The sequence below is a fragment of the Alnus glutinosa genome, chromosome 9, assembly GCF_958979055.1.
Source record: "Alnus glutinosa chromosome 9, dhAlnGlut1.1, whole genome shotgun sequence".
Classification (NCBI taxonomy): domain Eukaryota; kingdom Viridiplantae; phylum Streptophyta; class Magnoliopsida; order Fagales; family Betulaceae; genus Alnus; species Alnus glutinosa.
In genome coordinates, this window is record NC_084894.1 from 20,099,926 (window position 1) to 20,172,014 (window position 72,089).

The 72,089-nt window shown below is 35.3% G+C and overlaps 4 protein-coding genes across 4 annotated transcripts; 3 read left to right on the forward strand and 1 right to left on the reverse strand.

Annotated features, from left to right (window-relative positions):
• Nucleotides 1–3,100: 3,100 nt before the first annotated feature.
• On the forward strand, nt 3,101–9,638 carry LOC133878500 (interactor of constitutive active ROPs 3). Its single transcript, XM_062317057.1, has 5 exons — nt 3,101–3,322; nt 4,685–4,788; nt 6,643–6,814; nt 7,630–9,313; nt 9,404–9,638. Exons 2-4 carry the CDS (start codon nt 4,769–4,771, stop codon nt 9,295–9,297), a joined length of 1,860 nt encoding a protein of 619 aa, XP_062173041.1. The 5' UTR covers nt 3,101–3,322; nt 4,685–4,768; the 3' UTR covers nt 9,298–9,313; nt 9,404–9,638.
• Nucleotides 9,639–17,715: 8,077 nt separating this feature from the next.
• On the forward strand, nt 17,716–20,330 carry LOC133876823 (protein neprosin-like). The gene is made up of 6 exons (XM_062315066.1): nt 17,716–17,808; nt 17,962–18,048; nt 18,230–18,448; nt 18,614–18,772; nt 18,873–18,917; nt 19,953–20,330. Exons 1-6 carry the CDS (start codon nt 17,716–17,718, stop codon nt 20,328–20,330), a joined length of 981 nt encoding a protein of 326 aa, XP_062171050.1.
• A 22,456-nt stretch (nt 20,331–42,786) lies between these two features.
• LOC133877474 (small ribosomal subunit protein uS12) lies at nt 42,787–46,707 on the forward strand. Its single transcript, XM_062315786.1, has 4 exons — nt 42,787–42,943; nt 45,133–45,288; nt 45,395–45,521; nt 46,293–46,707. The coding sequence occupies exons 1-4, from the start codon at nt 42,939–42,941 to the stop codon at nt 46,431–46,433; spliced, it is 429 nt and encodes a 142-aa protein (XP_062171770.1). The 5' UTR covers nt 42,787–42,938; the 3' UTR covers nt 46,434–46,707.
• A 4,835-nt stretch (nt 46,708–51,542) lies between these two features.
• On the reverse strand, nt 51,543–53,871 carry LOC133877473 (dof zinc finger protein DOF2.1-like). Its single transcript, XM_062315785.1, has 2 exons — nt 53,527–53,871; nt 51,543–52,661 (listed from the first exon to the last, which is right to left on the reverse strand). The coding sequence occupies exons 1-2, from the start codon at nt 53,551–53,553 to the stop codon at nt 51,786–51,788; spliced, it is 903 nt and encodes a 300-aa protein (XP_062171769.1). The 5' UTR covers nt 53,554–53,871; the 3' UTR covers nt 51,543–51,785.
• Between the last annotated feature and the right edge of the window lie 18,218 nt (nt 53,872–72,089).

Genomic DNA, 72,089 nt, shown 5'->3' on the forward strand with positions numbered 1-72,089 from the left:
CCTATACCTAATTCAAAATGATGTCATTTTAGTATTAAACACCAAAACGATGTTTTTTTGGTGAATTTATTATATATAATTTTAAAAATATATATTTTATATAAAGGGTATGCTGATGCATTTAATAATCGCATCCGCATACCCTGAAATTGCTCTCATCATCTGCATATGCAGCTAATAATTTTTATTAACTATATCTGCATGTACAAATAGTTAATACGAGCGGTTAATATTCACCCACATACAAACCTCTAATGGAGACAAAGAGGTTATATTTGTGGAGCTAATTTCTTTGTCATCTTGAAATTTGAAAGTATGATCTTAAAAAAAAATAAAAGTAGAATAAAAAATTTCTAAAATAAAAGGAAAAAGAAAAAGAAAAAAGAAGAGTGAAAAACAGGCACCCCTTGGGCCAAAATACAGATCTTCCTTCAATTGGGTTGCACAGGGTGCATTCGCATAGACTTTTTGAGAGACATTAATTAATGCCTCAAACTTGTTCCCTCCTAATCAATCCACAGTGTCTAGTCTAGTCTCATCTTGCCTTAGACTTGTTGATTGTGACTTTTTGCAACTTTTTCTCTTTGAATTCGCCTTTACTGCCAGGTTTGCTTCATTATTGTAGGCCGTTCTTTACAATAAGATATCCCAACTACATTTGTAATGTTGATTATTGATCTTGCTCGGTTTTCTACCATTTGTCATCTTCTGGTGTTTTCTTTTTCAACCATTGCTTCCCTCTTTCCTTCTTTCTTTCATCCTCAGTTAACAAATAGGTACGTTTGGTAAACGACTTTGTAGCCAAATTTTTATTCGAATAGTAGTTAATAAGTGATTAAAAAAATTTTGTTTGAAAAATAGTAAAGAAGTGATATAAATGCTCCGTTTGTTTTGACATAAAATATTTTTTTGAAAAATGTTTTGAATATTTTTTGGTGTTTGGTAGAGGCGAAAATAATAGTCAACCTGAAAATAATTTCCTTTTGATAAAAAATACTTAGAAAATTTTGGAATTAATGCTCTGTTTGTTTCGACGGAAATCATATTTTCCGGCGTTTGGCTCGTAGGAAAAAATCATTAACGACCATTTGTGCCGGATTTCGGCACAGAACAGTCGGATTCCGACAACTTGGCTAGATTTCGATTAGGTTTGCTGGAATCTAGATTGGCCGGATTCCAGTGAACCAGCATTGAATTTCGGACTGTTTTGCCTGAATTCGGGGGCGATCGTCGGCGCCGAAATCCAACAATCGGAGATCTTTAACGGTAGATTCGGGCTACCAACAAACTCTAATGTCCGGCGGTGTTGAATTTTCACAAACGTGTCTACATGAATTAAGAGTTTAAATCCGGAAACCGTAAATCATTTTCCAAAAATTAAAGAGGTTTTTACGATCAAATTAAAAATGATTTCCTTTTATCATTATTTTCGCTTTCGCCAAACACTGAAAAATGCTGAAGATTTTTTCCTTTTTTATTTTCCTGGGTGTCGGGGAATCTGAAGCTTTTGTTTTTTAGATATGTACTTTTTTTTTTTAAGAGCATTTTGGTTTTTTTTTTTTAAAAAAAAAATTAAGTAAACGGGTTGGCGGGTTAACCCGCGAGTTGACTAGTGACCCGAATACTAAATGGTTGTACATGAGTCAAACCCCCAACTCGTTTATCCTAAATCATAACCCTATAATTTTGTGTTGTGTTCGTGTCAGATTTGCGAGTCGTGTAAAAAAGTGTCAATCATACACTAAAGCAATTGACTATCACCGGAATCTGACAACTATCGCTGAATTCTGGCATCGGTTGGAATCCAGCTACGTCCGGCCACCGTAGCCGGATTCGGACTAAACTGGCCGAGATTTGGCAAGAGCGGTCGGCTTTTGGCTAGCCTGGCTGGGATTTGGTAAGAATGGTTGGCTTTAGGCCAGCTTGGTCGAGATCGGCAAGAATGGTCTACTTTCGGCACAAATTGCCAGATTCCGGCCATCTTTGCCGGAATCCGGTCAACTCAGATTTTGGCAAAATTGGCAAGATTCCGGCAACAGTAGTTGGAATCATGCCGATCAATGATGAAATCTGGTTATTGATGATTTTTTCGTTGCTGGTGATTTTTTCATACGAGCCAAACGCTAGAAAATATTCTTGGAAATCATTTTTTTTGAAAATATTTTATGACGAAAATTATTTTACGTCGAAACAAACAAAGTAAAAGTAGAAAAAATTTAAAATTTTTTGTAAGGAAAAGTAAAAACATTACGTTTTTAATAATTTTTTTTATTTAAATAGTAATAAAAAGTGATTGATGTAAATTCTGTAAGACACCTATCTCAGTCGGATAAGATTCACTACAATTTCAGGTTATGCTTTGTTTGGGAAGGGTTATGTTATGGAGGTAGGAAAATAAAAAATTCAAAAAAGTTTTTATTCATTTTTTAAGAGACTTATTCTTCAAAAGACAGTTTTTTAATTTAATTCTCATAATATTTTTAATAAAAGCATATTTCATACCTTTGGAAAATCAAAGAAATTGTTGGAATTGTTGGAGCATTAGTAGCAGATTCTCAACTATTTTTTTTTATTATATTTAGGGAACAAAAGTACTTTTTGCTTTCCTATAAAAAAATACCCCACAATAGATTCCTTTACATTTTCCTATATCAATTAAATATTATTTTTTTACTCTTATTTTATTATTTTTCTCTTTTTCTTACTTTTTCTCTTTTCTCTATATCAATTAATTATACTTCTTTTATATTAAAATAATGCATAGGAAAAGAACAGTAAACATGTATATATTGAAAACTATTATTTATTCCCAATCTCTTCGTCTATATATAAAACATTTACTGTGAGTGATTTTTTTGATATTTTTTATGAAATTTTTTCTAAATACAAAAAAAAAAAAAAAAAAAAAAAAAAAAGGAACCGATATAAAAGTAACGGCTAACAGTGCTCTTATCCTTTAACGGTCCATTTGAATATCATTAGTCTATAATATATCGAAATAAGCAAATTCGGACGTAAAACACGATTTAAAAATAATTTATTCTGACAAATGTACCCTCTGTAGTCTCTGTCCGTTTTGTACCCACTCCCTCACTCAATTCACTCCGCTCTCTTTCTTAAAAAAATAAAATAAAATTCACTCCACTCTCCAAAAAGACACAGACAGAGCGCCTCGGAAACTGCCCAAAGAAGAAGAAGAAGAACCAAAGAACAGAAGCTACTACGCCTCTTACCACCAATGGCGATCTCTGTGCTTTGATTCTCAAAGAATAGCTCAAAGTCTCTCACAAATTCACCAGCTCTTGCCGAAGATACATTATAGGTATAAATTATAGCACGTAAATCTTGCTCTCTCTCTCTCTCTCTCTCCTCTCTCTCACAAAATTTCCTCTCATTCGAACAAATGTTCTTCTCTCCGTTAGGGTTAGGCATTCTGAGAAAGTCCTAGAAAACAAAAAAGCAAAACTGCGTTTTATTTGTATTGCGATGAGCATGTTGTGTAGTTTCTCACATTTTCTCGGCAACCAAAAGAGGTCCTTTGCCTTTTGTTTTGTTTTTTTCTCGATGTCTTCCTTTCAATTTTTGACTCGTTTTGGAGTTTGATCTCTTTATTTAGCTTTTTATTTCTCTTTCTTTGGAAGTAATGATGTTTCTTTTGAAGTTCTTTTTGGACGAGATATATAGAAAAGTTATTCTGCAGTAAAGTGATGAGCTGTGGCTCTTTCTTCGAGCTTCAGGGCTTGAAGATTGCAGGCCTTTTGTTCTTTTCCGGACTTGAAAAAAAAAAAGCAAATCGAATCTCAAAAAGGTTTACTGTATTTTTCCAACTTTCTCTGGTGTCCTGCATTGCTTCCTTCTGCTGACACTTTCACTGATTTCCTTCCTTATGCTTTAGATCTGTTTGGCGTTTATTTCCAGGAAAAATGGTCCGGGAAAAAACATCTATTCATGCATTTTTTTTGTTTGATTTTATTTCAAAACTTGGTCATCAATTTTCAGCGTGGATATTTAACGTTCAAGTTCTTAAGAAGTTAATTAAATCCCGCCTGTTGTTTTTTCTGTTTCAGTAAAAATCATTTACGTTTTTCACGGGAAAAAAGATTCCGAGAAAGATTTTCTGTAGAAACGAACGGATTCATTGTGTTTGCAGGCTTTTCGCAGACACAATCAGTGGGTAAGAGCGGTTTCTGAGTTCAAAATATTTTAAAACCCCACGTCACAGTACTCCACTTCTTCCCCTTTGTCACGGCAAAACTGGAGGGTTAACCACTCCACCTCTCGAAATTACAGAAACGCCCCACTGTGGGGCTGACATATACCATTTGATGTTCGTCTCTCATGTGGAGATGAAGGGTTATTTCTGTGATTTTGTCAACCCTCCCTGTAGCTGTAGGTCCGTTCTGTCTAACAATAAGAGTTGGTGATGGGGAAATTTACACAAAGTACTGTTTGGTTAACGTTTTGATAATACTCTGACCCTCATGCTTTGACCCTTTTATTTTTTGCTGTGTTTTCTCTATCTTTTGCTTTCAATCAACTTTATGGTTAGCATGTCTTTTGCCTTTATGGCTTCATATGCGATGATAAGGAGCACATGCCCTCCTTCATGAACCCATTAATTTCATCATGGACATACACATTGGATACCCTTATCTCACTCTTGATCTTCTCTGAACTGTTGCAGTCCCTGTGGGTCAGGCAGCATTTAACTGGAGCGGCTTATACATCGACCCCATTTTCTCGTTGTTCCTAGAAAGGCATTAAAATCATGCAGACCCCAAAAGCAAGGTAACCTCAAATGCTCTTTTGATCTCTTTCGTTTGGAGGCTTATCGGCATCTTGCTTTGTTAATCTGAGGGGGCCGGTTTGGTATTTGAAGCGCGCGGGGCAATGCTGTTTGAATTCACGTAGTATATTTTGTCGTTTTTGCCATTTGTTCCATTTATGGTCTGTTAGAACAAACTGTTCTAAAGGCATACTGCAAAGGTGAACATGGGCTATCTTGCTTTGGTAGTTACTGAGCGCTTATAGTATTGAATATTGTGACTGCCAAAGATCCTTGATCATTTAGCGCTTCATTCTTTCACAACTTTTTATTGGGTTTGTGCTTTTATTTTATTTTTTTTCCTTGGAAATATCTGTATATGAATCACGTATCAGTTACAATTGAAGACTTTTTTTTTTTTTTTAAATGTTGGTAAGAATCTCAACTCTTAAGTTGCAATGTGCTTCTCTACATCAAAATAGATATTTAGATATTTGTCCTTGTCTCTTCTTTAAACATGGAGATCTGCTAGGGCCTCTGGGGACCTGTTGATGCACTTCAAGGAACATAAAGGGCTCCAGCTAGCCCTGGACAAAACAGGCCATATTAGTATGCTAGGGCTTCTTGTGGACCTGTAGATGCACTTCAAGGAACATAGAGGGCTCCAGCTAGCCTGGGACAAAACAGGCCACATTAGTATTTCCATAACCATGATGGATCGCTGGTTTATTTGTTCCTTACCCTTTGTTTTTTTGGATAATATGTTGTTGTTTAGTCTATCTACGGCCTCGTTTGGTTTGCGGAATAAACCCCTGGAATGGAATGACTATTCTTATGAAATAGTCATTCTTTTGTTTGGTATGGATCTATTCCTTGGAATAGTTATTCCCATTGGAATACCTATTCCTTTACGAAGATGAATACCTATTTCTCTAAAAAATGGGAGGAATAGCTATTCCTTGGGGTAAATACAATATTTTCCAGAAAAACTATTTATTTTATATAGTCCTAACCAAAATGTACATGAATAAGCTGACAAAACCTCAAGTGTCGGTCCGATAAGAAGTGGTATTCTACAGTAATGTAAAGCGTCCAAAAAGGCAAAAACCCACGTTTGAGTATGATTTTTAATTTTGAGAAACAACCAGGATTGCCATGGACAAAAATTCTATCTCCCCTTCCCAACAATCAAAAATATTGTTCTAGTTATAATATAATTGAAGTTTCGGTGTATGATGCACACTGGAATTTGAATTTCCAATCAAAAAAGTTTAAGAACTCAATCCATGGGAGTTGGAATGGAATATACGCCAAAACTGGTTTTTTCTTTCCTTCTGATCAGTGCTTTAATTCGATTAACATTGGTCATTATATTTTTTGAATATTTCTTCCCCACCCCCCCCCTCCCCCACCAAAAAAATTGTTTTAGCTCTAATATAATTAAATTTTAGTTGTATGATGCATAAATTAAAAAAGTTGAAGAACTCAATCCATGGGAGTTCGAATGGAATATACTTTTTTTTTTCCCTCTGATTAGTGCTGTCATTTGATTAATAGTGGTTATTATCTTTTTCGAATATTTCTTACATCTCTGTATAGTTTGCAGTAAAGCATAATTCATAGATTAAAATTTTATCACCGAGGATGTCTCAGGTGTGTAGTCCTTCAATCGGCTGGCTAACTTAGAATATCGTCTGAATATATTGATGAACCGGAAGAATGTATGATGCAAGTTTAACGAGACTGTCACTATGTATTTAATGACTTAAACAATCAGTTTTTTTTTTTTTTTTTTTTTTTGTTTTAATAGAAGTTTGTGATTTTTGATACCCACTATAACACATACCTGATTCCCATGTCACTTGTCTTGATATCAGAAGTGTTTCCTCAGAAGTGCCTCAAAAGGTTTCTCCTCGAGCTGTACGCCAATTCAAGCCAGTTGCATTAGAAACTGACTTTGCATCTGCTTCTTCTCAAACTAGTAGAACACCGAAAGATAGAAGCCCAAAAGTTGTTGAGCGCAAGTCACCGAGAAGCCCAGTGTCTCAGGTACCATAGTAAATAGATTACACCATCCTTGCTGCATTACTCATTTAAGTAAATTTTGCAATACTTTTTGGAATCAATTGCAAGGATAGTTTAACAGCCCAAGCAGTTAGTCTTTCTCTGTTTAGATGTTTTGTGCAAGCTCTGGCTGGGAATTCTTTATGAGAATCTCTCTCTCGTTTGATAATTGTGTGGTTAGAAATTATAATACAAGTAATCAACTATCTCAATGTCATATTCTTATAATGTGAAAGACTTTCTAACAAAAAAGTGTCACTGCTGCAGGTTGCCTCCATTCTACAATAACTAATATGAAATTGTTCCATCATAGGTATCTTGCATTAAGTCTATTGTTGATCTTAGGAGCCTTTACGAGAATTAAGTTAGATGTTCATTAGTTGGAAAAAAAGAAATGGTAGATGTTCAGTTTCTGGATTAGAAAGAGGTGAGGCAAGAGAAGCTTTATAATTCCTTTCTTTAGAGTAGCCTTTTCATGTCATGTGGATGCAGGCACATTGCTAACCCTTTGTAAAACTTTCTGTGTTACTGCATTATTTCTTTATATTTATGTGATTAGTGCATGGTATTTTCCTCCTCATTCTTATTATGTCGTATTATTTCTTTATCTAGTCTTTCAGGTACATAATTGTTACTCCGATCCTTTTTTTTTTTTTTTTTCTGTAGATTTGGTATAAAATTTTACTGTTCAAGAAAATGGAAGTGCATATGTTGCATGATAGTTTCTTGTGTTTTCTGTACAAAGTTACTGGAGTAGGAAGTTTTTGAAGATTTCTAAATTTGCTTCTTTCTTGCTCCAGAAGAAGCGCCCAAGCAGAATATCTGAATTGGAATCCCAGGTTTTTCAACTTCAGGAGGAACTGAAGAAAGCACAGGATCAGCTGAGTTTGTCTGAATCATGGAAGAAGCAAGCCCTCCAAGATGCTGAGGAGTCCAAGAAGCAACTATTGGCCCTTTCTTCAAAGCTTGAAGGGTCACAGCAGCAGCTTCTGGAGCTGTCTGAGGAAGCTCAGGTTGTTGAGATCCAGAAGATCTCTCAAGAACCGGATCCAGCCCAGTCTGAGCTTGAGACCGTCCAGCAGCAGAATGCAGTTGACTCAATTGCCTTAACTTCTGCCATGAATGAGATTAAGCGGCTCAAGATCCAGCTTGAAATTGTAACCGAGTCTGGGGCTGCACAAACCAAGCACATAGAATCAACAAATGCAGAGCTCCAGAGCTTGAAAGGAAACCTTGCAGAATCTGTGTCTCTTGTGAAGAACATGGAAAACCAGCTACAGGTTTGCAAAGAATCAGAAGCTCAGGCCCGAGCTCTGGCTAGTGAAACTCTGGAGCAACTGGAAACTGCTAAAAAAACTGTAGATGTGCTTAGGTCAGATAGCATGAAAGCTATGGAAGCTTACAACTCCGTTGCCTCAGAGTTATACCAGTCGAGGGCACATGTGAACTTACTAGAAGGACTCGTTAGAAAACTTGAGACAGACCTAAAAGATGCTACTGGCAGCCTTTCTCAAAATCCTCCAGGTAATAACCTTGAGCTTGAACTTGTAAATAATCAAGAGATGGGGGAATCAATCCAGATGAAAGCAGAACTTCATTCATTGAAGTCTGAGGTAGCACGACTAAGATCTGCTTTAGAAACTGCTGAGACCAAATACCATGAAGAACAAATTCGAAGCACAGTGCAGATAAAAAGTGCTTATGAACTTGTGGAGCATATGAAATCTGGATCAAGTCTGAGAGAGGCTGAATTGGAGGCAGAACTAAAAAAAATGAAAGCTGATGTTGAAGAGTTGAAAGCAAACCTGATGGATAAGGAAACTGAATTACAGGGAATTTCTGAGGAGAACGAGGGGTTGAATTTAAAGCTTGAGAGGAACCTTTCGTGCCAGAGAGAATATCAAGTAGAAAAGGAGCTGAAAAAATTCAATGAACATGTTGCAGAGTTGAGGGCGAATTTGATGGATAAGGAGACAGAATTGCAGAATATATCAGAGGAAAATGAAATGCTGAAATCGGAAATCAAGAAAAGGGAAATGGATGGGGGTAAATTGAGTGACGAGTTGGTTGCAGAAGTAGAGACAGCGAAGAACGCGGAGCGAGAGGCTCTCATGAAGCTTGGCATTGTGATGGAGGAGGCAGATAGGAGCAACAGAAGGACAGAGCGGGTGACTGAGCAGCTGGAGGCAGCACAATCAGCAAATTCAGAAATGGAAGCAGAGTTGAGAAAGATAAAAGTGCAGTCTGATCAGTGGAGGAAGGCTGCGGAAGCAGCTGCAGCCATGCTTTCAGCAGGGAATAATGGAAAGTTCATGGAGAGAACTGGATCATTGGACAGCAACTATAATCCCGTTGCAGGGAAGCTTAGCTCACCTTACTCTGAAGAGATGGAAGACGATTTACTGAAGAAGAAAAATGTTAACATGCTAAAGAAGATTGGAGTGCTGTGGAAGAAGCCACAGAAATAACAAGAAAACCATGCAGGTTGATTTTGTTTGCTATTATTTTTCAATTGTTATCGTTTCAACCATGGAAATCCATCTTTTTTCTCATAATTGCATGTTTCTTTCACAGTGAGTTTGGATGTTCAGTGCAACCAAGTTTTATTCTGGAGTAAATGTTGGCACTCTTCCAAAGCTCTTGGTGGCTAGTGGCAGTAATTTCTCAGCTTTTCGAGGTCATTTTATGTTAACCTAAGAGGATATATTTTATTAGCAAATATCTTGCTTTATGTGAAAATTTTGAAGATGTATCAAACTCCAGTGAATGGCAGAATTAATGAGAATCATGGTGGTTATCACCTGCTATAAGCAGCTATATTTTTTGCTCTCTTTAAGGTGTTCATTAATGCATTGTCTAGGATGCAACAAAGAGTTGTAGGTTTGCAACAATTCACTTTATCTATGTGCTTTATTATCCATGTTCAGATGTTCACATTCTATGTATACATCTTAAGAGTGGTAATTACCTTTATATTAGCTACCATATTTATGAACTTCAAACTAATCTCCTCGATATCTAGTGATCTTTTGACACTATTCTTTTTAATGCTTAAAAATACAGTTAAGTCCGCGTTATTAAGGTTGACAATTGCTAAAATTTGTTTCGCATAATTTTTCATCTACTTTTTCTTCCTTTGGCTCAAGTTTCTATTAAGAATTTCTTCCTTTGGCTCATGTTTTCTCTTATTTTGATTTTAGAATTCGAGCTTTCCAATTTTAAAGACCAAACCTTGGCCTGATTTTGATTAAATACTTATGTTCGTATTCCCATCAACTTTTTAATCGAAATGTTCTGTTTTTTTATTCTTCCTAGTTATACCCTCCCAATTTCTCTATCTCGAATTGGGATCCCTTGCAATGAACCCGGACTAGGTATGGCAGGGGTTGCAATACTTCAAATCCTAATCCTTCGTTTGTAATGAACGGTTAAGAATGTGCCATGTCATCAAATGTCATCCATACCTATAAAAAAGTGAAAATAAAAGGGTGGTTGATCACTCCAAAACAATTCATGAGAGTGGTCGGTCACTCTCAATACTGATCATAGGGTAGGTGGCTGTACCTAAGAGCTTGTTTGGCAAACAACTCTTACTCCTCTATTTTTTTCACTTCTCTTAAAAAAATCAAATAATTTTTTTTTTTTTTTTTTTTTTATTATATCAATAATTTTTTTTTATTATTCAAATAAAAAAATCCACTACAAAACAAAGCTTTTTTACTTTTCTATAAAACAATTCTAAACTTTTTTATACTTTATATCACATCAATCACTTTTTACTACTATTCAAACAAATATTTCACAATTACAACTATTTGCCAAACAAACTCTAAACATTTGACGGATAGTTTATGAAGTTGACTAGCCACCCCTTTCATCTATTCTAGGGGTGGCTAGATGAAAATTGCCTTGAAGTGGTTCGAGGTCCACATGAATTGTTTGACCACTTTCATGAGCTATTTGGGGGGTGACCAACCACTACTTCTTGAGTTGTTTTGGGGTGGCTGTATACCCTCATAAACTGTTTGGAGCACCAACCACTCTTATATCTGTAAAATGATGAGGTGGTCGGTCACCCCTTTCTATTCTTTTTTTTTGTTTTTGTTTTTTCGTATGTATTGATGATGTGTGACATTCTTAACCGTTCATTACAAACTACCAGCCAATATTTGAGGAATTGTACGTGAGCTCCAGCAATAATCCTTAAGTTATTGCAACGATTCTTATCACTTCTCTCTCCTCTCTCAACTGACCACGACCATGGATCGACCTCACTCAACTTCCATCGCCCAAGCACCATGTTGGAGCTTCAGCCATGGCCTTGGAGGCTAGGTCCAATCTCCACAACCATACTCCAAGCTCCGTGGCCATGGCTCACTCTCACATTTGATAGCTTACCTCAATAATTGATCAACGTTTCCAACTGAATTGTCTTGAGCATTTCCAACCTTTCCAAGTAAATCAAAAGTTTATCTCTTCCTCCGCATGATCATATGCTTGATTCTCCTCTCACCAAATCTGCTTGTTGTTCCGTCAACTACGTTTGTCAATATATGTCGTCTTCGGCTGCGCTATTTTTGGTTGCATCAACATCATTGTGTTCTCTCATATTGCCAATTAAAGTCGTCATTTTGGTAGCAATGCTGCATCATAATCTTTTGAAAAAAGTCCACTGTTGTGCAAATTTATTTAATTTGCACGTGCACGAATCGTTTGTAATATAGCGTTTTGTAAGTGCGAGGTCGATCTCACAGGAAATTGTGTTGCAAAAATTAATCTCTATTCAAACTAATCATATTTTAACATAGTTTCAAACTTAGAGATTTTTAACAAAATAAAAACATAAACTCAAAAAAACAAAAGATAAGGTTCTAAGGTTCAAGAATCCACACCCACCAAATCATAACAACATATTCTCATGCTCATCTACATCGATTTGAAGTTCTCACCGTACAAATCTTAGGTATGCTCTACTTTGCTTCAAAAATCGTTTGAATTATTCAATGAATCCGTTCTTTACACAAATCACAAAAGATAACCGGTGTTTTCCAAATCATCCATTGTACCCATTCAAAGAACAAATCATAATGAATACTCGGTTTTTCACCAAATCATTAAATGTACCCGTTGAACGGAACACAATGAATACCTAAAGTTTTGATAAATGAAATCCAATCAATCAATTAAATGAGATAACCTCAAATCATCACTTGTATACGAAAATTACAAAAGATACCAAAAAATCATTTCCATATTCGAATGGAAGTAGAACAATTAGAAATAAAAAACCCATAAAATCAAATAGTATAAACTAGCATGAAAACACCGTTATTCTTCAATGATGATGTTTCATCCTCAATCTTAGTTGAAAATTTAGCTACACATGATAAAAAAAATAAAAAAAATGTAAATCTTGAATTAAGAACATAAATATTATAAGACTTACAAAAGAGAAAATAGTGCAGAAAAATAGTCTAAGATGTCCCCCACTTGCACGTCTACAGTGCCCTTCTAAGAGAAAACCAAAACTATATTACAAGTCTCCCTTTTCTTCGATGCCCCCAGGTATATATATATATATATATTGCAAAACCAGCTGGTTTTAGCGCCTCAACGCTTCACATTTTTGAAGAAAAAAATAAATAAAAATACAAAGCTCAAGGTGCTGCCAAGTTAGAAAAGAAATTCAAAAATGGCGCCTCTGTCCTTCACTTTCCGGAATACCTGCTGAATCCGAATCCTCCCATCAGTTTTTTTCTTATCTCCGTGAAACCTGCAGGTTCTCATCAAGTCTTGTGTGCTGCCCTTTCCTCAAATAAAAGATCACGTGATGCGGCTTGGAATAAAAGATCACGGTGCTATGACGAGTCAGAAAGAAGAAGAACCCGATTCTAGAGAGAGAAAGTCCCGTTTTTCTTAGTTTAGAGAGAGAGCGCTTCTGAGAGTAGATTTCTCCAGGGGAGGGAGGCCTCACGCCTCCCTCCTCTCGGTGGTGTGTCTCCCTCTAGCTTCTTTGGGAGCTAGAGTGGTTTTTTTGTGCCTCCTGGCTTGTCCCAGTGGGATTTTTTGTTCCCCCCGGCTTGTTTCCGGTGGTGGTTGTGGTTCTCCTAGCTGTTAGGGCTATGGAGCGTTGTTTATTTGTTCTTTGGTTGTTTTCTTTTCTTTGTTTTGACAGATTCATTTCGTTGCAAGTCGTCTGTGGGAGTGACTTCGTTCGAGTTCTCCGGCCTTCTTTTGAGTTTAGATCTACATGGCTACGCGGGAGTTCTTGCGACACGACCCCCCTATGTTGTTCACTGTCAGCCTCTGTTCCTGTCGACTCATCTTCCGGCGGTGTCGGTCCTCCACGCTCGGAGCGTGGCTTGCACGCGCTTGCGCGTGTGGGCAACGTGCCTCTTTTTCGGCCGTCTGGGTGGTGTTTCTCGGGATGGTCGGCTGGTTGGTGGCGGCAGGGAAGGCCCGAGTGCGGCGGGTGGTCTTTCACACGCTAGTTCGGGTGGTTCCTCCTTCTGGCTTGGCGATTTTGTTTATGTGTTTTTCTGTATATTCCAACTTTCTTTCACAGTTTGCTATTGTAGTGGGCTAATTTTTACTTGGGCATTTAGGTGGCATATTTGCCAAACCAGACCTTTTCACTTGAGATGGGTTGTTCTTCATTGTTTAGAAAGGGTCAATTGTTTGCTCTTGTAATTTTAGCCTGTTGCTTTAGTTTGCTGCTTCAAGCTAGGTTTGTTCCTGGCTTAGTGTTTAGTGATTCTTCATCTCTACTCACTATCTCCAGCCTTTGGGCTTCCGTTGTAGATTTGGGACAGTGTTCTTGCCTTTGGGCGTTGTATTTGCCTTCGGGCGTTTATGCTATGAATGAAATGCTCCCGTTCAAAAAAAAAAAAAAAAAGATCACGGTGCTGACCAGATTGTTAAGGAAATAAAATCCCTTTCTTTTCTTGATGCTACGATTATGGAAAAAATGATCTTGGCTTGGTCAAAAAAATAAAGCAACGCACTCCTCCAACTTTGTCTGTTCTAATATATATATATATATGCATTTCTCTCAACATTTTGTGACGTGGTCTTTTGTTTACTAAAATATATCAATAATAAATAACCACTCGCAATAGAACAAGCCCTTGTAGGATAGGGTTATATTGAGGGTGTCGAACTTTAAGGAAACCTCAAGGACTGCGTACTATCAAATTTTTCAAGATTAAATATAACTTAATTAAAAATATGTTTGATTTGGTTTTCTAAAAATAAATACATAAATATAAAAGATAAAAATGTAAAGAAAGTAGTGATGAAAGAAAGAATAGGGGATTGATTTCATAACAATGGCCAATCATAAATTAACAAGGGAAATTCATACTGTGCATGATATAGGGTTCATCTTACTTGAGTAGTCAAGAAATTACCTCTAAAGAATAAGTATAATCCATCTTCAGTTGGCACAGACCGTCCACCTAACCATTAAGATGCGGTACGACCCGTCTTCCCTAGGTATGGATTAGCTACGTCTTTAATAGGATACACACAATCAATGGAATAGTATAACCCATCTTCGGTTGGTATAAACTGTCTACCTAAATTATACTAAACTAAGGTGTAGTACAATCCGTCTGCCCTAGGCATGGTCTATTTAACTCTCTTGATCATATATCAATTAAAACCGTTGTATAACAATCATTTACATAATCACAGAAAATATAAAGGATTGAGTTCAATCAATATAAAAGACTTTCTAAGACAAGATAATAAATTTATAATGATTGAATATAAACATTAAGATCAATTCTCACAGTTATATAACCATTAAGCATATAGAAAATACTAAATTAAAATACAATTAAACTATTGTTACTTGGAAAGGGCTACATCAACACCCTAGTACAAATTTAGCTGCTCATTGTAGTGCTGGGATGGCCTTCTGCCATGTTCTTCTCATCTTCAACCTGTCAAGCCTCCAAGAAGAATTTTCTGTCTAAAGCTAAGCACAAACACACATTCTCTTGAAGCTTAGGGGTCTATTAATAGAGACTAGGAGAGGCATAAAAGCCCAAGAAATTCAAGAAAAATCAGAACTTAGTCTCTTAGTCCAAGTAAGAGATTGAAACTTCAATCCAAGTAGGAAAATGATTCCAAATTCGTCCAGATTTGTGGTCTTTTAGTGCGGGACGATTTTGACATAGTAAACGTCCAAATTAAGGAAAATATATCTTTGATATATTTGTTTCATTTTTTATTAGCTTTCCAACGCCACCAATTTCATTGCAATCCGATATCTGAGCCAAAAGTTATGATTAAAACACTGAGACGTATGTAAAATCCAAATTTGAATCCAATCCGATTTTGACTCTTAGTGGAGAAATTTTGATTTAATCATTCTCTTGATTTGATTAAACTTAACCACATCATACAAGTCTTCTATTATGATTGGTTAAGCTTACCAATATCTTCTAGGTCTTCTCAAAGTGTGTTTTAAGCCCAAAATCAATGGAATTAATTGCATCTTTATTTAAAATCTAAAAACAATAAAACAACACAAAATCAAACAAATAATAAAGGAATTAACATATACAAGTTAAGGGACTTGAATGTGCAACATTAGACCCTTATCATTTTGTATCAAACTTGGATGGATTTTTCGCTTGTTTGCAAGTTCACTTAAAATAATGCCATTTTATCTTAATGTCCTGCAAAACACTAAAACACCAAAACTAACAAAAAATATTAGAAAATAACAAAACTAAAGGCTTAACAAATGAAAATTAAGGAGTCTAATTATACAAAATTTGACATTCATCATCCACATACCTCCTTCAAATCACTATCTAATTAATAATGTCATTCACAAACTTTCAATTAGAATAATGTCATTTTTTGGCAACATCCCTCTATCTATCAACACGTTTGTATCTCGTCTTGTAATGACTTATATGACTTGAGAATTAGATACGTTGATTTATAGATGATAAACCAAAACAAGTTCTTTTGTGGGTGTCTCAAAATGGACAAAAACACATTACAAGGCCACTATCTATTTTTGTTTTGTTTTGTTTTGTTTTTAGTACAACAAAATAAACAAATGGAAGAGGTTGGAGAGAGAGACTACAAGAAAAATGGTCTTTACCGACGACCCTAAGTCGTCGCTACATACCTTGAAGTGGTCACTATTGACTATTAGCAACGACTTTGGTCGTTGCAAAAGTGGTCGCTAAAACATCGTCGTTAAAGACTAAATAGCGACGACTTTCTATTTCGTTGCTGATAATGACTATTAGCGACGACAGTTGTTGTCGCTAATATCACAAACAATGGTTGACTGTCGTCGCTAATATCACAAACAATGGTTGCTAAAAATGCCTCCCGAAAGACAATGTTGTCTCTAATGATGTACACATTAGCAACGATATTGTGTCGTCGCTAATGGTACACACAACAACGACATCATTGTGTCATCGCTAATGTGCACACAACAGTGACGACATTGTGTCGTCGCTAATGTGCACACAACATCGATTTATTCTGACTTCTTTTTTTCTTGTTGGACATAACAGTTGTGAGGCAAAATATGAAAACCTAGTTAGTAATTTTTGGTAAAGTAGTTTGTTCAATAATAGAGCTTATTGCATAAATATTATATGTGCACTTACAGGATGCATTGGAAGGTCCCTAAGTCATCATTTGACATGGTTGTACATCAGTTTCAATAGCCACTTGGGATCCTAAACTTGTGCCCCCATCTTTATCATTGAGCTGCAATGACATAGAATGAGTCGTGGGCACACATCATTTTCGTCCTTAATTCATTGCATATAACTGATTCCACAATAGTAACAATGGGTAAGAATATGTGAAAATATAAACATACAATAATATACTCAAATGATTGCTAATGAGGCAAACAAATCATAAGCCTATATCATCTTACCATATATCACAATGTGTATGCCCATATTCCCCTAACAGATTAGATTATAAAAGTTGCAAGAATCTCCATGATGCATTTTATGTGTGTTTTGCACTAGAGGATAAAAGCAAAGGCCTTCCCATCCACAATATTCATGCTCCGAGTGAAAATTACAATATTGTTTGAAGGCAGAGCAAAGAAAATATTAAAGTCAATTCATTTTAGTTACCAACTCGTGGGTTTTCATACATGCTATTAGCACGAAAAAACCTAATTAGCCAACATGCCAGAAAAATTGTGTTTTTTGGCCGTTCTTTACATTGATATTATAAATATGAAAGTATCAGAGTTGTAAGACCAGTCAAAGGCGGTTCTTTTCTAAATAACAGTACAATTTAAAAAGAATTTTATCATAAACTTTTTTATTAAATTCTCATAATAATTATGAAGATATCAAATTAATTTTTATGTTTGACCGTACAAAAAAAAGTAGGCTAATTATGTTAACGGTTCTCGACGAAGTTAATATGGACACATAATTCCATTAGTATTTTGTCTAGGTTCTCCACAGATAACTTCTTTGAGGTTCTTTTTATATCACTTGCTCACTTTGGTAATTACGTACCGGCATTGACTTTTTCACAGCAAAAAAATATTGAGTTCTGCTTAAATATGTGAAGTATTGAATTAAAGATTGAATGGTTTGTGATTGTCTTACCTTAATTTAGGTAAAGGCTTTGTATTTATAGAATATTCAGTTACAAAGGATATTAATGTGCTTATCTTGTTCTGTATGATTTGGATTTGATTGAGCTGTTCCGTTGGGATGGGATGATACACACACACACACATATATATATATATATATATCCTTGACAAAATAGCATTATTCAAAAATAAGAGAAGTACTCTGCAACTTTGTTTTTCAATGACCAATACCAAATTAAGATGCATATTTTGCTTGCTAGCCGTATCTTCTGTGATGAGTGATGGATTTGTTGGTGGAAGAAGGATTAATGGTACCATGGAAAGCAAAAAGATAGTTAAGCATAAAGGAACTGTCAAGACTATTCAGGTCATAATGAATATTACATCTTTCTTAATTTATTTTGATGTTGATTCTAGATAATTAATCTCCTTCTCGATCTCTACTTTTTCTTTTCGGTGGCTATATATTTTTGGCAAATTTTTAGGCTTGCTTTTCCATGGTCTACTAAAATCTTTGCAGGGTAACAATGGTGACGTAATAGACTGTGTAGATATCTATCAACAACCTGCTTTTGACCATCCATTACTTAAGAATCATATCATACAGGTTTCTTTATTGTTTCCTAACTCCGTTTATGTTTTATACCATGTAGTTGCTTTATTATTGTCTTAGTCGATTGCATGTTTAAATATGAATTGCGTTAGAAATTTTGGGTTCGCCTTTTATTCCGGCAATTGATCGAGGAATAAGACTAACTATATATAGTAATTTGTTTGTGGTTAATCAGATGGAACCCAGTTCCATTCCAAATGTAACAAACGAAGAATTCTATGATGCCGAGCTATTTCAAGATTTGCTTGAGAATGAGGAATGCCCTGAAGGAACAATCCCAATTAGACATGCACGAGAGTATGAATATTATCCACATCGTGCTATACCCCCAGCTGCACTTGCACGTCGGAAAAACCTTAATATCCGTGTTGATTATGATAATACTGGTCATGAGGTATATCATATTATCAAACCACTGTTGTTTTCACATACATGCATTATCTTGACAATTGAACTAAATAAAATTCATTAAACTAATTTCAAATTAGGTTTCTTTGATTTATTTATCAATTTCTTTTTTATCTTTTTTAATTAACATATGAATTATATTTGAAATTAGTACGCTAACGTTCATCTGAGTGATGGAAACCACCATGGAGCAAATGCATTTATTAACGTATGGAATCCTACGATTAATGATGGGGAAGTTAGCATTGCTCAAATATGGCTTACTGCTGGTCCTTCAGACCTACTAAACTCCGTTGAAGCTGGATGGAGTGTAAGTTTGACCATATATATATATATAGTTATTCCTGGAAAGATACGTACGGATCAATCATTTGGAGGATAGTTTCTCACCAATAATTTCATGGTTCCAGGTTAGTTGGCCAGACAAGGAACCCAAGTTTTTCGTATACTGGACTGTAAGTTGGCTTATTTCCTTCCATGATATAATTACTTAAATTGGCATTAGGAATCCCCATCAAAGCACTGTTATATATATATATATATATATATATATATATATATATATATATATATATATATATATATATGCTTGTCAATTGAAAATTATCATATCATCATCTAGCTAGGGTGGTAACTCAATGGCCTCAAGATAATCCCTAAGTGGTTCGATTGGCAACTACTAGAGTGTCAGTTCGACTCTCGAAATGAGAATTAGCACTCTTAAATAGCTAGTATTAGTCACCTTGAGTCCCACTAATGTTCTTATGGGACTAGGTCAAGCTATGTCTCAATCGGATTTGAGAAAGCGGATACAGTTTCCAGTGTTCCACTAGATATGAACCTCTTGTGCGTTTTCCAACAGGCAGGTGCTACGATAATCACCCCCTCTTGCCTTTTATGCTTAGAAAAAAAAAAGACGAAGAGATCATCTTGAGTTTCAAGCTAATCCTTAGCATGCACGTGTCAAATCGCTAATCAAGCTATATATATATATATGTGTGTGTGTGGTTGTAAGGGTGATGGATACAATAGAACTGGGTGCTCCGATCTCAACTGTCCTGGTTTCGTGCAAGTAAACAGTAGATTTGTACTTGGTGCTCCCTTAAAGCGTATTTCAAGCTACAACGGGGCGCAATTCTCGATAGGGATAAGCATATACGAGGTAAATGCACGTGCCTATTTTTTATTGTTAAATTACTATTTATCGTAAAAGTTTAAGATGGTAGGAAGTGTCAATACTTTAATACACTCTCTCACATGTGGGCTCAAGTTACTTTTTAATAGGTGATGCCCAATACATGAAATATTTAATTGAAATGAGGAGTAAAATGACAGAATCATGGTTTAAACTTGAGACCTTTGGTTCTGGCCACTTATACTTAATCAATACTTTAATATTGTTGACATTTTTCCTCTAATTAAATTCATTTCCTAGCTCTGCAAGTTCTCTTTACATATTGCTTACTAAATTCTCAAACTATGTGCTTTAGAATAATGGAAATTGGTGGCTACAAGTGAAAGGTAAGGTGCTTGGATACTGGCCTAGCTCCATCTTCACATATTTGAAAACCAGTGCTACAGCAGTCACCTGGGGTGGAGAGATTTATGACTCAGGAAAACAGCCTCATCACACAACAACTCAAATGGGGAGTGGACATTTTCCGAGTGAAGGCTATAGAAAAGCAAGTTATTTTCGCAATATTCAATACATGGATAGCATGGGAAAATTCATTGACCCTGATAGGGGACAGCTGAGACCATCTGCAACAAAATCTGGGTGCTATGATGTAAGTATAGCAACCCATGATGGAAACTTTGGAACCCATTTCTATTTTGGGGGTCCTGGGTATTCAACAAAATGCCCTTAGAAAGGGAAGGGAAAAGAAGAAGTAGTATTAGTACTAATAAATCACATATTGTTGGGATCAAAATGTCCTGAAAATGATATGATCACCACAACCTGTATCGTTCAATATTTTTATTTTCAATAATATCCTCAGTAAATTGAAATTTGGTCATTCCATAAGTTTTTGTGCTTATACCTAAATGTCAAATGAAGTTGATCAAAGGTCAGAAGCACGTAAAAAGGACAAAAACAAAAGCAAAAACAAAATCTCCATGGTTTATAGAGTGACACCAAAGTTTTCCAGATCAACTAGCTAAAGATTATGCAAATGTTGGACGAAAAATAATGTGGCCATTATTTTTTTATTTTTTATTTTTTATTTTTTCAAATTGTGATTAATTTCCCTTTTGTTACAAGTGATTTTATTTTTCACAATCTAACAAGGGAAGATTCTCGTACAAACATTACTTTAAATGTGGCACATTAGAAGTTCAAATGCCCATCAAATGAAACTTAAGCTGAAATTGAAGACTCATTGTCTTCAAAGCTGAGATCAACCATAGCACAAAAGTACTAATCTCAATAAAATACCCATTATCTTTTAAGCCTCCAACACCAGATACAACAACTTGAAGTTAACCAGATTAAAACATTTCTTTTTTCCTCACAAGGCAACTCACTGGTGGATAGATTTATCTCAACCTGGAAAAATTCTTGGAACTTGAAGAAACCATTGCGTCATTTCTGAATCATAAAAGTTACTTAGCTAAAAACATTCTTTCGCAAGTGGTTGACATTTTTCTGAAACGTAAATTCTTTTGACTGACATTTCTTTGTAAAGCTCTTTTGTAAACCATTTTTGAAACATTTTGCTTGGAGAGAACTATCAAATATATTCAGAGTACTCGAGAGAGAAAACTGAGATAACAGAGAATTGGAGGGAAAATTTTGTAACTTGTATTCAATAATCAAGTATCTTTCTTTTATACAACTGTAAAGAAAAACAACTTTGCAACTAACTAGTAAGGTTAACTCTAGGTTAACTCTACTACAATGATTAACTCTGACTAACTTCTAACTATCTAGAGTTAACTTAACATGCGAAGACATGTGTTGTAGTTTAATGAAGCATGTGCTGTTATTCAATGACATGTTGGATACAATCTTCTTGTTGATCTGGATGTTGCGTGCTGTACGTTGAAATCATGTGGCTGCTTGATATGCTTATACTCCCCCTCAAGATGAAAGATATCTAGGATATTCATCTTGGACAACATATTATGAAACAAAACATAACCAAGGGGCTTAGTGAAGATGTCAGCCAACTGCAAATGAGATTTAACATGAAGAGTTTGAATAAGGCCAAGCTGAATCTTTTCTTGGATGAAATGGCAGTCAGGATCGATATGCTTTGTTCTCTCGTGAAAAACAGGGTTAGCAGCAATGTGTATGGCTGCTTTACTGTCACAGAAAAGAAGAGCATATTGTGGATGTGGAATGTGAAAACCTGGAGAAGAGAGAACAACCAGATTAGCTCACAACATGTAGAAGCGATGGACCTATATTCGGATTCAGTAGAGGATCGGGAAACTGTCTGCAGCTTTTTGGATTTCTAAGAGATGAGAGAATCTCCTAGAAATACACAATAACCAGTTATGGATTGACGAGTATCTAAACAGCCTGCCCAATCAGCATCACAAAAGGCTTTGAGACGAAGATCAGAAGTAGAAGGAAAGAAAATTCCTTGGCCAAGAGATTGCTTGATATACCTCAATAAATTGTTAGCAGCATCTAAATGGGGCTGCCGCGGATCTTGCATAAATTGATTGAGATGTTGAACAGCAAAAGCCAAGTCAGGACGAGTTATGGGGAGATAGACCAGTCTGCCTACAAGACGTTTATAGCTGGAGGGATCATCCAAAAGAGCACAATCTCGGCTTAAAAGTTTAAGATTCTGTTCCATAGGAAATTCAGCAGGTTTGCAAGCTAACAATCCAGCATCTTCAGGTATCTTTAGAGCTTTTTTTCATTGGCAAACATAAATGCCTTTATCAAACCGGGCCACTTCCAACCCTAGAAAATATTTAAGAGAACCCAAGTCTTTGAGTTTGAATTTCTAATTAAGGAACACTGTCAAATCAGAAATGGCGGTAGGATCATTGCTTGCTAGGATTATGTCATCAACATAAACTAAAAGAGCAATGAAAGAGGCTCATTGAGTGCGAGTAAAGAGAGAATAGTCAACTTTAGATTGAATGAAGACATGACTAAGCAAAGTATTAGAAAATTTGGAAAACCATTGTCTAGAAGCCTGCTTCAATCCATAAAGAGATTTCACTAGCTTGCATACTTGAGACTCCCCCTTGGCAGCAAAACTCGGAGGTGGAGTAATGTAAACTTCTTCATCCAACTCCTCGTGCAAAAAAGCATTATTAACATCTAATTGGTGAGGGGGCCAATTCTTAGCTGCAACAAGTGCTAGTAAACATCTAATAGTAGTGAGATTAACTTCCATCAGCTTTAAGCTTCACCTTATAGACCCATTTACAACCAATAGCTCTCTTGCCAGGTGGAAGAGAAGTTAAAATCCATGTGTTGTTCTGCTGTAAAGGAGAAATTTTTGCATTCATTGCCTCACACCAATGTGGGATTTGATAGCTTGATGGAAAAACTTTGGTTCAAAATGAGAGGGAATGGACAAACTAAAATGTTTATGAGAAAAAGACAAACGATCATAAGAAAGGACAGAAGATAAGCTATAGGGAATACATGTTTCATCACTAGCTTGAATCATATGAGAAGATTGAAGTGAGTTTGGAAGAGAAGCTAAATGGTAGTGATAATGCTGCAAGTACCTGGGAGCAGTTTTGGAACGATTAGAATGCCGAAGACAGAAGGAAGGAGGCTGAGATTGAGAGAGATGAGGAGAAAAACATGAAAAGAAATTGGAACATCAGAAGAAGAATTAGAAACATCGGTTGCTGAAGAGGGAAGATCATCAGAAGAGGATATAGAAGTATTATTAAGGGGATGTAAAGAAACAGGAACAACATCACATTCAAGAATGAAAGAGGGAATGGAAGTAGGTGGATTAACATGTGATGAAGGTGAAGAAGGAAGAATGATCCCCTGAGAATCAGTATGTAACAAATTGGAAGCATATGGAAAGATATGTTCATGAAAAACAACATTGCGGGAAATGAAAACAAATTTGGTGGTTAAGCTGAAAAGTTTGTAACCTTTAGTGCCATGAGGATAACCAATGAAAATCGAGGGGATGAACCGAGAATCAAATTTGTTTCGATCACGATTAAGAGTAGAAGCAAAGGCTAAGCAACTGAAAACTCTAAGGTGAGAATAGATTGGAGGAGTGGAATATAAGAGTTCAAAAGGAGATTTGTTGGACAAAATGGGAGAAGGGATTCAGCTGATGAGGTGAGTGGCAGTCAAAACACAATCAGCCCAAAAACTTAAAGGTAGATGATCTTGGAAAATCTTAAAGCCCGGGCAACATTCAAGAGATGTTGATGCTTTCTTTCTACAACAGAATTTTGTTGGAGAGTCTCTACACAACTGAGTTGATATAGAGTACCTTCATGGGAAAAGAAATCATTCATTTTTAATTCAACCCCATTATCAGATCGTAATGATTTAATTCTGAGATTAAAATGAGTATTAACCATTGTAAAAAAAGATTGAACAATGAATCGGGTTTGAAATTTACTGTGCATAAGATATATCCAAGTATATCTACTAAAATCATCAACAATGGTAAAAAAGAAACGTGAGCCATTTATTGATTGAACAGAAAAAGGACCCCAAATGTCAACATGTACAAGATCAAAAGGACATTGAGATGCATTAGTACTAACAGGAAAAGGTAAATGCCTTTGTTTGGCCATAGGACAAACATTACAGACTTTATTAGAATCACCAGAAATGGAAGGAACTAAAGTGTGTAATAGGCTCAATCTAGAGGTAGACAAGTGACCTAATCTATAATGCCATAGATCAGAAGGAGGATCCTTAAGAGATGCAATAAGAACCTGAGAATGATTGACATTTGCTCTTGGTGCTTGCAACAAGTAAAATAATCCTCCTCTTTCTTCACCCACTCCAATTGTTTTCCATGTAACCAAATTCTATATGAAACAATGATTAGCAATAAAGATAAGGCAGCAAGCAAGATATTTGATCAAATTGCTTGCAGATATGAGATTAAAAGAAAATGAGGGAACACAAAGCACATCAATTAAAATCAGGTGTTCAGAAATTTTGATGGTGCCAATATGAGTGACACTAACAAGCTCACCATTTGACAGGGTGACAAAAGTGGAAACAATGGCTGTGATGGTAGTAAAGAAAGGGGTGCTATTGACCATATGGTTAGTAGCTCCAGTGTCAATATATAATCCAAGGAGAATCCTTTGGATCATGAGGGTAGTTGGGCTTTATAAACCGAAAATGAAAAACAAAGAATTTAGCATGATGAATAGAACTGAAAGCAAAAGTACCTGTCAATTTGGAAAAGAGGTGGTCTTGGTTCGTAGGTAGCATACCTACTTGATTGGCGGAAGCATGGGAGGATTCAGCTTGAGGCTTGATTAAAGCCAAAAGCTGATGACACTGTTCTGCAGTGAATGGCAATTAAGGCAATGATTGTGTCCGAGTATCAGAAATTTCTTCTTGAGGATGAACAACCGAATGAGCACTTGGTTTAGCAGCAAAACTAGTAGGAGATGGCCTCTTTGTGAACTGGAATCTAGGAGGATATCCGTGCAATTTATAGCACTTATCAACAGTATGGCCAAGAATACCACAATGAGAACAAATCAGTTTTTCCTTCCGATTGTAAGATTTTGTAAACCTATTCTGCTGCATAGGCATAGACATAGACCTATTTTGCTGCACATGCATGGTCCTATTTTGCTGCATAGGCATGGCCTGACTCATCAAGGCTGCCGCATCATGAGTTAAGGAAAAGACCTTGTTGATTGAAGGCATAGGATCAATTAAGAGGATTTGACCTCTGATATTGGAAAAAGAGTCATTGAGACCCATCAAGAACTAAAATATGTATTCTTGATTGTAATTAGCAACTACGGAACTCAATGCTCCACAAGAACAAGATGGAGAACAGGTACAGGTCAAAATCAGCCTGTAGTTACTTAATTCATCCCAAAGCGACTTCAGACGAGTAAAATAAGCACTTACCAAGAGATTATCCTAAACAAGGGTGGAGATTGATTTCTGCAATTGAAACAATCTAGGTTCGTTCTTCTTGGAAAAACACTCTTTCAAATCCATCCACATTTCAGAACAAGTGTTGATGTAAATAACACTTGCAGCAATCTCCTTTGAGAGAGAATTCAAGATCCATGACAGGATCATATCATTACATCGAGTCCAAGCCTCTGCTCCATCCAGATCAGTCGGCTTGACAAGAGTTCCATCGACAAATTTGAGCTTGTTTTTGGCTTGCAACGCCATGGTCATAGACCTACTGCAAGTGTTGTAGTTCTCATCGATCAATGGTTGAGAGACTAGAACAGTTCCAGGGCTATCTCCATTATGAAGAAAGAAAGGATTTGAGAAATTGTCAAGATGAGAAGAAGAAGAAGAAGAGGAATCGTGTGGAACAGTCGCCATGAAAGATATTTCATAATTGCTCTGATACCATATCAAATTCAGAATAGTCGAGAGAGAAAACTGGATAACAGAGAATTGTAAAGGGAAAATCATGTAACTTGTATTGAATAATCAAGTATCTTTCTTTTATACAACTGTAAAGAAAAACAACTCTGCAACTAACTAGTATGGTTAACTCTACTAGATTGATTAACTCTAACTAACTTCTGACTATCTAGAGTTAACTTAACATGCGAAGACAAGTGATCTAGTTCAATGAAGCATGTATTGTTATTCAATGATAGCTTGGATAAAATCTTCTTGTTGATCTGGATGTTGCGTGCTGTTGAAGTCATGTGACTGCTTGATATGCTGATAAGAACTACATGGCCGGTTGTGTACTGTGTTTTAGGGTTTTTGAGTAATTTTTTCAATTTAACAAAAAAAAAAAAAAAAACCCATCTAAATTAAAAGCTTATTTTGGATCCATGAAAATTCAAAATCATTAACTTTTTCATTAAAGCATACTATACTAATTACCATTAAACTAACTTCTTGGAAGTAATTTAGAAAAATTAATTTGTGGCTCATGCTTAGTGGGCTTATAATCCACTTAATCTAATTTACGTAGGCTGTACTAAACGGTCTATACACTCTAAGCCCATCTACCTGGGCTTTGCTAAAGGATTAAGTACTTAAGCTAGGATAGTGGTCATCAGATCATTTTCTCGTGGCATGTCTAACGTACAATTGTAAGAACAATGTGTTTTAAGGGTATGGTACTATTTACCCTAGCTAAGTGATTGAATGCATGGTGATAATATGATTTAATGGCTGGGCTAATTCTATTTATATTGGGTGGGAATACGATCGAGCTTCTTCACGTGTTCAAAAATTGGTCCAACCCATTATGGGTCGAAAAGAAAAAAAATAAACAAAAGTGTAATCACACCCATTTTATACAGACTCATTTGATGTATTTTAAGTGACTTTATTTTTATTTTTTAAAATAATCGACATGAGAAAACACTTAAAATACCGTGTCAAATAACGTGAAATGGGTATGAAGAGTAGCATTATTTAGGAGAAGGGGAAAAAATCACAAAGAGCATGGAAGAAGAAAAAAAGAAGAAAAAAAGAAGAAGAAGTCATCAAATAAAATTGATGTGATAAATGGTATGAAGAGTAACACTACTAATATGATACCTAGCAAGGCAAATGGCCCTAATATTAATACATGCATGTCATGCGCTACAAAAATGGCGTTTAGGAAGGAAAGCTCTCAGGTTTTTTTATGAATGAATAGATCTTTTCATATATCGATCAATGAAGTACAATCAAACTAGCATTAATTAATTAGCTAGAAGCATAAGGAAACAATCAGTATCCTAAACACCAAACTAATAGTGAGGCTAATCAAGCTAACCAACACTATAACAAAAAAAATCTGAAACAAATAGACTTTTCAATCCCTCAAAGGAATACTAAAGTTCCAGAAAAAATAACTTCAAAACTTACTGGGCCTTTGGAGCCAAATCTAGACCTCTTTTCCAAAATCGAATCATTCCCTTTACAGGAGCTTCACCAAGCTCAACAAACACTGCAAATGATCCAGCAAAACACAATCAACAGCAATTGTCAATCCCATCTGTGACATCCCAATGCAATGATTTTTAAAGCCGTGATGATCATGTACCTATTAGAACTTCGTAGTTAATTAAGCGTGCTTCTGCGAGAGTAGTACTAGGATTGGTGACCTTCTGAGAAGTCTGGTTTGGAAGAACCAAAAGTAGACAATATTATGTCGTTGGGGTGGGTCGTTACACCATCAACATTTAACAGAGACTACAACCCCACACCCTTACTCAGCAATCGAAAATACTTTTTGCCAAACTCCACTTATTATGTAAGTCATTCTCATTGCTTATCTTGAACTTTCCTTAAGACATTACTCTTAAATTCAAGTTCCCTTCTAATTTTCAGAGCAAGTTTTTCTTCCGAGAGCAGCTGATTACCATGCTTTATATTGTTTCTCTCCCTCCAAATATTGTAGATAGAGGCACTCAATACCAATTTACAGAGAATAGCCTCTCACCTTTATGGGTCATGTTCAGGGATGGAGCTGGGGGGTGGCCGGTAGGGGTCATGGCCCCCCAGTTTATTTGGAAAAAAAAATTAACAAGTATAGTTTGATTTTTAGTTTATTTGGCCCCTACCTATTAAATTTTTTTGCCCTATTCGTTAAAAAATTTGGCCCATTTTTGTTGTTAATGTGTGGAGGAATAAACCTTTTAGAGCTTATTTGTAACGCCTCGTTTTATAGTTTGATTTTTAGTTTATTTGGCCCATACTTATTAAAAATTTTGGCCCTACCCATTAAAAAATTTGGCCCATTTTTGTTGTTAATGTGTGGAGGAATAAACCTTTTAGAGCTTATTTGTAACGCCACATTTTTTTACAAAAAAACGTAAGTGAAAATTTTAATTTCTACGTGACATTACGAAATCATTAGAGTTAAATATTGACAGCGAAATATAATTTTTCTTTAATAATGGCACGTCAGAGCTGATTGAATAACCTTAATATAAAAATAATAACATTTTGTTCTGATATAATAATTACATTCCAAAATAATACAACATGTACCACATGCGGCACTTAGTAAATACATAACTACTGATTTCTCCAAATAATGATTATATGCTATAAAAGTCTCATCCTTAAGCTGCTTCCTTTATTCCTGCAAAAACTTGCATGTGATTGTGGTTAACACCACAATCTCATGCTGTGGTCGAGTGAGTCAATGGTCCTCAACCACAGTGATACACTGATTTATTTAACCATATACAATGCAATCAAATGATGACAGTTATATCCACATACATTTAATCACATTCATTTATCTACTTTAGCTCTTTATTTACTTAAGTCATATACTTGCATTCATTCTTGCTAAAGCCTTGTGTTTAGTTAAGGGGTTCTCTATGAGCCTTGTGCTCCTTAAATTGTAAAGCTTGTTGGTTCTTAGGGCCTTGTGTCTCGCCTGTGACCCTTGTGCTCGTCAGTTTACCACAGGGCCTTGTGCTCCCACTGTGGGCCTTGTGCCCACCAGCTTATTATCATTATTCCTTCAACCTTTGGTTTATCCGTTGGTCTTATCAGTGTATTGATGCCTTGGTACCTAAACTTTCGATTTACCTGTTGGTCTAGTCAATTGCTTGACGCCTTGGTACGTAAACCTCACGTTCATCCGTTGGTCTACTCAATTAACTGAGTCACTGACGCCTTGGGTCAATTGCCGAGGGATATATGTGTTTTATAAATCCGAACCAACTGTATATTGAATATATCTGTTTTGGTTGATTTGAGTAGTTTCAATTATGTTCAAATAATATCAATAATGTTATGAAATGATGTATGAATCAAACGTGTTGAATTGATTTAAAGGGTTTGAATGTGAGTTGCAGTTGGGATCTAAATTATGCAAAGTAGAATGATAAAATTACATATTGATTGGTTTATCGTATTTGAAGAAAGCATGATTTGCAAAGAATAGGAGTATAGAGTTTGAATTGTAAAGCATAAAGCATGAACATAAGAATGAAAGTGAGGGTAAGCCTCATAAGAATGAAAGGGAGGGTAAGCCTCACAATGAAGGAAAAGACAATCATGAGCATGCATATCATTGCTTAAATTGTGTGATGTTTTCATGATATAGATTATTGTAGTTTTTATGCTAGACGTATTTGTATGCCTAAGAGTTTTACTGGCAAAGAACTTATGTATACTTCTATCGTCTAGTTCCATGATTTAAGAACATTGAGCTTGGACGTACAATGGTATTTTCATTGTTCCGGTATGAGTAGTACAGTGTACTAGGAGTAGGTAGATGGATTGTCATAGTACATCAGTAAGAAGTGCTTGGATGTCAGAGTTTTACTCTAGTAACCACATGGACAACTATTTGCCTTAGACATGAAGTTGTAATGCCCTAGGATTCGGTGTTACCTGTATTCGGGGGATGATAGTATGATCGTACTAAAAAGCAAAATGGCATGTTTTAAGCTTGGTGTACTTGGATGTGATGCTATTGGTTGGGATATCAGTGTAACTTGGGAGTAGGTAGATGGATTGTCGTGGTACATCAGTAAGAAGTGCTTGGATATCAGAGTTTTACTCTAGTAACCGCATGGACAACTATGTGCCATAGACATGAAGTTGTAATGCCCTGAGACATGGTGATATCACAGTTAATAACGTTAGATCTCTGTGCATTTAAACTACCAACATAAAAGTATTATTGTAGGTGAGTGTATACATAGTTGCTTCCAAGACATTGAAACTTCTACGTATGAGTCCAACTACATAGTATGTTTTAAATGTTTTCTGATAGTCAGTGTTTGCTATATCAGCTATGGGGTTTTCAAACAAAATTTTATAAATTGGTAGCTGTTATTGTGTACGCGAGACTAAAAAGGAAAAGTTGGTTCTTTACGAAAACTCAGTTAGTTTAATATCACTGAGGTCTCAGTATGTTTTATACGGAGACGGTGGGCTCATAATTCCACTTGTGTGGATGTGGCAACCCTCGCAACCGTGTATACATTGTTGCTTTGGTTGTAGGTTTTGTGGATATAGATATTGACTTCTCCACCTAGCGTATGAGATGCTATGATTGGAGCACATCGCGACAGTCATAAGTCACGGACTTATGGGTAGTCCGCATTGTGGGTATTTTATTTATAGCTTGTGTCCTACGTGGCATATGTATTTGTTGAGCCTGTAATTTTAGTATGTAGTTAGTGTAATATGTTTTATAAGCTTTAATCAGTTAGACATGTAAATGGCTCTTGTTGTTGATAATAATTATGTATTAGATGTATTTCCGCTTTTGATATGTGCTTCTCTACACATGGATATTTATATTTCGCTGTGTTAAATGTAACTCTGAATATCAGGTACATGTTATGGAACGTGTACATTATGTTGGCTGAGCGACACGTAGTCGTGCCATTGTAAAGATCCGTTTATATGATTTCAAAAAAAAAAAAAGGGTCGTCACGATTAGTCTCAATAACGCCTAAAATATTTTAAAATATTTGGGCGGCGTAACGACACTTTTGTAAAATAATGACTTTTTACTCAGGCATTATAACGATGTATTTTTATATTTAATCACCCCGCTTTGAAAAAAAAAACCCAAAATATCTTTGGAATATTTTGTAAGACACACACATAGAGAGTGAGTGGTCCTTGAGTCCTATTTCTTTTTCTTTCTTTTCTTTGTTCTTTGTCTCTTCCCTTATATATATAAATATATATATATAAACCATCAGCCTTATCTTTTAGAAAAGAAGAACTAAACCAAAAAGGGGAGCATAAATAACTAACAAGAGAGAGAGAGAGGAGTGGGTCCTGGCCGAGTGACGAAATCAGAGGAAAAAGAGAGTTCTTCCTTTGCTATTCCTGTGTTACTAGCCGTGGTTACAAAGAGAGGAGAAGAGGATTTCCTTTTCTTATTTTTCTGTAAACAAAGAGAGGGAAAGAGAAGGAGAGGGCTGTGTTTAGAGAACTTATTCTTTATTTTCTGTTGTTGAAAAATTGAGAGAAGAAGAGAGTTGCTGCTGTGAAACTCAAAGGGAGAGTTTTTGCAGAACTTGCTGGCCGTGAGTGATTTGAGAGTCTTGGGTTCCTGTTTTGCTGCAGATCGAGAGGATCTTGCTATAAAACCAGGAAAATAGAGCGAGAGAAACACTGCAGAATTTTAGAGAAGAAGGGAGGAAGAGTTGCTACAAACCGAAAAAGAAAGAAGAAGGACGTGCATGGAAGAAGGGAGCTGCACCACCCTTTTTAAAGGAGCTTGGACGGCTGAGATGGCTTGAGAGAGATCAGATCCAAGGGTCAGAAATGCTCTAGAAAAAATCTGCATCTTATCTCTAACTAACTACTTAGTTGATTTCTAACTAAATTGAACTAAGTTTTGTTTCCATTTTAAAACATATGGGCTGGGCTTACACATGAAGGCTGGGCTGGTTCTATGGGCTGGGCTAAGTTCAAACATATGCTCACTAATTATTAATGCTAATTTTCGTCCAAATCAAGGTGCTATTTTCCACAGGTGTTTTCGTACCTTAAATGAAGTCCAAAAATTATGAAAATCGGAGAGTAGCTAGAGGACTTCGAGACGAGCGTTCTGGATTTTAAATCGACCAAAACAGAGTTCATTTGACCATATTTTCGTTATTCCAAAGTTTAAGGTTCGCTTGAACTTTTATTAAACTGAAACTATAAACGCTTCTTAATAAATGAATATTTATTTTCATAAATATTCATATTTATTCTTTTGCCTTATTATTAAGTCATAAATCATATTTTAAGATATTTTATTTAATATATTAAAATACGGGATGTTACATTATCTGTGGACAAATATAATTGAATTAAAGTATGGGTGAAAGCCAAAAACAGATTAGCAAATTTCTCAGCATATTTTTTTTGGAGGTTCGTTCTTGAGTGTTGAAAACTGGGGAAGAGAAAGATTAATTTTTTTTTTTTTTTTAAAAAAAACTTGAGAATATTGATCTTTAATTTGCAGCAGTTGGAATTTTAATAAAGAAATTTTGGGTTAATAGGCAGTTCAGCCACACCATGAAAAACACCACTCCACCATATTGTGACTGATATTACCTATTGAATGAAAGGAAATATTGGTTTGTGTTGTAGATGATGTAGTGTAGAGTTGAGAAGAAAGAAAAAAGAAAGAAGAATGGTATTGCATGAAGAAAAGATGCGTTAATGGTGTTTTCAGTATCATTTGTCCAATCTTCTCGTGTCTGTGAGTTTAATCTTCTCTCTCTCTCTTGTTAGAAAATATTAAATTCAATTCATTTTAGTTACCAACTCGTGGGTTTTCATACAGGCTATTAGCACGAAAAAACCTAATTAGCCAACATGCCAGAAAAATTGTGTTTTTTGGCCGTTCTTTTATCTATATTATAAATATGAAAGTACCAGAGTTGTAAGACCAGTCAAAGGTGGTTCTTTTCTAAATAACAGTACAATTTAAAAAGAATTTTATCATTAACTTTTTTATTAAATTCTCATAATAATTAAGAAGATATCAAATTAGTTTTTATGTTTGACCGTACAAAAAAAAAAGTAAGCTAATTATGTCAACGGTTCTTGACAAAGTTAATATAGACACATAATTCCATTAGTATTTTGTCTAGGTTCTCCACATACAACTTCTTTGAGGTTCTTTTTATATCACTTCTTCACTTTTGTAATTACGTACTGGTATTGACCTTTTCACAGCAAAAAATATTGAATTCTGCTTAAATTTGTGAAGTTTTGAATTAAAGATTGAATGGTTTGTGATTGTCTTACCTTAACTTAGGTAAAGGCTTTGTATTTAGTGAATATTCAATTACAAAGGATAGTGACGTGCTGAGTATTTATATATCTTCATGAAAGCTTAACAAACTTGTATTTGACTTGTTGAGCATTGTGCTTATCTTGTTCTGTATGATTTGGATTTGATTGAGCTGTTTTGCTGGGATGTGATGATATATATATATATAACCCTCTAATACAGTTGGAACATTGTATATGTTTCTATGGGTAACCTTTTGTACTACTTGCCAACTACTATCCAATTTGGTATCTATCAAGTAAAATGCTTGTGAAGCTTGGCATGCTAGGATAAATGGGTCAGATGCATACCATGTACCGATGTATTCACACTCGTAAAATGCTCATTTGTTTGCATTCTTGTTCTATGCCAAATGTCCCACCAATCACACTCAAATAGATACACACGATTTCGACCGTAACGTAACACTAGAATGTTCTTCAACTCACCATAGAAGTCAATATTTTTCATGCGATGCTCACCTGGAACAATTATCCACTATTTTGGGTACGTAGAGTCTGTTCATAGTCTTTTTTGTGAAGCCTAACCCTATTCACAATACAGCCTTTAAACATTGCAACTTGATGATCCAGTCCGCATGCAAGATCATATATTTGTTTGGACACAGTTTCTACATTATGCCCACATATGTGAAGTTGGAACCAGCTTTCGAATTCGGCTTCATAACTTACTCTGGATGTGTACAATTCATTCTCCTTCAATCTTGTCATAGTGTTCACTACATAAAGAATACATAAGTATCTTACTTTATTATCAAGTAAATCATGCATAAGTTAAAAGAACAATAAATCATACACTTACCGAATGTATGAAGCAATTTCTTCACAATTGTTAAGCACATACCTTCCAGCCCTTGAGAGAACCTTATCTTCAGGTTTTATAAATTTTGCTGCTCCTAAAGGATGAACTCGTTGAGAGAACACAGATAAGCCTTTACTCTTTCTCATCTGCCACTCGTCACTATTTCGTTCTTCACGAGTCCATTTTGTCTCAATCCCACGGAGATACATGGAGTAGAATGTCAAACATTCAACTGATAAATATCCCTCGGCAATTGACCCTTCCGGACGTGCTCTATTCCACATAAATTGCTTATATTTACTAAGACATCTTTCAATTGGATACATCAAACGAAATTGTACTGGTCTCGTAAGCTTGGCCTCTTGAGGTAAATGAATAGCTACATGTATCATTATATCAAAAAAAGGCGGTGGAAATATCTTTTTCAACTTGCATAAAATCATTGGGATGTCATCCTTCATTCGCTTCAAGACATCTAATCTCAATGTTCGTGAACATAATTCCTTAAAAAAGAAACTCAACACGATCAATTTTGTACGTATTTTATTAGATAAATATGGATGAATTGCAACAGGAAGTAATCATTGAAAGAAGATGTGACAATCATGGCTTTTCATTCTCGAAATCTTACCTTCTTTGACGTTGACACACCGACTAATGTTAGATGCATACCCATCAGGGAACTTCACACCTTTGAACCAATCTAAGAAACTTATCTTCTTAGTTTTTTAAAAGGTAAAATTTGCATGTGGCATTGATGTAGATGTACCATTTGGTTGTAAGTGCAAATCTTTATGTATGCCCATCACACACAAATCCTGCCGTGTCTTGAAAGTGTCATTTGTTTTTCCATCAATATTCAGTAGTGTACCTAAAACACTATCACATATGTTCTTTTCAATATGCATGACATCTAAATTGTGTCTCAGTTTCAATGTTGACCAATAAGACAAATTAAAAAAAAAACAAAAATACCCTTCTTCGTCCAATTCAACTCATTTTCTTTGCGCTTTCACTTTCTCGATTTTCCATTCTCATCTTTTCTAAATTGCACATTTGTTAAGTTCTTTAGTTGGTGTAACAATTGATCTCCAGATAATTCATTAGGCTTCATTCTATGCTCCTCAATACCGTCAAAGAGAATTTTTTTTTTCACCATATATGCCCCTGAGGTAAGAACCGACGATGACCCATGTAGCACGTCTTAAATCCAAACTTCAACTTTTTAAACGTTGTATCCTTGTTACATACTGGACACACAAGATTTCCCTTAGTAGACCACCCAGACAAGTTTCCATATGCAGGAAAATCGTTTATAGTACATAATAATGTTGCATGCAACTTAAAATTCTCATGCGTCGATGCATCATATGTAGGAACACCTTCAATCCATAATTCTTGCAAATCATCCACTAACGATTGCAGATACACATCAAAATCATTTCCAGGTGCCTTAGGTCCAGAGATAAGTAAGGACATTATCATATACGGATCTTTCATACACCTCCATGGAGGTAAATTATACGGCACAAGTACTACTGGTCATATGCTATATAATGTACTCATATTACCAAATGGGTTAAAACCATCACTTGCTAAATTAAGTCGCACGTTGCAGGAATCCTAAGCAAACTGAACATGGTTTTTTTGTCAAACTCTTTCCACAATATTGAATCAGCTGGATGTCTTAGATTTCCATCATCTTGATGCCCATCTTTGTGCCACCTCATATCTTTGGCAATATCTTTTGACATAAACAACTGTTGCAACCTCAGTTTAATTGGGAAATACCGTAAGACCTTATGTGGAATTTTCTTACCTTTACCTTTGACCGTTGCCCAAATTGAAGTTTTGCAAGTTGGGCATTCTTCTTTATCAGCATGGTTCTTCCAAAAAAGCACGCAATCATTCTTACATGCATGTATCCTTTCATAACTAAAACCCAAGTCTCGCCTCAACTGGTTTGCTTCATAATATGATTTTGGAAATGTCTCTCCATTTGGGAGAGCTCTCTTTATCAAGTCAATCACCATATCAAATGCCTTGTTACTCATATTACAAAGTGTCTTTATATGAAGTAGATTCACAATGAAAGAGAGCTTTGAAAACTTATAGCTTGGATAAAGTTTACATCGGGCATCTTCCAACACTTGGTTAAAAGTTCTTGGTTCGTAATCATTGGTTGTTGGACTTGGAGTAGTAGAGGATTCACCTGCATTAGCACTTGGAAATGTCCCCATACCGATGTCATTTAACATTTGTTCAACCTCAGATATCCTCCAAACTTGCATTATCATCATTATGATTGACATGCTCATTTATACAAAACGAGTCTTCTTTCCCATACCCACTGAGTGTAGTTCATATCAATTCCGTTAAGGAACAAATCATCTTCCGCCTCGTCTATAGGCTTATTATAACGATTTTTACACTTGCGACCTGGACACTTGATCCTATTAAGCCCATCCACGTGACCACGTGCCACTCTAATGAATTGTTTGACACCTTTGGAATATTTCTCACCAAATCTATGAGTTTCCTGCATCCAACTCTTATCCATCTCAATGCATGTTTAACTAAAGTCTTTGTACCAGTTTATAAAACAAGCTACAAAGGGACCGGGCCAAGAAAGGTAAAATTAGTATTAGTTTTAAATAAAGCTATGAATATATACAATGCTTTTATTACGGAAAGGATAAAAAGATAAATTGCACAAAATCAACAATGAAAATATGAAAGAATCAAACATTTTTCTTCTTCAATAACAGTCCAAGGCAACTTCAAAACTATAATTAAGTAAGCGCAACTCTGTTTCACCTTCACCTTCAGCTTTGTTGCATTGGCAATGGTTTTTTTTTTTTTTTTTTTAGATTTTAATAAATAAATAAAAAATTAATTTAAGGTGATTTGGCAAAAAAAATCCTAAACAGTGTCGTTTTAACTGATGTGTCAATGCCTATGTGGATAAATGGTGACTCACCCTAACGGACGTTGCAAAACTAGATGGAAAAAAAACGGAAGGACCATTTTCAAATTTGCGAAATTAAAAACTTAAGGAGAATGAGTGATTTCAAATGTCGCGTTATCTCAAGGATTTATGATACATTTACAAAAAACAAAAAAAAAAAAAAAAAAAAAAAAAAAAAGAAGGAAAAACTACACTTAACCCTCCCAAAGTTTCACCCAAATTGCAATTTTGTCTCAAAAGTGAAAAAAAGTTGCAATGGACCCCAACCAAGTTTCATAATTTTGCAATGTAGCAAAATCTTCCAAAAATACCCCTAAAAAAATCATTTTTTTTTTTTTTTAAAAGAAAAGACTAAAACATATCCTCAAATGCTCCGAAGCCACCCCTAATTTTGTTTTTTAAAAAAAGAAATTAATTTTTAGGGGTATTTTCGGAAAAATATGCTACATTGCAAAGTTATGAAACTTGATTGGGGTTCATTGCAACTTTTTTCACTTTGAAGGCAAAATTGCAAATTAGATTAAACTTTGGGGTGGGTAAAGTTTAGTTTTTCCAAAAAAAAATGTAAGTTAAATACATGAGACATTAGCAATGATGTGTCATCACTAAATTGAGTCAAATATATTATTTATGGATGATTTTAGCGACGACATGAATAGTCGTTAGTCATGTACTAGCGACGACTATTGTAGTCGCTAATAACATTTGTTATTAGCGACCGCAAAGTCATCACTAATAAGCTAAATGTTGTCATTAATACTTTTTATGTAGGAAAAAAATTCCCGCCACAATATTAATGACGACAAAATTGTCATCGCTAATGTTGAAACTTTTTATGACATTAGCGACAATCCCAAAATGTTGTCGCTGATAAGAGATTATTAGTGACGACTTGTGGGTCGTCACTAAAAAGTTGGTCGCTGAAGACCATTTTTCTTGTAGAGAGAGAGAGAGGAATGCAGCTAGAGCTTTTTCTGATTACAACCCAATTTGTCGCATTATGGGCGCAAAAGTTTACTCTTTTGTTAACTTTGCAAGCTTTTCCAGATAAGGAAGTTGGCATGGATGCGAGGATTTCTAAAATAGTGGAGGAGATCTTCCAATTTTGGGTGATGCTGAGATGTCGTAAGGCTATAGTAACAATCAGAGAATCCATTTCCAGAATAAAGTTCTTGAGCTCAAGGGAGACTGCCAGCAGCACAACCAGAGCCTCACTAGAATTTGGATCACATGAGGGCTTATGAGGGAGACAACTTTAAAAATGTGTCATCGGAGTTTCGACAAACCATAGCTGGAGTTGATAAGGAATCTTTGATTTTAGTCTCATAGTTGAGCTTGAGGACCTTTCCAGGTGGACCATTTCTCCAACTGGGTAGAAAACTTTTATTTTCAGGGTTAAATGCTTCACAGGTACCTGTGGTTACGCTCGGAATCAAATAGCCGCATCGGTTTTAAAAAAGGGATAATTGCACCGTTGGTCCTTGTGGTATACCATAATTATTTTTCACTCCCTATGGTTTAAAAAGTTTATGGGAGGTCCTTCAGATATGCAATAATTACAAATCGATCCCTAGCGTCAAATTTTGTTAAAATTTTTAACAGATTCCGTCAAATGCCACGTGTTGTCATCTTATTGGTGACACGTGGCGCTGACATGTCTAATCTTAATAAAATAATATAAATTTATTAAAAAATAAATAAATAATACTTATTTTTTTTTTAAAAAAAAAAGAAAAAAAACAAAAATGGGGAAAGGGGGTGGCCGCGCGCCACCCCCAGAGGCCGCCGGGGGTGGCGCGCGGCCACCCACAGTGGCGGGGGGTGGCGCGCGGCCACCCCTAGATCTTCTAGGGGTGGCCCGATGGCCACCCCCGGCCACTGGGGGTGGCCGTGCGCCACCCCCAGAGGCCGCCTGGGGTGGCGTGCGGCCACCCCCTGGGCCTTGGGGGTGGCCGCGCGCCACCCCCAGCCACCCCTAGTGGTTGGGGGCGGCCAGGCCACCCCCAAAGGGGTGGCTGGGCCACCCTTTCAGCTTCTTTTTTTTTTTGTTTTTTTTTTTTTGAATTTTTTTTGAATTTTTTTTTTTTATAAAAAAATAAGTATTTTTATTTATTTTTTAATAAATTTATATTTTTTTATTACGGTAGACACGTGTTGCCATCTTATTGACGACACGTGGCGCTGACGTGGCATTTGACGGAATCTGTTAAAAATTTTAACAGAATTTGACGCCAGGGATCGATTTGTAATTATTGCATATCACGAGGACCTCCCATGAACTTTTTAAACCATAGGGAGTGAAAAATAATTATGGTATACCACAGGGACCAACGGTGCAATTATCCCTTTAAAAAAAGTGTCACGGATGGTACCTATCTTTAATGGAAAAACCCAGTTGATACTTCCGTCTGGATTCCATCCATTTTTTTAATGGCAGCCCACGTCACCCCGCTTAAAATGCTGACACCTGTCTCGAATCCAATGTGACTATATCACAGGTGATACCCATGCTCTAACTGCCACGTAGACTAAAAAATTATTAAAAAATTACATTTTTTATTAAAAAAAATTTTTAAAAAAAAAATTAAGAGGAAAATATTGGAGGTGGCTGGCTACTCTCATTTTGGCCAAGGGGTGGCTCGAGCCACCCCCTATGGCTAACCAAGGGGTGGCCGAACCACTCCCAAGGCCAAAATAGGGGTGGCTCGGCCACCCCCAAGGGCCAATCCTCAAACAAAAAAAATAAAATTCGTCTAGCCTTTTGAGGGTGGTTCGGCCACCCCCAAAGGCCATGGGTGTAACGTCTCATCCCCAATAACACAATATTGTCCGCTTTTGATTCCCCCAAATAAGACTTCTAGGAGGTCATATGTCTCGGTACTACTCTTGCAGAATCACGCTTAACTGCGGAGTTCTAATAAGTTCATGGCCATTGTGGCTTTAAAACACGTTGTGTCAAGAAGGGTACGAATATACATATAAGCACATCCTCATTCCTATACTCAAGCGATGTGGGACGTCACAATCACCCTTTCTTGGGCTAGCGTCCCCGCTGGCGACCCTTATGGGATTACCTCATTCTTGGCTTCCCAACGAATGCTCATTGGTGACCCTCATTGGCTTGTGTACGCTCCCTTCATCTTAGGCTGGGCAATGACTCTGATACCTTGTAACGACCCACCCTCAATGACACAATATTGTCTGTTTTTTGCTCTTCCGAACCAAACTTCCCAGGAGGTCACTCATCCTGATATTACTCTCGCAGAAGCACGCTTAACTGCGGAGTTGATATATTCATGGTCATCACGACTTTAAAACGCGTTGTGTCAAGAATGGTGCGAATATACATATAAACACATCATTATTCTCATACCCAGGCGACATGGGACATCACAATTGGGTTGGGTTCGACCACCCCAGATCGGCCCCTAGGGCCAACCATAAAAAAAAAAAAAAAAATCCTTTGGCCTTTTGGGGTGGCCGAACCACCCCCAAGGGCCATGAGGATGGGTTCGGCCACCCCATATCGACCCCCAAAAGGGTAGAGGAATTTTTTTTGTTTGTTTGAGGGTTTGCCCTTGGGGGCCATGGGGGTTTTAAGCCACCCTAGACCCGCTGGTTTGGGGTGACCGAACCCACCCCCAGGCCCTTGGGGGTGGTTTCGGCCACCCCCATTTTGGCCTTAGGGGTGGTTCGACCACCCCTTGGCTGGCCATAGAACCACCCACAATATTTTCCTCTTAATTTATTTTTGAATAAAATGGTAGTTTTTTTAATAATTTTTTTTTCGTCTCTGTGGCAGTAAAAAGCCTGGTATCACCTGTGATACACCGCCACATAGGATTCGAGATAGGTATCAACTGAGTTTTTTCATTAAAGACAGGTATCATCTGTGACACTTTTTGAAACCAAGGCAACTATTTGATTCTGGGCGTAACCATATGTACATGTGGAGCATTTAACCCTTTTTTTTTTTTTTTTTTAAGTAGCATGGTGTTCCAAAGAGACTTTCTTGATGGTTTTAGAGATAGAAAGAGCGCGCATAAGGGACAAGACATTCATTGTGGGCTTCGTTCTTGTTGATTTAAATGATATACATGTATCTTTTATACACTCGTGTGTATTTTTTTTCTTTTTAAATCAACCATTTGATCTATGAGACTTACATGTAAGTCTTATAAATTCAACGATTGATTTAAAAAAGAGAAGTATAAAAAATGTATAAGAGATATAAAAAAATCATTTATGTACATCTCTTTTTTAAATCAACTATTTGATCCATGTGACTCACATGTAGGTCCTACATGTTTAATGGTTGATTTAAAAAAGAGATGTACAAAAAATATATAGGAGATATGAAAAATATTATTTTTATACATCTCTTTTTTTAAATTAACTATTTGATCTATGGAACTCACATGTAGACCATACAAATTTAATAGTTGACTTTTTTTTTAAAAAAAAATATACAAAAAATATATAAGAGATATAAAAGATCATTTCTAAAATATTGTGACTTTAGTGGGAATTGTGTTCCAAGCAACGAACACTATCTAGATATTAGTCACAAAGAAACAAAAAATAATCTAGATTTTTAAAAAAGGTTTTATTTTTACGAAAATTTCAGGATTGATGGACTTGGCAATTCGAATTATCTGCTGGGCTTGCGTCTGTACCAAGCTTGTTCAAAATGGGCTCATATTGGTCTTTAAAATTCGGGCCGTGATTGGTTTACGTGAGGCTATGATGATCCTTTTGAAAAAAATACAACTTTCACATCTGAAAGGGATTTGATTCTTGCACAACACCAATACAACAACTGCACAACAACCCCTCACATGAGGGTGGACCCCAGTGTGTGGGACTCACCCTCATGTGAGGGATTATTGTGCAGTTGTTGTATTAGTGTTGTAAATCTAACATTTTTTCATTTGAAAACCTTTAAGGCCTCGTGTTTTCGCTCTTGTATTTTCTGAATAAAACATTGTGTATTTCGGCGTTTTTGTACCACACCAAAAGGAGCACTTTCTCTCTCTTCTCTTCATTTATTTATTATTATTTTTTTAAAGTTAAAGTACACATACTTACCACTTAATTATCAATGTATCCTAAATTATTAATTGCATCAGTGTTCCGTCTAAACTACTAAACAATATTAATATCTTCCAATGACAAAAATATCTTTTATAAAATTATAAAAAATATATTTTTTTAAATAAAATATGAAAAAATAAAAAATGAAAACCAAGGTTTTCATTTTTTTTATTTTGTTTTTAATTTAATTTTTAGTTTGGGCCACCCCTTGGATTTTCATTTTTTTCTCTTTTTTTTTTTAGTATTTTTTTTAAAAAAATTGTTTTTTTTTTTTTAATCTTGCAAAAAAAATCGTTCTTATTTTTTTTCCCCCTAATTTATAAAGATATATATATATATATATTGAAACAATTTTTAAACTATTTTTGTCTTTTAGTTGGTTATTAGGGATATTGACATTTTTTTTTTTTTTTTTTTTGGGTAGTTTAAGAAAATATTGACAAACGGTAATTTAGGGCACATCACCGATAGAGTGGAAACTGGTAGTTTTTGGAGAATGTATATTATTATTATTATTATTATTATTATTATTTTCCTTTTATTTTTTATTTTTCGCATTAATCTTTGAAAAAGAGTTACTTTATAAGCCCATTAGGTTAGGGTTTTTAGGCTTTCGTTGTGGCGGCCTAAACTCTACAGCTTCTCTCTGCGACTGCGAAGCTCCGAAACCCTTTGTCACAGTCGAAGCGCCTCCTCGCTCGGTCAACATGGGGTGAGTTTCTCTTCCGAGTTCTATTCAATTCGTCCTCTCTGTTTGTTTCCTCTGAAAATGTTTAACTTTCCCAGGAAAAAAAAAATCTACCCTAGTTTAGGCTGCACTCAGTTTTGATAGATAATACTCAAGGAACATTTATCAGTTACTTGGAAAAGAATGTTTCTCAATACTCCTTCAAAGTTAATTGTAACATTGTGCTCAATCTGATGCCTGATTGGAAATGTGATTGCATTTACTCTGTCATAGAATCACTGAGTTTTTTTTTTTCCTTAATTGTTTTTACTAGGAAGCTGAAGAAGTGGTTAATTCGTCGTTTTTAGGACCTATTTTAGATTGTGAATCTAGAGAGAAAAAATTTTCCGAGTACCGTTAGCATTTCTATAGTCTAAAACAATAGAGTGCAGTGAAATCGATGTTTTGGGGACAGTTTGAGATGCTAAAGGGCCCCTCTTTCGTGTGGGAAATAGGAGGCCATTTCACATCTATCGGAGAATTGTTGAAGAACCCATGTCTATCTTTTTCCCTTTTACCAAAAAGGAAGTAAAAAAATAGAAGAAAACGTAACAAAAGAAGGGCTAAAGGTGAGTTTTACTATGTATGTTGGTGAATTATGATTATCACTTTAAAAGACAAATAATTAAATCCAAATCAATCTTTTTCTGTAAATTCTTAAATGTGATCAAACAGATTTTCATGCATGTAGACTGATATTGACTTTGTCAAATGTGCATTTTTTGACTTCTGTGTAGGGCTGTAATCTAGCCGAGCCGAGTATTGAATGTTCAAGTTCAGTTCGTTTAATTTTTTTTCGAATACAAGTCGAGCTTGAGCTTATCACCAAACTAGATTATCTGTTCAAGCTGTGTTCATTTATTTTTCAAACGAACTCGAGCTTGTTCACAAGCTATTCAATTAATTTAGTCATTCTATATATAAAGTAAATTTCGTGATTGTTTAATATTTTTAAAAAATTAAAGACTAATTAGTAGTTATTTAATTATGGTTAAGATTTATTATTTGAATAATTAGAAAAATCAATTCAATTCTTAAATAATTTAATCTCAATTTTATATGTTTCTCTTATAGCATATATATACGTTCACACTCTCACACACACACACACACACACACACACACACACACACATACACAAGCTCACTCATATACATACAAAGGCACTTGTATCTATATCCAGACTCACAATTACAATAATTTAACTTATATTACATTATGAAGAACATTTTTTTTTTCTAAGTACTTAACATTTTCTCATTACAAAGTTAAAAATAATAAAAATGAAGTTATATGAGCCTATTTAAGTCGAGTTGAGTTTATACGAGCCGTGCCTAAATTATACGTACCTGAATTTTTTGTTCAAGCTTTGTTTGTTTAATAAACAAACCTGATTCCGAGCCGAGCCCAAGCATGTTCACGAGTAGCTCTACTCGCTTAAAACCTTACTTTTGTGTCCTGTTATGCAAGACCGTGGAGGATAAGGAAGATGATTTTTCAATTGTCTGTGTATGTGAGGGTTTCTAACTAAAAACACTGATTGTAAAGGTGGGGTAATTTACTGCAAAGAAGCATAATTATCTACAACTCTAAGTTATACTCCTGTCAATAAATCCCATAAGCTATTTTGAGCAAGTTGTACATAACCAGTTGTATTGCTTTTGGTTGAAAGCTATCTGATTAAATATTTGGTTCTGAATGTGATGCTCTTCGACATTGCAATGGTTGTTAGAAACTTGACACTATTGTGTGTTTGGTTGTCAATCAGTGTTCATTATTATGATGTGAAGAAGTCAACAAAACTGGCACTAGGAACTTTTAGATGCTCTCATTGTGTCTTGTGGTCTGGTCTCCTTAAGATATGTTTGTTGCCCATAGGGAATGGATGAGGAGTTTAGTTTTATCTACTTTTCTGCCACTAGGGACCTGATTTGATCACTTAAAACTTTTAAACTGCATCCGGAATATGGTAATGACATATTTCTACCATGGCTTGTAATGTCATTGCTTGCCAGTCACTCAATTTAAAAATGCTTATCTCTGAGTTTATTTTTTTACTTCTTTAATGCATATCTATTATTGTGTTTCCTTTCGTAACTATAAGTGAGTGAATTTTCTCAAAAAAAAGAAATGTATGTGAGTGCATTAGTAATATGCAAGTGATCTAAATACAGGAAGACACGTGGAATGGGAGCTGGTCGCAAGCTTAAGTCCCACCGTAGAAGGCAAAGGTGGGCTGACAAGTCATACAAGAAGTCCCACCTTGGCAATGAATGGAAAAAACCCTTTGCTGGATCGTCTCATGCAAAAGGCATTGTTCTCGAAAAAATGTAGGGTGAAATCTGTAGATGCTTTTTCTTTTGAAAAAGTTAGCATTCCTCCCATGCATAATATCTCAGATAGCTTCTAACTTATTGGTCCGGTTGCATTGTACAGTGGTATTGAGGCTAAACAGCCAAACTCTGCTATTAGAAAATGTGCTCGAGTTCAGCTGATTAAGAATGGGAAGAAGATTGCAGCTTTTGTTCCAAACGATGGTTGCTTGAACTATATTGAAGAGAATGTAAGATCAGTTTCCACGTCTAGGTTTTAATGCAATAAATTAATTGTTCAATTGTTTTTTTTTTGGTATACATATTGATAGATATAATTGTTATTTATTTGTTGAATAGACAGATTGGATGGAAAAAAATCATAATGATACTTTACAATAAAACACTAGGAAAAGGCCCCATGTGGTTTGTTGTTGCTGTAAAAATCCACAGAAAAATTACTGCTAATTTCCCTAAATGAGAAGCAAAAATATTCTGATAATGACATTCTTCAGTAATGTCATTATGACTTTTGAAGTCATGTGCGGTAGTTTACCTACTTCAAACATGTATACATGTCAATGACCTTTGGCAATGTTGTTAATCAATTCGATAATTGTTTTATCCACTCCATCTCCCCCCTATGGTCCTAGTTTTCCTCCACTCCGCTGCAATAAGGAGCTAAAAGATCTACTATTTTAATTTCTGTCTCAAAAAACATCAATTCAACTCTGCATTTTATCTGTATAGAGAATAATTGCAGAATTTCATTCCCAAGGGTACCTTCGTTATTTATTAGTTTCACATTTCTCATAAAATCATTTTGACAATTGATACATTTCTTGTATAGAATATCCACCTAATTTAATTGATAAAAGCTTCTTGTCCTGTTTAGGTGGATACTTTATATGAAGAATATAAGGGATGTATAAGGATAAGGAATATGTTGATAACGATCTTTTAAAATATTGTTCAGAAAATTACAAAACAAGTTCTATCAGTAATTCTTCTGCTCTATGCAGGATGAGGTGCTGATTGCAGGATTTGGCAGAAAGGGGCATGCAGTCGGAGATATTCCCGGAGTCAGATTTAAGGTTGTGAAGGTATCGGGGGTGTCTCTTTTGGCCCTCTTCAAGGAGAAGAAGGAGAAGCCTAGGTCTTGAACTACCTCCTCTAAAACTCCAGTCTGTTGTTGGGTTTTCCAACTCTTTAGTTAAGAGAGCATTTTGTGAAGCAGTCCTACCCCCTTTCTTCTCCCTCTTCTTTCTCTCCATTTGTTACCTACTATTTTTCTCATGGAACCCACTGTCTAGCTTCCGTTTCATTGGGACAAACTAGAAATCCGCTTTTTGTCATTGTAAAACTGAAGGATCTGGTAACTATTGCTCATCTTGTTTTCTTGAATTTATTTGCTATGCATAGGATTTTGATTTTCTATTTTCTGCTATATGATGCTTCTAGATAATAATTTTTTTGGGTTTTTTTTTTTCTTTCCTTTTGGGGGGTATTGGGGTTTGGTGGTGATGGAATAGGGTGGGTGTGGGGTGGGGCTCACTAACTTCTTTGTAAATATTATGCAAAATAGGTCAAATACCCATGGTCAAGATCTTTGGACTGCAGAAAGCACATATAACAAACAATCTTAGGGGGATTATCTTCCAGATATCATTATAAATGCTTAATAAGACGTGCATGTTTGGTGTCTAATCACTCATTTGGTTGCACTTAATCAAATGATATCATCTATTTGGGTACTGGGCAGCAGCCAGTGGAACAGTTTATGTTTCAAAAGATAGGAAGAAGCATTACTCCTGCAATTTGGACAATCTGGTAAAGGTATGTTTATTTATATTTTTCTCCAGTGTCAGTTTGAAAAATTATTAGATTATGGACTGTGTCAAAAATATGCTGCAATCTGGTATGGGATTTTTCTTTTTTGTACATCCATATCTGGATGTTTCTTGAAAACGTCTTTATTTGTTTGGAAGTTATTTGGATGAAAGGAGAACGTGAGTGCTCAGAAAAATAAATGAAAAAAGAAAAAGGTGAGTTCTTAGTAAAATGAATAGCAAGCTCTACTCATTTTATCATCCTTTGGGCCGGACAAATTTTTTCTACAAACTAGGTTGTAGAAACTCTTACAATCAGCCTTGTGACATGTCTCTTAGCATGGAAAAAACATTTTTTTTTTTTTTTTAACATGTGCTTGTCAACTTTTTTCGTTTTTTTTTATTTTTTTTTTATTTTTTTATTTTTTATCATTAATAAGAAATATGTGATTTTCACATGTTCAAACGGCAGCCATTTTTTAGAAATTTTTATTAACCCATCGTTTTTTGACCGAGTATTTTAAACAGAATGATTTGGGCTTATAAACTCTTGAAGGAGATCTATTTGAACTCAGCACTAGACCTGAAATAGTGAGGGCTCAGGAGAGGAGACTACTCAGATTTCAAGGCGACCGAAAAAAAAAAAAAAAAAAAAAAAACCATGGAATTCATTAAGATCAGTTTATTTGTAGCTTTTTATTTATTTATTTTTAATGTTAGAAAGAAAGAGGAAATAGACTTATTCCGTGGACTGACAAATCATTTGCAGATGACTCAAACTATCATTTATGATACTTCACTCTTTTGAAATGTCATTTCCTTTCAATTAGCAACCCTCATTAACGTTTGGTGTTAAAATTGATGGAAAGTGGTACACGTGATTTGGACACGCAAATTCTTTACTTGAAACGTGTAAATTAATAATCATTCAACCAAAGCATACAAATAAAAATAAATAAATAAATAAAAAAGAAGAAGAAAAAGAAAAGAAAATAAAAGATGAGTTGAGGGGGTGGTTTAGCCACTCCGAAAATCCTTGAGGGATGGGCTGAATCAGCTTTAGAGCTGTAGGGGTGGTTTATTGACCCCCAAAGCCATCTTTCAAGATGGTTGAACCACCCTCTCCTCTCAATTTGAGGGAGTGTTCCGGCCACCTCTCTCAATCCCTCTCTTATGTTTTATTTCTTTTTTCTTTTTTTTTTTTAGCTTTTTAGTTTTTTTTTTTGGGGGGGGGTGTTATGTGGAAGTCAAACAAAACATTCTAATTCCAAAAATCAAGGTCTTTTGGACATTTTAAATAAGAAATAAGAAATAAAAAGTTTCAGTAGATATTTTTCATCCATTTTAATGCCCACCGGTAAAGGAGGATATATGTCACCTACAAGAAAATGGTAGAGCAATATATGAGGGTTAAAAGTATAACAACTAGTACTGATATTTTAAAAGGCTATCAAAAAATAATCTGTCAATTCATAGGGTAAAGTACTATAATATCCCTAGAAAGAAATGATATTATCATTTACTCTATGACCAGCTAGTTTATTTCTTTCAACATAGGATAGCAGCTGGAGTTGCTAATATATCTCAGTAGACAGTAGACAGTAGCCATAGCAGCAGTTGCCAATTGCCATACCAGCTTACATGCAAGTTTTCCAAAATGGTTGGAATTCCATCAGTTCTTACTTAATTAACGTTGTAGCCAATCACATGCTCCTGTGAAAACTGATTTTTCGTGTTGGTAAGATGTCTCTACAAAAAGTCAATTACGTGGTCCGGTGAAGGAAAAAAATACACCTTCACGTCCATCACTCATAAATGGAAAATAGTTATTTATTAATTAATTATGGTGTTTTGTCTTTTTTCATAATGCACGACAAGAGTCTTATTCTAATTCTAAAACTATCCGCGTCATCAAATCATTGTTTTATTCAAATCTTATCTCTCTCAATTCTTGATCCTAATCCTTTGTAAGAGATGATTACTTTCGTTTATAAATAAAGACCGTGTTAATAAACTCATTTACATGTACGAATTTTATCTTAGAGGTAATTCGAGATGGATCGAGAAATGTTCATTGTATTTTTCTTTTATACTAGTGAAGAAGAAACATCGTCGTTGTTGCATGTGAATATACAGAGTTTTGCCAAACCGCATTTAATTTATGTCTTGATTCTTACTTCTTCTACTTTGTAGATGTTTTTATTGTGTGTGTAGTGTGAATTCTAACATAAAATATTATAGATTTCTTGATTTTGTGATAGGTTAGGATTAGGACTGTATAGACTATAGACAGACGGTTATTAACCATTAATAACTGTTAACTTCCACGAACCACTAATCGCTAGCCGTTTAGGATAGTGGGGTAGGGTAGGCAGACGCGGTTAATGACCGCTTACCCTATATATAAGCATATCAAAACCATGTCGTTTTTTGTATAAGATTTCATAGCAAAACACTAAAATATGCTCAAAATTGTCTAAAACATGTCCTAAAAAGAGGTCCAAAACACTAAAATGGGTTCAAAAGGCCTGTACCTGACAAATAGTTACTGTAGTGCGATTAGCAGTTAGAGGCAATAATCGCTAACAGTCATCTCCTGTACAACCCTAATTATGATTATATAGAAATTAATATGTGAGTTTGAATCTTATTGCTGACAAAAAAGAAAAAAAGGAGGTGGGAGTTTCAAGCTCCAATTGATGGGCATATATGTAGCTTCAATGTGAAGATTACATGAAACTACGTACTAACAACCCTTAATAGAAAACAAGGTGAAATGTCACCATAAACAACTAGTCAGTAGTCAAGTGGAAGACACCGTGTTTTTAGCCAAATAGAATCCAAAGATAGCAATGGAAGAGTCGTCGCATTTTCAGGGCTTTCATTCCTTAACCGAAAAATTGACCAAATTTCTTTGTTCCTATTATCCTTTCTTTTTTTTCTTTTTTTAAAAATTTAATGATATTTAACAAATTATTATACAATTTTCATATAACTGAGATAATGTGATTGAGAAAATCAGCACTTAATTATTATTATTCTGTTTTTTTAAAAACTTCACTTAACCCATTTGAATTGTCATCGCTTTTGCAATTACACTCTAAACTTCAAAAATCTCAATTTAGTATATTCATCTTTTAATATATTTGAATTTTACCCTTCCGTTATAATTTTTCGTTAAATGCTGTCAAAATTTTTAAAATACCCCTATTTTTTTTTCAAAGATTAAGGCGTAAGTATTTTTGCAAATTCTGTTAAATCCTGACCAAAGCCTAAATCCTTGCAATTCTTTTTTTTTTTTTTTTTTTTTGGGGGTCTTAAAAATAAGGGGTATTTTGAGAATTTAACACCCCTCCGTATTGGATTTAACGGAAAATCCTAATGGAGGAGTGGAATTGAAAACAATTGAAAACAATTGAAAGATAGATGCACTAAATCAAAAGTTTTTAAAGTTTAGGAGGGTAATTGCAAATGTGACAGAAGTTTAGAGAGTTAAGTGAAATTTTCATTTTTATAAGTACTGATCAAAGAGATGATTTTCACTGCCATATCATTAAGTTGTATAGCAATCGTATAGCAGTTTGCTAAATAACATTACGCTTTAAAAATTAAAAAAAATTAAAAAAAAAGAAAAAGAAAAAAGAGAGAGAGAGAGAGAGAAGAGAAGATAAAATCTTGAATATTTTAATTAGAAAAATTTGACTAACAAGACTCCATAAAAAGTGCCTTGTTGGACATGCGTTATATATATATATAAAATGAGAAATGTATAATGACTTGAGGTTTCTGGGATATGCTTAACATGTCATCCAAACAGATCATACTTAAAAAGTTCTCAGATGACTTAAGAGAAGGCTTAAACTTAAACTAATGTTGCTGCATTGACAAATTGGATTCGGGCAGTTGGGCAACAAGCCAATCCACAGCTGCCATCTGGATCACTGCCTACCAAAAATTCAAACTATCTTCACTAGCTATTGACCATTGTCGCTCTTAAATCAATTCCTATAAAATATTCAAGACAACGATAAAGCAAAAGAAATACATATTATATATTTATTTATTTATTTATTTATGCATTCCAATAATTTTCAAACTGATTGCTGAACCATACTCTCACGCCCAAATCCTAAGTTGGATATTGTCTGCCAGATAAAAGAAAATCCATCCCGAAGTTGCTGCACATGCTTCACTGAAATTCATATTATTTTTCCAATTTAATATTCTGTTATTATATTGCAAGAATCTACTTGAAAATAAGAAGCAATCATGGCAGAATATCTTGAAAAAACCATAGTCCTGCAACATGAACCTTTTAAGACTTCAGAGAGAGTTCAGAGATCAGACTGCACAAAACATGAAACATCACTCTCACCCTCTCTCTTCTTTCACCAATATAGAAACTGTATTTTATCATATTTCAACCTACGCAAGATTCTTGACTTGGTTAGCAAACAAATCTGAAATTTTCATTAGCTTATCGACCAATAAAAGGAAACCCAAAAAAGAAAAAAGAGAAAGAAAAAAGAAAAAAGAAAAAAAAAAAAAAGAAAAAAAAAAACTTAAAAAGAAAAATAGAGATGATTCAGGCGAATCAAATCTCTCCTAACAAAACCCAAAAACACTAAAACTGATATTTGAGTCTAATAAGAGAGGAAATTCTATGCCTCTTAAGAACTTCCATGTCTACATCAGAGGGCTATTAAGAAGCCCATGCCAAGAGGGAGCAAGTCCATTCCAGCTTTCTCTTCCTGAATCAATCTCACCCATATTGTTTCCATCCCCATTGAACGACTGCCAAGGGAATCCCCACAAGACCCTGTTCTGATCATTTTCTCTGCCATTACACAATTCTTGCTTCATAGTTGTCACTGTCACAGCTGTTGTTGTTGCTGCATTACTCATTTGATCTTCATATGGCATCACCATTTCTCCACTAACCCCAACACCTCCACCACCATTATTATCCACCTCTCCCATGTTCCCATTACCATGATACCCATAATACCAATTCTGAAAATTACTCTGCCCATCATGAAATCCACTCCTAAGAGCATCAAGAAAGCCAGGAGTTGCTGCTGCAGAAGTGTTCATTCCGTGGTTTCCCACAATATCACAATGGGTGTTTGAAAAATCATGGTGATCATCAAAACCCATCTGCCCACATGACTGTTTTTGGAGCCTGGCAAATGCAAGACTGAGGTCACTAGGAGAGTCATAAGCCATAGATGGGATACCAGTGATGAGTGGGTTGGTGTTGGGTGTGAGTGGTTGATCTTGAGTCCTCTTTGATGAGGATGATGATGATGATCTCTTGTTCTTCCTGCAGCCTCCACCCACTGGAACATTCCTCAGTGTCCCTCCTTTGGTCCAATACCTCCTACATGACTTGCAGAAGTACCTTGGCTGAGTAAGGCTGTAGTTGTTGTAGTAGCAGAATTTGGTGTTTGTGGAGTCACATCTTGGGCATTTTAGAGCTTGCTCTGGTTGAGGCCTTGGTTTCTTCTCAGGCTGCCCTTTTGAGCATACCAACATGTTTTCCAGTGAATGGGCAGACATTTCCTGAAGAGACCCAGAAACAAAAAAGAAGAATTATAAACAAAGACATCATTAACTCGAAACCAGATTACTCCAAAAATACATAGAAAGTATACATTGTCGAAAGATGGGATGGTAGTCGTGTGTAATAATCATCAGACATCATTATAAATAAAATGTGAAGATGCAGTCTCCGATTAGGTCATCAAGGAGAGATCATACTTCTTTTTCTCTTGCACATGTTCTTTGGATCATCTAATTGACGATCCTAACCCTTCCTGCTCATATCAGTTCACTTCCTTAACAACATAATTTTGTTTGCCACACTAATTGCCATAAAAAATCTGGGTGAATTGCCTAGCTAGAAAACTAAGCAAATTAGGTGAACTAAGCAAATTGGGTTAAGGAATGCTTTCTGCTTCTTGACAGAAAAATGATCATATACCTTTCTCTTGATTATTAGGGTACAATTTTCATGGAAAATCAAAACCCCAAAAAACCATCCTTGTTTTCCTTCTTAGCGAGCAAAAAAAGAAGAAGAAAAAAAGCGAAACCAAAGCTCTTTCTACTGTTGAAGGAAAGAGCTACTGTTGAAACTATGAAGCGAAACATTTGATTAACCCAACACAAGGAACAGATAGTAAAGATTAAAGATAAACTAATTTTTTTATCTTTTTCTACTAACGCTTTAGTGACACCGAAGCAACTTATAGCAACTCATCATCTTTTGGAATTAAACCCAGAACGCCAAATCGCTTACCAAGAAAGAAAGAACCATAAAAAGGAAAAGAGAGAGAGAAAGAGAGCTAGCAAAAGCAAAGTAACACAAAGAAAAACAAAAACAAAAAGAAGAGCTGTTTTTATCATTACAAACTGGTTCCCATCCTACCTGGTGTTGTCCACTTGAAGGATCCATCCCATGCAATCAAACAAACACCACTGAATACGAGAGAGAGAGAGAGAGAGAGAGAGAGATGGAGGCGGAGAAAGAATGTTAGAGAGAGAGAGCAAAGGATTTAGGCAGACATGCAAAGTGAGGAAATAGAGGCAACCCCTGTATATATAAAGCGATCCACAAGAGAGAGAGAGATTAAGAGAGAGAAAGTATTAGAGAAAGAGAGAGAGTATAATGATGGGGGTTGCCGTACGGGATGATCGATGAGGTTGGCTTAGCCTTGCACGCAGAGAAAGCATTTAAGAAAATTCGAGTCTTCTCTCTCTCTCTCTCTCTCTCTCTTTCTCTCTTGTTTCTGCAACGGTTTCATATGAGAGACCAGAAACTCCCCACAGTCTTTGTCTTCGTGGGTCCCGCACACTCGCGTGGATACAACTATTCTTCATGGACCCCACACGCACCTCCCTTATTGAGGTCCCCACACCCCCACCACCCCCCCTCAATTCCTCGCCAAAACCTCTCCGCGACCCACAAGCCCTCGTGTTCCACAAAAACACATTATTATTAAAATAATTTAAAAAAAGAAAATTAGACAACAACATATGATTATTAGATTTGGTCTAAAGAAAAAAAAATTCGTTTCTCATTCATCTGCTACTGTAGAGCGTTTTTTGGAGCGTTGCGGGGGCCCCACAGAACAAGTAAATGTTGATTGATGATAATGATTTGAATCGGTGTCGTTTGGCGCTGGGGTGTTTGTTGAAGGTTCTGACGATGTATACTTGAAATGATGGGTGGGACCGGGCAGGGGGGACAGCGGTGACAGCGACACAGAGGATCTTTGATCGTCCTCGATCATCACTCAGTGTCTCTCTTCCTTCATTATCTTACATGTGCTTTACACCCATGTGCTTCGTAGCCTAACGTCGCCAATTTGCTTTATTACGTTGCTTTGGTTTTACAATGGTCCCTCCGCGACCTATCTACCCTTCTGGTTTTCCTGTCTATTCTTCCACACCTTCGCTCTTAATTCCATCTACACATCATCGTCATAAAAAAAACTCCATCCACGGTCCGGGATTAGACAATAATATATACTAAATAAATATGCCAAGATAGGCCTATATAAACAAACTTCTTTTTAATAAGTAAGGCTTAACAGATAAAATATTTAATTAAAATAAAAAGTAAATGACGGAGTCAAGATTCGAACTCAGAACCTTTAGCTCTGATACCAAATTAAATCACTATTTATCCCAAAAGCTTAAGCTTATAGGAAGAAATAAATTTAATCACTTAATCAATACTTTAACAGAAAGAGTTTTACAGTAACAAGACTTGTTAATTCAGAATAAGAGATGCATTATCTCTCTCTATAAAGCCTTCACGCTAATTACGGGTTTATAGGCTTACGCCAGAAGGAGTTTAGCAATAGGAAGACTTGTTATTCAAAATATGAGATGCATTATTTCTCTCTATAAAGCTTTCAAGCTAATTACGGGTCTACATGCCTACAACAGAAAGAGTTTTGCAGTAACAAGACTTGTTAATTCAGAATAAGAGATGCAATATTTTTCTCTATAAGGCCTTCGGGCAAATTACGGGCCTACAAGCCTACGACAGAAAAAGTTTTGCAGTAGCAAGACTTGTACGTTAAATAAGAAATGCATTATTTCTCTCTATAAATCCTTGTTGATTAATAAAGAATATGATAAAATTATTGATTATTTATCTCTTGTAGTTAATTTGAGAGGTGTCACAGTTCCTTAAACTACCTAAATTTATCTGTTATGTGCTCAAAAAATTAAGCTAGTAACAAAAAGCTTCTTGTTGACATTAAATGTACCACCAAGCGGAATCGGATTGTAGTATGCCTAACTCATTTTGATGTCCTATTTGGTTAATTACAAGCTCATGATACTATTAACTTTAGGATTCATATTTTCTCCTCTCATATTGGAATGAGATTTTTCTTCTATGATGTAGCATCAAATCCCACGGATGAAATTTGTGAGAGTTCATCATTTATGTGAGACTAAGAAAATTATTCCCGAGTATTAAATCATTTTGCATATATTTATGTGCGTACAAGGGGTGGGGAGTAGCAAAAAGAATCACAAAGAGCATGGTAGATATTCTCCCACAAATTACAGTACTATTTGATATTATTGTAAATATGATTATTGTATAATTATGTAATTATGGTATTTTCTTTATTCTCTAGCCTAATTCAACTATAAATAGTCAACTTTATTTTACAAGAAAATTAGATTAGAAATACAAGTTTCTTTCACAATTATTTTCTTTTCTCTTTTTCTTCATAGCATAAGGGGGAAAAAAAAATTATATGTTTACTTACAAAATTATCTAATAATCAAGCAACCTAAACAAAGCTCAAATAGACAAAACACCATGACCGTCGTTACTACACCGGAATAATTAATCCCCTTTTTTGCTAGAAAAAGAAAATGATCCTTTAACCATTGTTACTTGAGAGTATATGTTTTTTGCAAAACAGTCACCCAAAAGCTTATAGCAAAAGGGTGATTGTTATGAAACTCAATATTTCTTATTTATTTTATGATTGTATTTTTATTTATTTATTTTTATTATGGTCGTTATTTCTTTGATTTTCTTTTATGTTGTCAAATCTATTTTTAATTTTTTATTTAAGATTGTAGATGCGTTATGGCCAATTCATAGAAGAGAATCACAACTTTGCCTAAAGTATTTGGACGTTGATCCCCTCAAAGTGATCATTTAGAGACCCGATCCCCTCTCTGAGAGTTATTTATCTCCTTTTAAACAAAAAATACTAAACAGCTACCAAATGGGGGAGTATTTTCTGCTTACAATTTGAATATATAAAGGAAAAAAAGGAGGAGAAAAGATACAAGAATGCATTCAGAAAAATTTTTAACTGTGGCCCATTGATTAAAAAAAAATTGGCACCTTAACTAACATATACAAGCATATAGAAAAGAATTCATCATTCAATGCTAAAACAAAGTTTGTGGCCACGTGTCTTTGCCTCAAGGATTAGGCATCATATCAAGTATCTTTAGATTTATTTTGTTATTGAAGGTAATTGTGTTTTAAGGATATATAACAAGCTCCTTGTCAAATCTCAAATCTCCAATCTCCATCCCCCATTTGTGAGAATCAATCCCAAATCACTAGTACGGTAGTACTATCGATCGAGACACTTCACATACATCATAATTTAGAATTCAATAGCCAAAGAATTATACTTTCAATTTAGACAAATAATTTGCTTCTTCTTTTTTTTTTTTTTTTTTTTTAAAAAAAAAAATTACAATTGTTAAAATCCAAGTTATATTCTTTCCTTATTAGACCATATATATTCAGATATATCATGCCATAATATCAAATTTTTATTATTATCCCAAGATTTACATTCTTTATATTGTAAATTCATATAGCCTATAAATAAACAATATTAATGTACTATCAAATAGGTCAAAATAATCAAAATATAACGTTATTAGGCATTACCAACCTTAGACATAAATTTCCAAGGACGAACTACCTCAAATCTTGTCTTTAATTCTCTCGCAACCGTTTTTCATATCAATTTTACTTTTTTAGTATTTTTCATATTAGAACATGGAATCAAAGACAATTTTTTTGTAGACTCAATTTCTCTAACACAGCCACCGTATCGCCATCCTCAACAACCGTGTTGATGTGACTAACCACTACGTCACCGTCCTTAGCTACCTTGTTGTTATTGTAGGCCATCGTGCCCGCTGCCTTGGCCACTACGCCATTGTGTTACTGTCCGAACATTTAATTTTCTTTCCAAACTCAAACTTACTTACTCATTAAGTTTGAGGGGATGTTAAATTATGGGGATATTCTTTCCTTATCATATGATGTAATCAGATATCAATCCTGATCGTGTCATAATGGCAGAATCTAATTATTATCATGTGATTTACATTCCTTATATTATACATTCGTATCCCTTAGGATTAGGTGCTGTAATTTTTTCAATGATTAAGATCTAGTTTTAAATGTTTTATAAAAAAGAAAAAGAAAAAATTAAAGTTAGATCTTAACCATTGATGCTCACTATACTATCAAATGAGTAATGCTATAAATTACATTTTTATTCCACAACTATCACACAATTTAACATGGCCATTCGAACAATCTTTGAATCAATCATTGTTTAAAAAAAAAATTGAAGGGCCGGTCGAGACTGCTACCACGTTAGCAATGTGGAGTAGTTATGAGATAAAAATATGGTATATATAACATTTATTAATCACTATCAAATAGGTCTATATAAACAAAAGAAAATGTTGGAAATCACATTTTTATCTCATGCTGATGTGGCAATTCCAATATGTGCTTGGATATTTTCTTTACCATTTATTACTCATTATCAAATAGGTCAATATAAACAAAAGAGTAATGTTAAAAATCATATTTTTTTATCTCACAATAATACTGACGTGACAGTTACAACCAATGCTTGATTTTTTTTTTTTTTAACTAGAATTGATCCAAAGATTTGTTAAAACTGTTACGTCAATATTGTAGGATAATTATGAAATAAAAGTATAGTTTCTAACATCACTTTAAACAAAATGTAACCTTATTAAGCAATGTCAACGGTGGACTCAAATCCATTGTCTCTCTCTTGCTTTCGCTTCTTCTATATTTTTGTATTTTCATATTTTAACGAAAATCAAAATTAAGGGATTCTGATTAATTGAAAGGCATGTAGATGATGAAATCATCTTTATCTTAGTCTTTTTTTTTTTTTTTTTTTTTTTTTTTTTTTTTTTTTTTTTTTTTTTATCTCCATTTCTGAGCTCGATGATTAATCTATACTGCCTGATCACTTGGCAGTTGGATACAGCTTTCCCCATCCATCATTTGAAGTCTATCCATTTTAATTATGATTCGAACGGTAGCTAATAACCTTAGTAACATTAAAAAAATAAAAATAAAAAATGAACATGTAATCCACATGCAACGCACTCATACGATGATCAGCCAATGAATCCAATAGGTATATATATGAAGTTATGAACCTTTACTTTTTCCAAAAATATACGTACCATTTACGGGCCAAGATTCTTGGAGTAGGTGGCGGGAAATTCAACAAAAATTCCAAGATAAGTATTGAGTATATATATAATAAACAGACAATGATTGATTCCACTCTGATATCCTTTGGATCCCATCGATCGGCTCTAATTCGTATTTCAAAAGAAAACAAACATATATTTATTTTTCCAACGAAATAAATAATTTAATATAAAGAAAAAAAGAAAAAAAAAGCAAGAAAACTCGATAATAACAACAACAGGCAGCAGCACCGCACTTTGGGTGCAAACATTGTGGTGGACCTGACACGAACAGTGGGGCCATGGACATGAACATATACATCATAGGGATCAGTCAAGTTAGTTGACTGGTCAAAGTTTATCAGTCAAAGGAAACACTGAATGGCAAAGAAAAGTGAAAGTAGGTTAGGAAGCTGTGCCCAAGACATATATACTGTAGTAGTAGTAGTAGCATCGGAAATCTCTGTGAAGTAAAGAATCTGTGGCATTCTCCCTCTGGACTACCGAGGTTAATTTCTATCGCATCTACATATGCATGTGTCGGCTGAGGAGGCTCAGACATGACTTCCTCTCCCCATGTTTTTTCTGCAGAACAATCCGGTCTGCATCATTCTGGAAGTACTACATTAATTTAGGCTATTTGATCTTTATTTAATACCATAATTTAGTTAAAAGAAAAGCTATATATGTACGTACGTAGCAAACTCTTCCGTTTTTGCTGGGGCTTTCCAAGATTTGGCTTTTCTTTCTTTTGGCCAAATGAATGAATGATATATAGATAGTTTTGTTGTTTTCATTCATAGATAACACAAAGTTGGCCACAAATATAATATGCACCAACTCATAACAAGTATAACATGCAACACGTGCATGTTATTATTTAGTAGATTGTTATATAATTTAATGATGTAATATATATTAAAAATCAGTAATTGAATTAGCACTCATAACAAGAAAAGAATTAAGTGTTGATTTTCAGTATCACATCATTCAATTTGTATGACAGTAGTATAACAGTCTACTAAATAAAATTATTTTGTCATATACAATATAAGATATACACTGCTCATCACATGCAACACAAGTCACCTTTGTGATGTACTTAGTATGTCACGTGGAGTAATGCTATTTAATAAACTGTTATATGACTGTCTTATAACTTGATGATGTGACATTAAAAATGAATCATTAGATTAGCACTTAAAAAAAAAAAAGCATTAATTTTCAGTATCATGCCATCTCAATTGTATGACAATTTTATAACAATCTCCTAAATAACTTTACTTTATCATATATGATGTGTAACATATATATATAAATATATATACACATTACATGCAACATGAAGTCACCTTTGTGTTATTCTTAGTATATCATGTAGATCGAGTAATGATATTTATCAGACTGTTATATAACTTGACGATGTGATATAAAAAAATTAGTCATTTGATTAATACTTTAAAAAATAATAATGAAAAATTAATTTTTAATGTCACGTTATTCTAATTGTTTGACAGTCATATAACAATTTACTAACTAATATTACTATGTCATAAATGATGTGACGTATACGTTAATTTAGCATGTACATACATAGGAAATGCATGCGTTTCATTTCTTCTTCGAATTTCATGCTAAAATAAGATTACGAAGAAAAAAAGAAAGAAAGAAGCTAAAATTGTCATACTCTAGCCTGTACTAGTATCCTTTCACGTAAATGATTATAGTATTAAGGATTTTGATTTGTACCGAAACTGGTACCAAAATAAACACAAAGACGAAGGGGAGAGAGCTGAGGGTGTGAACCAAAGCGGGAGGAATGGCGAGGACGCCGAGGAGCAAGCAAACAAGGTGGGACCCGCGACAAGTGATTTGGTCGGTGTGCAGTGGGCCCCGCGATTGAAGCTCCAGATGTCTGACCGAACACGTGGCGGAGAAAATGCGGCTACGAGACGAATATTACAGATTACGAGGAAAGAACAACTAGCAATAGCGGGCAGTGGGCCCCACCTAGCCAGCACTGCTAATTCCTCGAGGGTGGCTTAGTGGTCTTCAGGTGGGCTCCAACTACTTCTCCTCCCTCGCCAAGCAAAGGATCATTCAATTTCAATCTCCACGAACCTAAATATTAATAAAAACAAAACAACTTAGCCGGTGAGACATTGAGAGAGAGAAAAATATTATTTATTTTTAAAGATAAATATTATTTATTAGGCCGCTAAACGATTTTTAAATAATTTAAAAGATATAATAATAATATAATAATATGTTTTAATTTAAATATTAATTTTTATTATCATGTCATTCAAATTTATGTCAATAATATTATTTTTTTTAAAAAAAAAAAAAAATTGTTTTGAATATAATGTGATGATGTGTTCAATCTTTTCTTGGAATGGAAGAGTTGCATCTTAATTCTTAAGAGGGTGGTTATTTGGCACGTGTGGAAAAGGACAGGTGGTCACGCGAAGCACGAGAGTGGTAGACACGTCATAGTGAGGGTGGGGGTTTGGTAACGGATTGGTTTTTGTCCGGATTGAAGATGAGGAGAGAAAGACAGAAGAAAACGGTGCTGTGAAGAAGTGTAAAACAATATCCGTTTCTTAATGCAACACTCCAAGATTTGCGTTTTTGTAACGGCCGGATCGATGTACATGAGATAATATCGAACGTGATGAATGCATGTTGTGAGAGAGAATGGACAGATTCGATCTACTCTTCTCTTGGTGTCCCTATTCTAACTACTAGTGTTTGTTTCAAAACGTTTTCTTTTGGTCGATCGGTAATGATAGAGATATTTTTGTTCTTTTCTTTTCTTTTTTAATTTCTATACATATTTCAACAATATATATATATTTTATTTTGATGCGAGTATCCCATACACTATAACCTTATAATCTATATTTTGGTGTCTGATATAATAAGTATCATGTGGGCCGTCACGTTAATTTTTAAATGTAATAAATACCAAGTGGACAGCCACATCACATGACATTTCATACTTTAATCACTAACGTGTTAAGTGTCATGTGAACTAACACACCAATTTTGTTAAAAAAAATTTGTAGTAAAAACTATAACATTCCTAACAACACTCTATTATAAATTGTGCTCTTGGTTCCTCAAAAGAATGTAATTTCGGATAACACTCTTAATTCACTTATAAAAAGTTTAACTTATATGTAACCTGTTTTGTTATTTTAAATTCTTTTGGCATCTTTATTATTGTTCAAATTTGTTCTGACAAATAGTGTTATAAAATTGCTAACATGTAATTTTTATTGCATGTTATAAGTGGATTAGTCTCTAGCTAGTAAGATAAAGCTTGGAAAGTTTTCTCCAAATAGCATTCATATTTAAAATATTTGTCCAAACACTAGGGATGGAACCAGAATTTTTGGTAAGGGGGAACGAACTTATATAAACACATAACTATATAAGTACATAGATAGATATAGTTTTTCTCTATGTGTGTGTTTGTACGTGTTTATGTAAAATAAAAATATAAAAGTCTTAAATTTAATTCTATATTAAATTGTAAGTCATTGTTGTATATAAAAGGTATATGTCTATAAAATCATCTTAGAAGAAATCAAGAGAGCTTCCCTTTGGAATACACAAGTTTCCTATTTTTCTATAGACATGTACCAAAAAAAAAAAAAATCTAAAAAAAGAACATAGCTTTTCCTTCAAATTATGCTTGACGACGATTGCTAATGAAATAAAATTCATCTATTATTTCCTCTTAAGTGAAATTCTTAGCAATTTATTTCATAATATAAACTACCATATGGTCTGCAAGAAACTCATCTTCCAGTATACTACGCAATCTAGTTTTTATAAGTTTCATGGTAGAAAAAGCTCATTCTGTAGTCACAGTAGAAACAGGGAGAGTCAACACTAGGCGAATCAACATGTTAATCAAATGATAGATCTTTGACTTTCCTGAATCTGCCAATCCTTTGCATAACTCAAATAATGTAGACATATTTTGAAAATCTGAATGCTTTAGCACATCAAGCTTATAATGCTCAAACTGAAATTTCAAACAGAATTTTTCTTGCTCGTTGAAATCTCTAGGATAAAACTTCTCAGCTAATTTGCATATATCATCAAATTTAAATGATTTGTATGCCTCTTTAGGGCTTAAAGCAACGCTAAGAATGATGAGTTTTACAGGCTGCTCACCAAATATATTTTTCAATTCTTATAATTGAAAGTTTATTGAAGCAGTAAATATATAAACTCTAAAATGATGCTTAATTAACTATTGTCGAAAACCCTTCATCTTGACGACGAGATCGACCTCGAGCTCTATTATAATGAGCATTCAAATCAGGAATATCAATATCATTATTTTCATAAAATAATTTAACAATAGCAAGCAAAGGCTTCCACCCAGCTTCTCTCCTCTTTTGAATGAGTAATTGTGTAGTTAAAACTTGACTCATAGCATTTAAAATGTCTAGAGATTTTTGTTGCAAAGTTTGACACAACATATTAGTGAGTCCCATAATATCTTTCGTCAAATGCAATATCAAAATAAATTCAAATGATGTTGAAAATTAAATTGATTTCTAATTTAACCGTGTGTGTGCGCAACGTGTAATAAAATATAAAAAATGCGGAAATAAAAGAGACAGATATTTTGTTAACGAAGTGAAAACTCAATTAAGAAAAAAACCACTTTGGAGCAACCAAATCCAGGAAATCCACTATCAGAAGACAAAACTAGTACAAAGACAGTAACACTCATATACTCGATGCAGTGATTGTATCTTGCACTCTGACACGTAACCCAACATGAACACTTTCCAACCAAGTCACATACTTGAAGAGGTCTTCTATGAATTCATTTCCCTTAGGGCTCCTCCCTAAGATAAACTTCAAACACGAGCACAGCAGCAACACAACGACAACAGGTTGAGAGATAGCGGATCTTCACAATATCTCCTTAAACACCCTCTCTAAGCTCTAAAGAATTCAATATTGAATTTTGTAAATAATACATGCCTAGAGGTTTCTATTTATAGCTATAGAAAACCTAAATCGACTTTGAATCGAATTTCTCTAGGCCGTGTCCAAATGCAAGCTGAGGTCGTCCGAACGGACAACTGTGCAACCGTCTTTCCATAACACGCTTCACGCTCTCCATATTAAGGCTACGTCCGGACTGTGTTGCCCTAGCGTCTGGATGATAGCAACTCTGCTGCACGTAATTTTTATAATAAGGACTCCTTCCGAACGGTGTTGCCTTGACATCCGAACAATTGCAATTCTTCTCCACGTATTACCTTATTAAGACCTCGTCCGAATGGTGTTGCAGTGTCGTCCGGAAGGATGCAGCTGTCTTCCTATATATGTGTCTGTTAAAGAAAATCTAATTTTTCTCGAACCCTGAAGTGCATCCGGACTTGTTGCCATGACGTCCGAATGGATGCAACCTTGAACAGTTCGGCTTCTTGACACTGATGGGCGTCCAAACGAATGATTAGAACTTTTAGACGGAAACTTGGGATCCTACTTCTCTGAGTTGGAATTTGCACAGAATCTTCCTTGAACATCTTAAAACACTTTTCTGAAATGAAAACTTTGAAAAATATGGCATCCCTGATTAAGACAGCAACATTACATAATAGTGATTTTGTCAACAGAATACAGCCAACACAAACTAACAGATTTTAATACCATGTAAGCGGCTTTAGCATCACCACATTGAGAATAATTAGCTTCCTCCTTGGAGATATTGTTGATAACTGAACAAGTTGCACCAAACATTCTTATCAAGTTGCAAATAGATTGATAATGATCAGATGACCATCGAGTATCTCCAGGTCGTTGCAAAGTACCAATTTGATTTGCCCCCTTTCCAGTTTCAATTTTATTAGAAACAATCAAACTTTCAATTTCAGCAGCTTGAGTATATTGTAATTCATCATGACGTTTAGAAGAATCACCAACAATATTGATAATAGAAGCCAAATAAAGAACTAATGAACATGCTTGGCTTTACTACATGCTGCAACTAAAGCTAATTGTAGTTAATAAGCCATGTAATGAACATAATATGCATAGGGACAATCCCTTAGAAATAAAACCTGTAACCCATTCCATTTACCACGCATATTACTACATCCATCATATCCCTAACATTGAGTATTCTCAATTTGAAGGTTGTAACGAGAAAGAACAGTACATATCCTCTTTTTTAAAGTTGATGTAGTAGTATCATTGACATGCACAACATGAAAGAATCGTTCTCTAATAAAATCATCGTTATCAACAAACTTCAAAATAATAGTTATTTGCTCCATTTTTTACTCATCCCGAGCTTCTTCAATGAGAATGCAAAATTTGGCATCCCCAATTTCTTTTTGAATCACATCCCGCACTCTATTTGCAATGATATGCAGAATTACCTTTTGAATTTTGGGTGATGTATATTTGGCCTTCTTTGGTACATTTTCTAAGACAAGTCTGGAAACATCATCATTATAAGTTGCTAGGAGCTTTATCAATTCAATGAAGTTACCTTAATTTTTTTGAGTCAGACCTTTCATCATGACCTATAAAGGTACATGCTTGGAATGCAAGCCATTGAACTCTATCTACTGAGATTTTGAGTCACAACCGATTATTCTCTATTTCTTGTGATGTTTGTTTTTCAACTAACTTGTCAATATGCCGTGACTTATTCATTAGATCCTCACAACATTTCACAGCATTTTTGTGTGGTGAATTTGGATCTTTCCCCACGTGTCCTATTAAAGAACTATTCATTTTGTTGCTCGCCTTTTTCCCATTGTCAAAACCTTTCACAATAAATGCATCTAATCCTGGACGACCAGTTGATTTCTTAGCAAAAACATAGCATTGAAGACAAAATATGGCATCATTTGATTTCGAGTACTCTAACCAAGTTGAGTATGTGTTGAACCAAGAAGCTTGAAATCGGCAACGATTATTACCCTTTTCTGAAAATGGATATTCCCAAAGCTTGGGTTGACAAGGATCGGCTTTAATATAAGCACGTTGCATTGCATCTTGTAAGTTTATGGGAAATTTCCATATTTGCGGACGTAATCTTGGATCACGTTGCAAAGTTGTAGCATCCATTTCTTCAAGTTGAATTCTTGGACATTTGGAGGGACTCTCATCAGTCATTAAAGCGTCAATTTCCGTTGCTAAAGGTGTATCAGTATTGACTTCTGAGTGACTCTCATTTTTTTTCTTAAAGAACAAATCTAGTGTTTTTGGCTTGCCCATAATTATCTTAACTTTAAGAAAAATTTATGGATCAAGAATTAACCTGAAAAATTTTCTAGACGTATAAGATTTTTGTTAGAATTTCATTATAGTTCTTATTACTACTAACAAGTGATATTTATTATAGTTTTTATTACCACTAACAATAAAAAAAAAACTTATATAATTTTTTTACATCAAAGTACCTATTTGATTCGAAATTATAATTTCAAATTTTCATGATATCACAACACACAATAGTACAAACAACTAGTAAAATAACTAAGCACAATTTATAAGGTCCAAGAAAAAGGATACCTTTTGAGCGTAGACTCTTTCTCTTAACAAGATCCTCCAAAACCGCCAACAACAACAATGATGAGAGTAAAGTCATAACAATGTTGTAACGTGCAAAGCCTAAATGATAAACCCATTTAAAATTCATAACATATTTGACCAAATATATAAAAGAGAAACTGAGAGAGCACATGGTCCATAGAAAGTGATTACTCTTAGAAAGCACATGGTCCATAATTCGTACAGCAACTAGTAAAAGAAAGAATTAACTATAGAAGTTTAGAATGTATTGCTTGCTTCCTTACTCAATTGAGTAAAGGTTGGTTGTATATATAATTAACTTGAACGTGCATACAGTTTAAGTGATATACAATCACTTCTAGAGATAATGAATGTAAATATAGTTTGAGTGATATACAATCACTTCTAGAGCTGATCTTATACAGCTGGTTATCACTTATCTATATCTACAAGTGTTTGAGTTTGAATGTTCTGCTTATCACTTGAGTTCAATTCGGTTGATGGATTTGGATAGTTCTTATCCTTTACACGCCCCCTCAAGCTTAGTATGGGTGCAACAATGTTGGGCTTGTCTCATAGAGTAGAGAACAGAATGAGTGATAACGGCTTTGTGAAAATGTCAGTGACTTGATGTTTTTCAGAAATAAAACAAACAACAAGAGTCTTGGATGCCACCATGTCACAGACAAAATGGAAATCTATTTCCACATGTTTGGTACGTGCATGGAAGATTGGATTTTCTAATAGGTAAGTAGCACCTATGTTATCACACCACAGAACAGGCAGTTGACGAATAGAAATGCTAAGTTCCACCAGTAAATATTGTATCAAAGACAATTCAACTGCAGCATTTGCCAAAGCTTTGTATTCAGCTTCAATGCTTGATCGTGCGACTGTAGCTTGTTTCTTACAACTCCACGAGATAAGATTTTTTTCCAAGAAAAATACAATAGCTACATGTAGATGGTCAATCATCACGGCATCCAGCACATTTGCATCGACGAAGGCTTGTAAATTGTTGGAGGTGGTTGTTGAATTTTTAAACCAAAATGAATTGTTTGTTTGAGGTACCGCAATAGACGTTTGGTAGATTGCTAGTGTGGGAGCAAAGGATTGTGCATGAACTGTGAAAATTGATTTAGAGTAAAGGCAATATTTGAACGAGTAATTGATAAATACTGAAGTGCACTAACTGTACTGCGATAGAGAGTAGGATCACTAAATGTGTCACCATCACATGCAGATAAGTGAGTGGATGTGGCCATGGGAGTGCAAATTGGTTTTGCATCAAACATTTTTGTGCGTTGTAGAATATCAAGAATGTATGGGCATTGAGACAATAGGATGCCATCTGTGGTTTTAGAAACTTTGATGCCCAAAAAGAAATTAAAATCACCTAAATTCTTGACCGCAAATTCTGTCTCCATGTGAATCAACAGATTATCATTGGCAGTTGAGTCTGAGCTAGTGGTTGAGTCTGAGCTAGTGATGATGACATCATTAACATAGATTAACACATACATGATGAATGATGCAGAGTTATACACAAACAGAGTCGTATCATACTTAGATGCTAGAAAGCCAAGATTAAGTAGTTTACTGCTTATCTACAAAACCAAGCTCGTGGAGCTTGTTTTAAGCCATAGAGAGCCTTTTGAAGTCAACACACATGGTTCAGATATAGGGAATGAGAGAATTCGGGTGGTTGAGACATGTAAACTTCTTCAGGTAAGTGACCATGGAGGAAGACATTTTGTATATCAATTTTCCTTTTTGACCAACAAGATGAAATTGCAATAGAAATAACCAAACGTACCGTAGTTGGTTTCACCACTGGACTGTATGTTTATGAATAAGGAACACTAGCTTGTTGATGAAAACCCTTGGCTACCAATCAGGCCTTATAGCGATCAATGGAGCCATCTGCCTTTCGCTTAATATAGAATACCCATTTGCACCCTACTAAGTTCTTAGCTTTAGAAGAGGGAGACAGTAGCTAGGTATTGTTACTTAGCAAGGTATCGAACTCGATCACGGCATGACGCCGATTTGCATCTGTAGCAGCTTGTGTATAACAAGTGAGTTCTGTTATAGTGAGATCAACTGCAGCCAACAAGGCACTAGGAAGTGGATATTTTGTTGATCCATCAGTGAACACTCGTGGTTTAGTGATATTATTTTTGGCTCTTGTAACCATTGAATGTGTGTTTGAGGGAGTTGCAGATGCATGGGAGGAAGAGGACTGGGTGAAAATCGAGGGAGATTTGGTGTATGGAAGGGAGATGATTTCAGTGAGTGGGGAAGGAGAAGTGTCAGGAAGTGTTTGATGAGGGGATGACGCAGGGCGTGACGTAGAGGGTGATGTAGGGCTTGAAGAGGAGTGTGAGACTGCAGGAGAGATGGCTGATGGTGATGTATCAGAATAAGGAAGGACATGGGATTGGATTGGGACTTGTCGGTGAGTAGGTGGGGAGTGAGAGATGTTGGGGTGGGTATGAGTTGGAGGCTTTGACGTGTTGATTAATGGGGAAATGAGTTGTGATTGTGGCTCATGAGGGTGACTGTTTGGAATAAAAGATTTGGTAGTGTTTTAGGATACGAAAGAAAAGGGGAAAATGTTTTCTTCAAATACAACATCTCTTGATATGTAGAGAAGTCCAGTGGTTGTATTGAGACACCAATACTGCTTGTGACGCATACTGTAACATAAGAACACACATTGAACAAAATAAAGTTAAAGCTTGTGAGAGTTGTAAGGATGTAAATTGGGCCAACAGGCACACCCAAACACACGTAACATTGAATAATCTGGAGAGGTACAAAAAAGAATTTCGTACGGAGAAGAATTTTTAAGAGTGGGTGTAGGCATGCGATTTATAAGAAAACACGCCGTTTGGAAGGCCTCGTCCCAATATTGAGTGGGAACATGTGCATGAGAGAGTAGAGCTAAGCTGGTTTCAACGATGTGACGATGTTTGCGCTCCACAACACCATTTTGTTAGTGTGTGTGTGTGTGAGGACAGGAAAGTTGATGAGAGATGCCCATATGTTGAGTATTTTGCTGAGGGAGTGATATTCGCCACCTTAGCCAGATTAAACTATTTTAATTTTAGAATTAAATTATCTTTCAACATATTTTTAGAATTGCAGGAATGTTGTGCATACATCACTTTTAAGAGATATGGAAAATAACCACGTGTATCGACTATGCGCATTTAAAAACGAAACATAATATTTATTGCCAGCAGTAGAAGACAAAGGAGAGGCTCCCCATACATCTGTGTAAATCAACTCAAGAGGATGACGAACACGATTAGAGGATTGAGAAAAAGGAAGTTGGTGGCTCTTTGACATATGACACTCATGACAAGTCAAAGGCTCTTTATTGTTAAAAACAGGTAAATGAAATTTGGAGGGGACACTGGAGTAGAGACGGAAGGCTGGATGGCCAAGTCTGAAGTGCCAATTTTGAAGAGAAGTGCGCTCTCCAACTAAGGCTGAAGCATGACGAGAAGAGACATGCGAAAAGGTGGACTTGCTGTTGGTCTGAAACGGTTGAGAGCTGGATGAAGAGGAGAGAGAACGACAAGAAAAGACTATGTGATGTAGCTTGTAGAGCCCATTCTCATTCAGGCCACAAAGAAGAATTTTCCTTGACCCTTATCCTTTACAATGAAGTGCCATAGATGAAACTCAATATAAGTTTTCGTCTCTAAAGGGTAAATTTGTGAACATAGAGAAGATTTTTAGTTATGGAAGGAACATGAAGAACATTATGTAAAAGAAAAGATGCAGTAGGGGAGGAGAAGAGTGTATCACCAATATGGCCAATAGATAAACTAGTGTCATTACCCATGTGAACCTGAAATAGGCACCATCTTTGGATGTGGTGATAACCAGAGATGGGCAAGGAAAGGGGCCATCAACATAGCCAAAGAGATTGCCACCTTTAAGGTGAGGAACAATCTGAGGAAGCCAAGTGGGGTAATTATCCCGGGTGAGTTTGACATGATTAAAGTTTGTGAAGGTGGTAAGGGATGGGGTTGTAGAAGGGGTAGTGATTGGAGTGAACATACAAAGAGAGTGCGGAAGAGAGGAGAAAGGAAAGAAAATTTGACGTTAGTCACTATCACTCTGATACCATATAGAAGTTTAGAATGTATTGCTTGCTTCCTTACTCAACTGAGTAGATGTTGGTTGTATATATAATTAACTTGAACGTGTATACAGTTTAAGTGATATACAATCACTTCTAGAGATAATGAATGTAAATACATTTTAAGTGATATACAATCCCTTCTGGGGCTGATCTCATACAGTTGGTTGTCACTTATCTATATCTACAAGTATTTGAGTTTGAATGTTTTGCTTATCACTTGAGTTCAATTTGGTTGATGGATTTGGATAGTAATTATCCTTTACAGTAACAATTATGATTTATGGAGAAGTTTAAACATCTAATATTCTAAACTTCTAATTACTATAATGTTGGCACAGTTCTAGTTGGCCTTGCAAGAACAAGATGATGCCATACTGCCATAGAATAAAAAAAAAAAAAAAAAGTTGTTCTTGTCAAAATGCCAAATTAAGAGTACCATTAAAAAAAATATATATGGAAGAGCTATAAGAGATTTCTCTATCACTTCACTTGGAATCTTAAAATAAAAAATGAAAGATTGAATCCTAGACATCAAGACCACTAATAAGAGATTTCTATTCAATATAAAAAGCTATTATCAAACTACCAAAAATGAAAACCATGCTAAGAATTTATAAATAGAAAGTAATATATACATTAGTAACATTACAAAATCACCAAAAAACTAAAATTAAAAAAAGGGATTACTTTAAAAAAAATTAATTGGCATGAAAAAATATTATTGCTTACATGATGAGAGAAAGAGAGATTGAGAGTCTAAGAGAGCGCGTACTCACCAGTCACCATGGCACAACCTAGTCGCCACCTAGAGGGGAAGCCAATGTCCAATACGGAAGGAAATGGCCTAAACGAAAGCTGAAAATTGAGAAAGTAGGGGAGAAAATAATGAGAGAGAGGATTGCTTGTACAATTGACATCATGACATGATAGAGCCATACCTGGCTGGTACTTGCAGACGTGTAGTCACTGCAATGGTAGTTGTTTTTAACTTGTGACTTGTGAGCTCAAGTCTCAAAACGACAAAAAAAGAAACCAAGTTTGGATATTTGGTTAGAAGTGAACAATAGAAACAAAGGGTATTTTTGGTGTTTCAAGATGAAAGAGGGGGTAAAAATGTAAAGAAAATTTTTTAGGGGGGACCAAAAACTTATTTTGGGGGGGGACAAATTTATAAATTTACGTATTTTAAGATGAATTTCAAAACTTTTGGAGGGACATTCGTTTCCCCACCCATGCATGTGGGTCCGCCCCTGCCTAATACCATGTTCACTCTAGTTTTTGTTTTGTCATGGGGAAGAGAAAAGAAATTAATGCTCCGTTTGTTTCGGCGTAAAATGTTTTCCGTTGAAAAAAGTTTCACAGAAATCATTTTTTAGGAAAATGTTTTATGTTAAAAACATTTTCAGGTATTTGGTGCATACAAAAAATTACAAATATGTTTTATATTTTCATTCAATCATATTAACCTATAAAACTCAATTTTCATTAAAAACATAAAAATATTAATATAAAATAATTTAAAAATTAACCTAATAATTTGAGTTCCAGGAATGGTGTGGTGGAGGCTCGTCGGTCGTCCGGTAGGGGCCAACGATGGCTTGATGGTGCTTCGGAGATGGCTCGATGGTGGTTTAGCTATGGTTCGGTAGTGGTCTGGTGATGGTTCAATGGTGGCCAATGGTAACTCGAAGGTGGCTTGGTGGTGGTCCGAGGGTGGCTCAATAGTGGTTCAG

Coding starts and splice junctions, on each gene's coding strand:
- LOC133878500 (XM_062317057.1), top strand. CDS start 4,769: ATGCAGACCCCAAAAGCAAG. Junction 4,789..6,642: donor ATGCAGACCCCAAAAGCAAG/GTAACCTCAAAT, acceptor TCTTGATATCAG/AAGTGTTTCCTCAGAAGTGC. Junction 6,815..7,629: donor CGAGAAGCCCAGTGTCTCAG/GTACCATAGTAA, acceptor TTCTTGCTCCAG/AAGAAGCGCCCAAGCAGAAT.
- LOC133876823 (XM_062315066.1), top strand. CDS start 17,716: ATGAGTGATGGATTTGTTGGTGGAAGAAGGATTAATGGTACCATGGAA. Junction 18,049..18,229: donor TTAAGAATCATATCATACAG/GTTTCTTTATTG, acceptor GTGGTTAATCAG/ATGGAACCCAGTTCCATTCC. Junction 18,449..18,613: donor ATGATAATACTGGTCATGAG/GTATATCATATT, acceptor ATTTGAAATTAG/TACGCTAACGTTCATCTGAG.
- LOC133877474 (XM_062315786.1), top strand. Junction 45,289..45,394: donor GGCATTGTTCTCGAAAAAAT/GTAGGGTGAAAT, acceptor TGCATTGTACAG/TGGTATTGAGGCTAAACAGC. Junction 45,522..46,292: donor TGAACTATATTGAAGAGAAT/GTAAGATCAGTT, acceptor TGCTCTATGCAG/GATGAGGTGCTGATTGCAGG.
- LOC133877473 (XM_062315785.1), bottom strand. CDS start 53,553: ATGGATCCTTCAAGTGGACAACACCAG. Junction 52,662..53,526: donor CTTCAAGTGGACAACACCAG/GTAGGATGGGAA, acceptor GGGTCTCTTCAG/GAAATGTCTGCCCATTCACT.